The following is a 72,089-nucleotide window of genomic DNA, read 5'->3' on the forward strand; positions in this document are numbered from 1 at the left end:
TATTTGATTTGTAGGGAAAAGGTCTTGGAGCAGTGATCCTTAACGGTGTCGGACCTTCCCCTTTATTCGTCTTGATTACCAACAACGGAGTTGATGTGCGTTCGCTTGGCGCGGTTGTTGGCTTACACTTAATAACAAATGGCGTGCGATCCATTCTGAACATACGCATCGATTAATCCTTTCTTTTTATTAATGTTTATTAATGAATTACTAGGAGGGATGTATGAAATGCAAACCTAGATCCCTCCATGATCTTTGATAAGAATGCATGATATGAGATGATGACGTTGAATATGCATGCATTGTGTTTATTCAACTAAGCATTATCATGTTTTCGGGATGCTTCTAAGATGATGCATGATATTGCTTGGTTTGGATAAATATCTTTTTTTTTTTTTTTGGATATTTTGTTTTTTTGTATTTTTTGGGTGAAAAGGGAAACTACCTATATGAATGTGATGAAGGTAGATGTTAACACCATGTAATGGAAGATTCTTATTCCTATTTATTCTTATTTTAAAAAGGAATGTTGTATGTTTAAATAATGCAATGTATGCTCAAACAATGTCACATAAACAATGCACAAACAATTCACTCATCCACGAACAGTCACGAGCGAATCACGAGGTAGGGGTATCCTGCAGAAAAGTGCATATTCAAGGAGGTTCTAACTGTTCTCACCGGTCTGAGGCCCCCAAGGTGCCCCCATTATAGGGACCCAATCCCTCTCGTCGTAAGTCGATGGAAAGTTCCAACGCACTGTCGGACTTGAGTTCATGGTTTTCACCTTGAGTGATGCTTTCCGACAACGGTCTACGGGCACCTATAGACCCATTCGACAACCGGCCATACTAACATCCACTCCCTATGGCTTTCCACTCATGCCCCCGGGTATAGAGGGAACTGTTGTGTGCAAAGGTTTGTGTGCAGTTTGTATTTCAAACAATTGCGAAAATTTAAACATACAACAGTTATTAAAAACCACATAGATAAAACATATTATCATACAAGCTAGGGGTAATGAAGTAATTTTAAACTATTATTTTAGAAACAATCCATCACTAAATGGGACTGACTCTCGAGGCTTCCCCAGTGGAGTCGCCATCTGTCGCCACCCGCCGAAACGGACGTTGGCATTCGCGACGATGGTCGGACTCTTTTTAAGTTTTGAAAGAATGATGGATTGTTAGAACGACTTATTCTCAAACTGAGACCTCATCGAACTAACAATTTTATTAAATGATTCTCCAATCCATGTTAATCCCAAGTGGGACCCTCCATGGATTAGTGGTTTTCGCAAAAAGAAGGGTTCTTGGAGTCGCCACCAATGTTTTACTCAAAACATTGGAAAAAGGGATAAGGCAATTGATTTTCGCAAATCAACCTTGGCCATTACAACCAGAGTTGGGTAAGGGAGTCGGTTACGTGCGGGGAAGGTGTTAGCACCCCACAACGCCCCTTTCGGGTTCCCTATGACGGATTATTTCATAAATAACAGTGTAAAATTACTAAATTACCCCTATTTATTAGAAACGATTATAAGTGGAATATTTACATGATAAAAAATGCAATGCAACAATCAGAAAGCAATAAAAGGAAGGATTTGAAAAAGAAACCTTTGAGGCGTGCTTTTATATATTCAAACAGACGTTAGGAGGCTTTTTGGCGCTCCTTCCCACTACACGCTTGCTCGCTCCTTCCCTAAAGATTAATTTTTACTATGGAAATCAAAAAGATTTCCCTTCGACTAGTTCGAATCCTCAAGCTAAATGCTCAGAACTCAAGAACTTTGTCGGATCGGCTCTCGGAGAGACTTCTAGGGCAGAACACTGCTCAAAAACCCCAGAATACTCAGCAAGAGGGTCCAAAAGTATGGAAAAAGTGTCCAAATGTGTCGAATGACGTCCAAATGACGTCCTATATATAGGAGTGAGGCGCAATACGGCCTCTGACATCAATACGGCCCGTGCTGAAGTTTTGAACTACAGTACGGCCGTATTGAATTCAGTACGGCCGTATTGTAGTTCAAATTGTTCAGTACGGCCGTACTGAACTTCTAGGAGGTCGTATTGAGCTCCAATCCTCCCACATCCTTATTTTAAGCTACTCTAAGACTTCTAAACCTATGAAGAATCATCCTTGGGTTTTCCAGAGTCTTCCAGGAGTCCTTTCGGCTGACTTTCCTTCGGTCTTCGAGAGTCTTCGAGTCTTATTTCCGACCCGGACAATTTTAGGGGTCTACAACAGGGACCGTAAACCATGAATTTGTACGTGAATGTTCACGGGTGTATGTTATATGAGCATGTGTTTGTTGCTTTTTTTTCATTCAAACTGTTTATTTTTTTAATTCCCCTAAGGTAAAGAAAACACAAAAATCAAATGACAATAAAAAATGCATTATCACAAAGGAAAACCTAATTGGAAAATAAAATCTTGAGAGGCATGCATTCTTTGATAAAAAGGATCACCATGCACCACCTATTTTTAGAAAAGTCATCTAGGATCACTAGGAGATCTCTCGCAAAGACTAGTGAACTTTAATTAGTGTGACATTTGTCACATCGTAAAACATTACGAATAGGGACACTATGATTCATTTTCAAAGGAATGGCCACCAAGTCTTTGTTTGAGACCTCCTTCATGCATTCTCGTTCAATAGATTAATAGGTAACCTTTCGTTGTCCCCTCGCAGGTGGCTTCTCAACGCTCCATACTCACAAGAGGAAGAGTCATGAAAGCTCCAAAAGAAAGAAATCGTGTACTTTTTGAGGAGCTCATACAACTCAAACAAAAAATGGCTAAAATGATTGAGGTCATGATCAAAATGTAGCACGACATCGATTACACTAGAGGTTATTTGAGCGCTCTAGAAGAAAGACTGAGAATCGTTGAAGATCACGACTTTGACGATAAAGAAGTTGCTGAGAGCTGCTTAACACAGGGCATCCCATTCATATATAAGACCATAGAACCCCCACAGTCGAACAGTAGTCAGTCAAAAAGGGTCTATGGAAGGAAGAAGGAGGAGGGGATCAATGCTACCACCATCCCCACCTTTCCTCAAAAGATCAAAACAAGGTCAAAAGAAAAAGGACTTTTGATAAAATTACTACGAGCTATGTAGACCTATTTCCTCAACTACTAAAGGCTTCGATGTTGGTGAGGATTACACCGTTGAAAAGGTTGGAGCCACACTATCCATAATGGTATAGGTTTGAAGAAACTTGTGACTATCATTCCGAGGCAATAGGGCACTCCATCGAAGATTGCAAGGCTCTGAAGCTTCGCGTACAAGAGCTTATAAACGCCAGATGGCTCAAATTTGAGGCCAATGCATCTAACATCGCTAAATGACCAAGATAAGTAGCAATCATGGAATGGTCTGTTAGAAAGTTGCTAGGAGGTTCTCTAAAAATATAATTTTATTTCTTTTTCTTAGTTTCAACTCATGATCGTCGCCCAGGATCATGAGTTCACGCAAAATAAGGGCTTGTATAAATTTTACATTCGTCAATAATGCACTTCATTTCTTTAACTCTCTATTTATTCTTTTCACCCTCTCCCACGCATTCAGTTCTAAGGCTAATTATAACACCTAAAAAAATGACCGAGGATAACAAAATTAATCAAACCCTGAACATCCACAATATGCTAACTAAGTCTGAGGAGGGAATTTTTCTGGGCACGCGGGAATTACTGGAATAAGAAATCCAAACGATCCAGCCCCATCAAGAGGAAATTGAGAGGACAAGGAAGAAAAGATAATAGATCCTCCTTCTACAGTCCCAAAATGAAGATGGGTAGTGGAGGCAACCAAAAAAATCGAGAAGATTGTCCAAAAGATAATTGCCACCTACAAAGACTTGCACGAGATGTTGTCGCTTGTACTACATGAGTACTAAGCTTTTATTCATACATCGACTGAAGCAACCACCCTTCTCCTCAATATAAGGAAATCTTTTGAGTTGAGATGGATTCAAAGAGTGTTTAGTCAATCAGACCTTAGTAAAAAAACAAAGGTTCCTACTAGGATATTTCTTAGGCAAAAATTAGGGATTAAGAAAGAAAATGGTAAAGGATTATTATCAAAGTTGAAAACCAAAACGAAACTCAGGTATTTCTTCGAGAAATCAGGGTTCTACGAAATTTTTGCCTTAGACTCAGGTACACAGCCCGGGATAATTAAGGGAATGCTTATGCTCGTTATCTAAAAAAGGTGTCTATATAAAACTTAAACACTAGCCTACCTCGGCCACCCGCTCTTTCTAAAACATCTTTTGAAATGTAAATGACATGTCTAATTGGTATTTGTCGAAATTTGAACAAATCTAGAAAATAAAAAAAAAATTAAAAATAAATTAAAAATAAATAAAAAAATGACTCGCAAAGAGCATCCTAGGCAAAAATTAGGGCAAAAAAAGATAACAAAAGTATCCACTAGGATACGTCCTAGGCAAAAGTTAGGGTTTCTAAAACGAAAAGAAAAAGAGAGAACCTCTAAGACAACTTAATGCGTTAATCGGCCAATATGACTAAAGTTGTGCACCAACTAAACCAAAGTAACCCCCTTGAAAGGAGAAAAGGAAAGCCACCTTTCGAAAACCAAATAAAAATGCATTGCATGCATTCGAAAGCATTTCACACACTTTGAACATTTTCTTTACCCTAGGGGAATTATTCAAAATATACAAAGGTTAGCATTCTGCATAAGCATCTAGCATTTCTGCATGTCAGTAAAAAAAAAAGGAGAACGGGTTGTTCTGAAGATGGAACGCCCCGTTCCAAAGCAAATCATTTGAAACGGGTTGTTCCCAAGGCAGAATGCCCCGTTCTAATAGGATGAAAATAGGAATGCAGAAAAAAAAAAGGAAATCCTTTGAGTTGAGATGGATTCAAAGAGTGTTTGGTCAATCAGACCTCAGTAAAAAAAAATGGTTCCCACTAGGATATTTCTTAGGCAAAAATTAGGGATTAAGAAGGAAAATGGTAAAGGATTGTTATCAAAGTTGAAAACCAAAAGGCAAATCAGATATTTATTCGAGAAATCAGGGTTCTACGGAATTTTTTCCTTAGACTCAGGTACACAGCCCGGGATAATTAAGGGAATGCTTATGCTCGTTATCTAAAGAAGGTGTCTATATAAAACTTAAACACTAGCCTACCTCGGCCACCCACTCTTTCTAAAACATATTTTGAAATATAAATGACGTTTCTAGTTGGTATTTGTCGAAAGTTGAACAAATCTAGAAAATAAAAAAAAAAATAAAAATTAAAAAAAATGACTCGCAAAAGGCATCCTAGGCAAAAATTAGGGCGAAAAAAGATAACAAAAGTATCCACTAGGATACGTCCTAGGCAAAAGTTAGGGTTTCTTAAACGAAAAGAAAAGGAGAGAACCTCTAAGACAACTTAATGCATTAATCGGCCAATATGACTAAATTTGTGCACCAACTAACTAAAGCAGCCCCCTTTAAAGGAGAAAAGGAAAGCCACCTTTCGAAAACCAAATAAAAATGCATTGCATGCATTCGAAAGCATTTCACACACTTTGAACATTTTCTTTACCCTAGGGGAATTATTCAAAATATACAATGGTTAGCATTCTGCATAAGCATCTAGCATTTTTGCATGTCAGTCAAAAAAAGGAGAACGGACTGTTCTGAAGATGGAATGCCCCGTTCCATAGCAAATCATTTGAAACAGGTTGTTCCCAAGGTAGAATGCCCCGTTCTAATAGGATGAAAATAGGAATGCAGAAAAAAAAAAGGAAATCCTTTGAGTTGAGATGGATTCAAAGAGTGTTTGGTCAATCAGACCTCAATAAAAAAAAATGTTTCCCACTAGGATATTTCTTAGGCAAAAATTAGGGATTAAGAAAGAAAATGGTAAAGGATTATTATCAAAGTTGAAAACCAAAAGGCAACTCAGATATTTCTTCGAGAAATCAGGGTTCTATGGAATTTTCGTCTTAGACTCAGGTACACAGCCCGGGATAATTAAGGGAATGCTTATGCTCGTTATCTAAAGAAGGTGTCTATATAAAACTTAAACACTAGCCTACCTCGACCACCCACTCTTTCTAAAATATCTTTTGAAATGTAAATGACGTGTCTAGTTGGTATTTGTCGAAAGTTGAACAAATCTAGAAAATTAAAAAAAAAATTAAAAAAATGACTCGCAAAGGGCATCCTAGGCAAAAATTAGGGCCAAAAAGGATAACAAAAGTATCCACTAGGATACGTCCTAGGCAAAAGTTAGGGTTTCTAAAACGAAAAGAAAAAGAGAGAACCTCTAAGACAACTTAATGCATTAATGGCCAATATAGCTAAAGTTGCGCACCAACTAACCAAAGTAGCCCCCTTGAAAGGAGAAAAAGAAAGCCACATTTCGAAAACCAAATGAAAATGCATTGCATGCATTCGAAAGCATTTCACACACTTAGTACTTTTTCTTTACCCTAGGGGAATTATTCAAAATATACAAAGGTTAACATTCTGCATAAGCATCTAACATTTTTGTATGTTAGTTAAAAAAAAGGAGAACGAGCCGTTCCAAAGATGGAACGCCCCGTGCGTTCCAAAGCAAACCATTTGAAACGGGTTGTTCCCAAGGAAGAACGCCCTATTTTAATAGGATGAAAATAGGAATGCCCCGTTCTCATAGTAGAATGAGCCGTCCTTATTGAAACCCAACTGGAATGCCTCGTTCCAATGTCCAGAATAGGTCGTTCCACACGTAGAACGGGCCGTTCCAGACCCAGAATGGGATGTTCCGCACCTTTTTTGCCTATATAAGGGGTTTTTCCCCTCATAATCCTTATCCATTTCCAAAATCCCCCACATTCTCTCTAGAGCATATTAGGCATTTTTACGTCCATTTCTCACCATGCCTAGAGGTAGTTCATCCCACAACTGAGGCAAGAGGCTTCGGATGCCATCTCCACCACCACCACCCGTTGCACGACCTTCACCACTTGTATAGCTGTCATCGACTACGAGCGACGGGGTACTCAAGTGGAGGCAACACCTGAGTAACTTCAATTTCATGTTCGCACGATAGCTCGATCTACCCTTTCTTAAGTAGGTGGGACTCTTGAGGAGAGTCCAGGGTCTACTCACAGCCATCGGATGGAAGTTTCTACTAGAGCCACTCGGTCGAGCCTACCGTGAGGCGACAGTTGATTTCCTTGCGTCCACCAGGATGTACACAACTTCAACACCCGAGCAGCTAGACGTGAAAATGGTCCTATTTTGGATTGGTGAAGTTTGTCGCATCATCACGCTAGCAGAGTTCAACCAGATAGCCAATTTTTTCCCAGAGGTATAGCTAGTGACACCAGAGTATAGTGACAACCTTCTCTTCCCCAGATTCGATACCTCCATAGACAACAGTAGGCAAGAGCTCACCTGCCAGGCGGTCATGCCGAGGACCAAAAAATTTGTCAAGAAAGCCGTAAATAGCTCAAAAATTCTCTCTCTCCATCTCTTTGTATTTCTTGAGATCTGTAAGGCATTTTATAGTGTGAAAGGTAGTGATGAAGTTCTTCTTGGAGAAAAACTTCAAGGAAGGCTTCAAAACAACTCCTTCTCGGATCCTTGGAATTGATGCAAGGAATGGAGGCTTGAAAGAAGGAGCGAGGTAGCCTAGGTTCACCTAACTATTTCCGATAGAAGGTGAGGAACCTAACTCTACAAAGAGAAGATCTCAAGTAGGGTAGAGAAAAGGCTCAAGGAGACTTTCGGAGGGAGAATTAGCAAAGAGTTTAATTCTCATATAATGATCCAAAAGTGCTACAACTCTCGGCCAAAATGAATTTATAGGGAAAACTAGGGTAAGGTGCATTTTGGTTTAACCTAAGGTTAAGTTAAACCATGGTATGGTTTAACTCACCTTAGGCGCCAAAATTTGAATTCAAATATTCAAATTTTGGTGCCAACCGGTCACCTCCCCATGTGCACTCTCATTTGGATGTAATTTGGTATCCATTTGAGTAGCATTTCGGACACACCATGTGCATGTGTGCACATGGCCGAAATGCATACTAAATGCCATACTAATTACATGCAAATGAACATGCACATGCTAACCTAAATTAACCCTAAATTCACATTGCCATGAAATGTAAATCCTAATCTAGGTGGCCGAAATACAAGGCCCAAAATGCAATACAAGCCCAAAGTCCCAAACCTAAACTACTCTTAGTCTACTTGGTCTTGAGTCAAAGCCCAACTGAAAAGTAGGATGGGCTTCTCTTGAGCATGGGCCCATTCTTCATGTATCCTCTTAGCCATAGCCCTAGTAGTTGGGCCCTTGGCCCATGGGCCTCCTCCATCATCCCCTCCCTCTTGAAGAGGATTTGTCCTCAAATCCAAAGCATCCTCCTCTTGCTCAGCAAGTCCTGTAAAAAGAGATAAATCAGATATGTTGAAGCTAGGACTCACCCCATACTCAGAGGGAAGATCTAGGATATAGACATTATTGTTTATTCTTTTAAGAATTTGAAAGGGTCCATCTCCTCTAGGACTAAGTTTAGACTTTCTTTTGGAAGGAAACCTATCCTTCCTAAGGTGGAGCCAAACCCAGTCACCTTCATTGAAAATAACCTCCTTTCTACCCTTGTTATTATATTTTGTGTATTTTTCAGTTTTGGATTGGATATGATTTCTAACCCTCTCATGCAAGTTCTTAACAAATTCAGCCCTAGATGTTCCTTTTTTATGTATAAAAGAAGCAACATCTGGAAGGGGTAATAAGTCTAAAGGGGTTAGAGGATTGAAACCATAAACAATCTCAAAAGGAGACATCTTGGTGGTTTTATGAACCACCCCATTGTAGGCAAACTCTACATGAGGGAGATAGTCATCCCATGACTTTTTATTGCCTTTGAGGATTGCCCTCAACATAGTCCCAAGAGACCTATTGACTACCTCAGTTTGCCCATCAGTTTGTGGGTGACATGTGGTAGAAAATAAAAGTTTAGTTCCTAGCCTTGCCCATAAAGTTTTCCAAAAATGGCTAAGGAACTTAACATCTCTATCCGAGACTATAGTCTTAGGTAACCCATGAAGTCTAACTATTTCTTGAAAGAATAATTTAGCAATGTTGCTTGCATCATCCACCTTGTGGCATGGAATAAAGTGTGCCATTTTACTAAAATGGTCCACTATCACAAAGATGGAATCCTTTCCTCTTTGGGTTCTAGGCAAACCAAGGATAAAATCCATGGAAATGTCTACCTAAGGAGCATTGGATATTGGCAAGGGGGTGTATAGTCTATGAGGTTTTGTGGTAGATTTAGCTTGGAGACAAGCTATGCATCTACTACAAAATCTTTGAACATCTCTTTTCATATGAGGCCAAAAGAATTTCTCTTTCAAAAGTAAAAGAGTCTTCTCAATCCCAAAATGCCCCATGAGCCCACTCTCATGGCTCTCCTTTACCAAGAGTTTCCTAATAGATCCTTGGGGAATACAAAGTTTATTTTCTTTAAAAAGAAACCCCTCGGAAATATAGTAACCTTGATAAGGCTTTTGAATACATAAAGAATAAAAGTTAGCAAAATCAAGATCTTTCTCATACAATTCCTTTGTCATCAAACCCTAGTATTTGAGAACCTAGGATGTTTAACAACACATGTCTTCTTGATAAAGCATTAGCTACTACATTTGTAGAGCCTTTCTTGTACTTGATGACATAAGGAAATTGCTAAAGGTACTCAACCCATTTTGCATGCCTCTTATTTAATTTATGTTGACCCTTCAAGTATTTAAGTGATTCATGATCACTATGAATGACAAATTCCTTGGTCACAAGATAATGTTACCAAGTTTGAAGGGCTCGAACTAAAGCATACAACTCCTTGTCATAGGTAGGGTAGTTCAAGGCAACCCCATGAAATTTTTCACTGAAATAGGCTATGGGATGGCCACCTTGTAACAACACAGCTCCTACGCCAAGACCTGAAGCATCACATTCTAGCTCAAAGGTTTTGCTAAAATCAGGGAGAGCTAGAACAGGTGCTTGAGTCAGTTTTTGCTTAAGTTCTTGAAATGCTAAGTTATGTTTTCTTGCCAAAGAAAGACCACATCCTTCTTCACTAACTCATTGAGAGGTGAAGCTAATGTAGAGAAGTTAGGAACAAAACGTCTATAAAAGCTTGCCAATCCATGGAAGCTCATAACTTCACTCACATTAGTAGGAATAGGCCATTCTTGAATGGCTTTGATTTTCTTGGGTTCCACATGAACCCCTTGTTTACTCACAACAAAGCCTAAAAATATAACATTATCCACACAAAAAGTGCACTTTTCTACATTGGCAAACAAGTGATGGTCTCTAAGAACAAGTAAGACTTGTCTTAAGTGATCCACATGATCACTTAAACTTTTGCTATAGATTAAGATGTCATCAAAATAAACAACTACAAATCTACCAATACAATTCCTAAGGGTATGATTCATCAGCCTCATGAATGTACTAGGTGCATTAGTAAGCCTAAATGGCATTGCTAACCATTCATATAATCCAAACTTAGTCTTAAAAGCAATTTTCCACTCATCACCTTCCTTGATTTGAATTTGGTGATATCCACTTTTAAGATCTATTTTGGAAAATATGGATGACCGATGCACAAGGGCTTAATGGCTCTACAGTCACAAAACATCCTCCATTTTCCATCTTTTTTTGGCACCAATAAAACAGGTACAGCACAAGGGCTTAGACTCTTTTGAATCCAACCCTTATCCAACAAATCTTATACTTGCTTCTCTATCTCTTTTGTTTCTTGAGGATTTGTCCTATAGGCTGGTCTGTTGGGTAGACTAGCCCCAGGCACAAAATCTATTTGATGCTCTATTCCCCTAAAAGGTGGAAGTCCCATAGGGCCTTCACTAGGGAATACATCATCAAATTCAATTAAAAGATTTTGAATCTCAAGAGGTAGAGAATTTTCCAAAGAGTTTGTGGCAGTGCATGTGAGTGTTCCTCTACACATGAGGATATAAGAAGATGGTTCAAATAGGAGAGATGTTTTTTTTAAAGTTTATGTTTCAAGTTTCTCTCCTTGAACTATCTCTAGAGAGGGAACACTAGGCTCTCTAGAATCCTCTTGATTCCTAATTTTTAGAAGTTTTTTTTCTCTCTTTTTTTTTCCTCTCCTTTTTCTTGCTCACGTTTGGTCTTCATTTGTGCTTGATCTTCTACCACTTGTGAAGGTGATAGAGGATGAAGTACAAACTTCTTACCCTTATGAGTGAAAGTTATTTTGTTAGTTAAGCCATCATGGTGTGTTTCCTTATCAAATTGCCATGGCCTACCCAACAAAATATGACAAGCCTCCATGGGAACTACATCACATTGGACTTTATCTTGATAGTTCCCAATGGAAAACTCTACTTCCACTTGTTGATTAAGCACCATATCCCCATCATTATTGAGCCATTGAAGTTGATAAGGTTTTGGATGGGGTGTGGTAGTTAATCCCAACTTTTCAACCATCCTAGTGCTACAACAATTGTACCAAGATCCACTATCCACAATTAGAGAACAAGCTTTATTGGAAATGTTACACCTTGTGTAAAATTTTCTCTCTTTGGGATTGTGTATCACTAGGTTGGTTATTGAGGACCCTTCTCATCATAAGAAGTTCCCCATTGTAAGGGTAAGTGACCTCACATGACTCTTCCTCACTTACTTCTTCTTCACCTTCTCTTGAAGATGGAGAAGAAGTAGCTTCATCTTGGCTACTATAAATGTCTTGGCCCCTTAATACCATAACCTTCTTGTTAGGGCATTGAGAAGAAATGTGGCCTCTCCCAAGACATTTAAAGCACTTTATGTCACTAGTTTTGGTGCTAGTGTGTGAGGTGTTTTTCTTTTCTTTTTCTTCCTTTTCTTTACCCTTGTCTAGATTTTTGGAGGAGTCAAAAGTATTTTTCTTTTCAAAAGGTTTACCCTCCCTCTTGTAGTCATTCTTGGAATAAGAAGATGAATATGAGCTTGTTTTGAAATTTTTCCTCAAATTTTGTTGTTCAACCTTGATGCAAAGTTGAACCAAGTCATTCAAATCTCTATAAGGTAAAAGCTCAACCTTATCTCTTATTTCAAAAGTGAGACCACTCAAAAATCTAGCAATGGTAATATCCTCTTCCTCTCTTATTCCAGCCCTCATTAAATATAACTTCATTGTTTGTCTATATTCCTCAACAGTCATATTTTTTTGATGGAGTCTTTGGAGCTTATTGATAAGCTCCCTAGTGTAGTATGAGGGTATGTGTCTCCTTATTAAAGCACTCCTTAACTCATTCCAATATTGAATTGGAGGTTCATTATGGAGGCGCCTATCCCTAACAAGGGATGTCCACCAATACATGGCGTGGCCTTGGAAACTTAAGGTGGCAAGAGACACTTTTCTTTCTTCACTCACTTGATGGCAAGTGAAGATTTGTTCAACCTTCATTTCCCAATCAAGGTACCCCTCCACATCATCTTTTCCATGAAAGTAAGGGAGATCTACTCTAGATTCCCTAACTTTGGGGTCCTATGGGTTCTTCTAAGGGGTTGTTAAAAATGATCTCCTAAGGCTAGGCTATCATCATGCATGGATTCTCCTAGGGTTGAACTCTGAATTTGAGAACTATGTCTACTTCGGTGTCTATTGTGTAATTTTTCTTCTTTTTCCTTTAATAGACGAATTTCCTCTTCTAAAAGTGCAAGTTGGGCCTCTCTTTCAAGTTTTTCTTTAAGTCTATGTTTGGCCTTTTGCTCTTTCCAAAAATTTAGTGATCTCAATTCATGTGCTACTTTTGAAATGTCATTGTAGTCACTTGAATTACTATCACTATGAGGAGTAGAAAATTCTTCCATTATAGGTGAAAGATGTTGTTTTATGAAAGACTTTTTGAAAGCAATTTTTAAAGGTTAAGACTAAGTACTTGGAGGACTAAGTATACAAATTGAACTTTGGAGGGAGGTGAGCTACTAAGAGCCACTTAATAACCAAGCCTCTTCAAGTAAAAATTACTAATCCCCCTTGTAGTTAATCTTCACCTAAAACCTTTTTTAATGAAAATATTTTTGTGATTTTGGATGTGATGACTAAGCTAGACGAAATAAGAACTAAAGCCAAAGTAAATTGCAAAATTTAGAAGCTACATACACGGATTCCTAAGGTGAAAGCCTGAGAGGTACCAAAGACCAATCAAGGACCACTTCCACCAAGTCTAGCGAAAATTAGGGTTCTTAAGGAGAGATGGTTGTGTACCAAAGACATTTTTAAGATACTCCAAAAATGGCCAATTACAATTAAAATAAATGCTGGACAGAAAAGTAAACAAGTGGCTTTCAATGAAACAAAAACAACCACCAAGTTTAGTGATGGATTTAGAGACCACTTTTGTAAGGAAAATCAAATTAGTGATGAAAATTTAGTCTCTAAATCCGTCTCTAATACTCTATTTTTTTTTAAATCAATACAAATTTGAAATATTCTTCCAATGAATCTTCACGGTTTTGGTATGGTGCAGCAGCCACAAATTTTTCCAGGACTTGAAGTGTTTAGTGATTTGTTTAGTAGCCAACCGAGATTGATCTCCTTTGTCACCTTTCCTCCACCCTATCTTAGTCCTCTTTTGATGACCCTTGTAGAACTAGTTTCTATTGAAATAGATTAGGTCAACACTAGGCCACACTTTGAGTTCAATGTTAACACAAACAGCCAAGACAATTTAGAGATAACCAAGACAAGAGCAGAGTAGAAGAGTAGACAATTTAGGTGAACAAAGAAAAATGATAAGGCTAGCACAAGAAGGAATGATCTTAGATAGGTTCTAGAATTAAGATGACAAATCAAAAACAACTCAAAATTCAAACTGAAAAATTCATGTTAATCACTCCAAGCTACATAATAGAAAACCGAGAAGCATCAACCAAGTATACAATCTCCTTTTTGTCTTTTCACTTGAAAATTAGGTTTACTATTTTTTTTAATCAATTTTCTTTTTGAATTTTCTTTTGAACTTTGATGTATTTTTTTTATAGGGGATGCCTTTTATCCTTTTGAATTTTGTAAACAAAGTTCTCGGTCATGCACTCTCAATTGCACTTAAAAACCGATTTCAAAATTTTGAATACAAATGACACTCAAATTAGGTCAAAATGTAATGAATTTTGCACATGCCTTTGTCACTTGTTTTCTTTAATCACATGCCACGGTTTTTACCTCCAAATTTGAATTTCAAATTTTCCAGCCAAACAATTTTTATCAACCAAAATATGATCAATTAACTCACGGATTTGACACAAGAATTTAGGAGACACTTTGAATCAAAAGAAACCTAAAAACTAAGAAAACTACTAATGATCTAATAGTAGTTTATGAACACAAATCAAAACCAAAATTATAGAGCACCACTAAAACAAATGGATGCGGCCGAGTCTAGAAAATTTCAAAAGCAATTAACACAAAAGATTAAAACAAGCATAGCTAGGAATTATGAACATGCAAAGAACTACACATGACACTAGACATGGATTCAAAAATTTAAAAGACTCAAGCAATTCAAATGACCAAAAAATTTTCAATCAAGACTGAAAAAATAAAAGCACATAAGCTGAAATATCCTAGAAGCACAATTTGTAGAGCATGATTCATGGAAAGCAACAAAATTGTTAGATATAGTTTTATCTTATGGGCCTAAGCCCACTACTTTGTATATAAACACATCTTTTACTTTGCAATACACAAGGAATATGTTCTCTCCATTCACCATTACTCTCAACATGGTATCTAGAGCCTATCATTGACTTTCCGGTGGACCCACTGTTCATCGGTGCCCGGAAAACGTGTCTCATTCCGTTTTCCGGCTACCCACCTAGTCGTGTCTCTTTCCGGTAATTTTTTTTCCTCATTTTTTTAGGGTTCTTTTCTTTGCTACCGCCGCCATCCGCCGTCGTCGCCACCGCCAGTTTTCTGGCCAGCGACCCCACCATCCAGATCGTCTCCCTCCGGCGAACCCAACGCCACCGGTCGCGCATCCAACGGAGGTCGCACGTGCCCCCACGCGTCATTTCCATGCTGGGCGCAGTTTCTCTCTCCTCTCCGTCAGCCGCCGCGTGTGGCGGCGCGTCCGGTGACTTTTCTGGCGGCGATCACCAGCGCCGAACTCGCCTTGACCTCCTCTATCCCGATCTACTATTTGTTTTGTGATCGAACCTCGTTTGTCACGGATCTCTTCCTTCTCGGGTCGTTTTTCTCTCTCCTGTTGTTGTGTCTCTCTCCTGTTCAGTATCTATAGCTTCCTCTTCCGCTGTTCGGCCTGACTCCTCTATTTTCACTAATTATGCCAATGTCCCTCTTTCCATTGACAAGTTAGATGGAACCAATTATGATACTTGGGCTTTGGATATCAAGCTTTGGCTTAAGGGACAAGATTATGTTGCTCACCTTACCCAGACAGCTGCTTCCGTTGATGAGACGGATCGTCCTCGTTGGTTGAAAATTGACGCTCAAATTTGTAGTGTCCTTAAGTCGACCATTCATCCTTCCCTAAAGCAAATTTTTCGTGCCCATGAGACATGTGCTGATGTATGGGAACAAGCCCGATTGTTGTACACCAATGATACTCAACGTCTCTATGGTGTGTGTCAAAATCTCCAGAATATCATTTCCCCATGACGCCTTGAAGGCTCCATGGCTGAGTATTTGGGCAAAGTTCATGGCCTCCTACATGACTTCAATGAACTTTTGCCTCCTGCTGCCACTCCTGCCAAGGAACTAGAGCAACGCCAAACTTTCTTTATGTTGATGGCATTGTATGGGCTTCCTGATGAGTACTCTTCCATTCGTGACCATATTTTGGGATCTCCGACCGTGCCTACCTTGAACTCGGCTTGGTCCACTCTATTGCGTGTGCCTTGCAAGTTTTCCCCTAACATACCTTCTTCAGCTCCCACTGGCGACTCCTCTACTTTGGTTTCTCAACATGATGATCGTCAGCGTTCTCGCAAACCGGGCAAAGGTCGTCCCAAGTGTGATCATTGTCACAAACTGGGCCACACAATTGACCGTTGCTACGTCTTACATGGTCGTCCCCCTCGCCCTACTACTGCTGTTGCCCACACTGCCTCTCCTGTCTCTACTACATCTGGTGCTACCCCCTCTGATAGTTCTGGCTCTGGGCCTCCAACTCTCTTCAATGACTTCCTTAAATGGTATGAGGAACGTCAAGCTTCCAATTCCACTGCTTCTATTGCGCACACAGGCCCTTCGTTTGTTGGTCTCACTCACTCCACCTCTCTTGGCCCTTGGGTCCTAGATTCTAGTGCTACCAATCATATTTCTGGTAATCGGTCTCTTTTCTCCTCTCTTTCTACCTCTGCTTCTTTACCCTCTATCACTATGGCTAATGGTTCTCATGCCACATCTCATGGTGTTGGTACTGTCCATCTTTCTCCTTCTCTCTCCATTGACAATGTTCTTTATGTCCCAAAGTCTCCCTTTAATTTATTATCCTTAGTCGTCTTACTCGCTCTCTTGATTGTCTTATCTCTTTTACTAAAGATTTTGTTTTCTTACAGGACCGGAGTTCGGGACGGATGATTGGCACCGGATGTGAGTCTCATAGCCTTTATCACCTACGCACCAGTGCTCCTGTTGGTTTGGTGGCGGATTCCCCTTCCCTCATCCATGCTTAATTAGGTCATCCTAGCCTTGCCAAGCTTCAACACCTTGTACCACGTCTGTCTAAATTGTCTCATTTGTCGTGTGAGTCGTGTTAGTTAGGCAAACATAGTCGTAGTTCCTTTTCTTCGAGTGTCCCCAACCGAGCATTGTCTCCTTTTGCTTTAGTTCACTCTGATATTTGGGGGCCGAGTCGGGTCACGTCCACTTTAAGATTTCAGTATTTTGTCACTTTTATTGATGATTACTCTCGATGTACTTGGCTATTTTTAATGAAATCTCGTTCCGAATTATTTTCCATATTTCAATCTTTTTATAATGAAATTCAGACTCAATTTGGTGTTTCTATTCGTACTTTTCGTAGTGATAATGCTCGTGAATACCTCTCTCACTCCTTTAAAGCCTTCATGGCTTCTCATGGCATTCTTCATCAGAATTCTTGTGCATATACCCCTCAACAAAATGGGGTGGCTGAGCGCAAAAATAGACACCTAATTGAGACCACTCGCACCTTCTTACTTCATGGTCACGTTCCTCAACCTTTTTGGGGTGATGTTGTTCTCACTGCATGCTATCTCATCAATCGAATGCCATCTTCTGTCCTCAACAATCAAATACCTCACTCTATTTTATTTCCCACTCAACCTCTCTACCCTCTACCTCCTCGCGTCTTTGGATCTACATGTTTTGTCCATAATCATAGTCCTGGTCTTGACAAACTCTCCGCTCGGTCTCACAAATGTGTCTTTTTAGGGTATCCTAGGTCTCAAAAGGGGTATAAATGTTTCTCACCCTCCCTTCGTCGCTACTTGATTTTCACTGATGTCACCTTTCTTGAGTCTTCTCTCTACTTTTCATCTACTTCCTTTTCTCCTACACCTGTCCTTGCCCCTTCAACCTTCCCTCTTGTCTTTGATACTCTTCATGTGTCTGCTGTGTCACCTGACCCACCACCTCCGCCTCCACTTCAAGTTTATCATCGTCAGCAACGCTCCAGCCTTCCCATTGGACCCCCACCTGACTCTACTTCGGTGCCACCACCTTCGTCTCCTCCGGCCCAACCACTTTAGTCTGACCTCCCTATTGCCCTCTGGAAAGGTAATCATTCTACTCGGAATCCTTCCCCTCATTATATTACTTTGAGTTATCACTGGTTATCCCCCTCCCAATATACTTGTCTCTCTTCTCTTTCCTCTGTGTCTATTCCTAAAACTGTAGGTGATGCCTTGGCCCACCCTGGTTGGAGACAAGCCATGCTTGATGAACTGTGTGCTCTTCAGAACAATGGTACTTGGGATCTTGTTTCTTTGCCTCCTGGGAAGTCTGTGGTTGGATGTCGATGGATCTTTACAGTCAAGGTTGGTCCTGATGGCACCATTGATCGACTCAAAGCTCGTTTGGTCGCCAAAGGTTATACTCAAATTTTTGGATTAGACTATGGTGACACTTTCTCCCCCGTTGCCAAGATGACCTCTGTCAGATTATTCTTAGCCATGGTTGCTCTTCGCCGTTGGCCTCACTATCAACTGGATGTTAAAAATGCCTTTCTTCATGGGGATTTGCTTGAGGAAATTTATATGGAGCGACCACTTGGGTTTGTTGCTCAGGGGGAGTCTTCCAGTTTGGTATGTCGTCTTCGCAAATCACTTTATGGTCTTAAGAAGTCTCCAAGGGCATGGTTTGGTAGATTTAGTACTGTAGTCCAACAATTTGGTATGACTCGAAGCGAAGCTGATCATTCGGTATTTTATCGACATTCCACTGCTGGGTGCATCTACTTGATAGTGTATGTTAATGATATTGTTCTTACCGGTAGTGATCATCATGGCATTTCTCAGATAAAACAACATCTTTGCCATCACTTTCAGACAAAAGACCTTGGTAAACTTAGATACTTCTTGGGAATTGAGTTAGCGCAATCTACAAATGGAATTGTAATATCTCAAAGAAAGTATGCATTGGATATTTTAGAGGAAACTACGCTAATGAATTCCAAGCCCGTTGATACACCTATGGATCCTAATGCTAAACTTCTACCAAAGGCCCAAACCTAAACTACTCCTAGTCTACTTGGTCTTGAGTCAAAGCCCAACTGAAAAGTATGATGGGCTTCTCTTGAGCATGGGCCCATTATTCATGTATCCTCTTGGCCATAGCCCTAGTAGTTGGGCCCTTGGCCCATGGGCCTCCTCCATCAGGTAGCCAAAAAATGCCTAAGAGATCTTCTCATTTGAAATTCCAATAAAGCTCAATTAAGAGGTATTTCAGCCAATAGTCTTTTTTTTCCTTTATTTCCTCATTTTCATAAGTATTGTTCCAAATAAAAGGAATAACCATGTAGACGTCTTAGGATCATTCGTGTAATTTAAATTTCATGTACGTAAAAAACCATCAATAAAGGGGATCTGATATTTAAACTATTAATTCTCATTGCGTTAACTTTGTCATAGGTTACCAATTTAGGGCGTTGTAGGGGTGTTTAATATCTTTTCTAAACGTAACCAACCCCCGAGCCCGATTTTGGTTATCAAAGATGATACACCATGGGCCAAGGGCCCAATCACTAAAGCTATGGCCAGGAGCATACAAGAAGAGTTGGACCTCTTGAAGACTAGTGGGCTTCTCAAGCCCAAGGTACTCTTCACTTGGACTACTCTATCATGAAGAAAAGGCCAAGTTCTATTTGTGTATATTTTGTACATAGTTCTCTTGTATAGGCTTACTTTTGTCTTTGTATTTGTGAAGCACTTTAGTTTCTTTTATTAGTCATTGTATATTGATATTCGGGTGGGTTACTTGAAGAGTTTAACTCCATTTAACCTCCTTTGTTGATACACTCATTTTCTATTTTGTCAATAGGAAAAGAGAGGTGGCATTTAGCAATGCTTGAGGGTGTGACTAGTAATTGGGCCAGAATTGGGCCTAGGCAAAATTTTAAATATTGGACTCATTTTGTTCCTAATTTTTCATAGATTTGATTTAGCTAGTTCTCATCATCATTGGATGAACCTAAATAAACCAAATCAAACATTTTTTAAATAATTCAAATGAGAAAAAGTGAGTTTGGCCGCCTAGTTGCCTATTTCCTTCTTTGGCCGAGTTTGTGTCTAACCTTCAAGGAGTTGAGAAGCTTGTGCTACAAGCTTCTCCTTAGCTTGCTTCCCAAGCAAGCTAAGTGAGAAGCTTGCTCCACAAGCTTCTAAACTCAAGTGGACGGTCACCTAACCCTACCATGGTTCTTAGTGAACCATGGTTAAGGTTAGCTTCCTCTACAAGCTACCTCTCCCTATATATTTGTATTTATCCTATTGTAGCTCACTTTGGATGAATGAAATCAAAAAATTATCTTAGAATTCTCTCTTCCCAAAGCCTCTAAAACTGTGGAGACTCTCCTCTAGGTTTTTCTCTCAAAGGAACTTCAACCTTTGAGCAAGGTTCCTTAAGCTTCTTCATCAAGATTGGAGTGGCCGAACCTCCTCCATTGCTTCTCCTCCATTGAACGTTTCTTAAGGAGTTTCAAGCACAAATTCGAGTTCTCCTCAAGAGTAGAAACGGTCTTGGAGTGGAGCACTTGAAGATTCATCAATCATCTTCAAGCTAGTTCCATCATTTTTGTTATTAGAGCCTAGTGCTCTTGAGGTTTTGTATCCCTAACTTTCTATATTGAATCCGTGTTGTTCCTTCCTCCTTCTATGTCTAAATTTGTGTTTTCTGTATGGATCTATGCCTAATTCATATATTGATGGATCCTATATGTCACATGAGAAATGTTTGATTCATATGTTGCTTGTTCCTTTAATTCTTGAATCAAACCGGTTTTGTGCTTCTAGGTTCCATTGTGCTTGTGCGTTTTTAATTTTGTTTGAGTATTTTCCATTCCTTAACATGTGTTCGTGATTGGACAACATTCATATAGCATTAGTTTTGTTTTTGAATCATTTTTTTTGTCTAAGAAGTCATGTGTAGTCCTTACATGTTGTTGAATTCCTAGACTAGCTTGTTTGACCTAATTTTTTGTGTTGTTTTTAGAGTCTACATTGATTCGGTTTTTGCTTATTATTCTTGGGCCTACCTATATGTGCTTTTGACTTGCATATTTGAGTTCATGATGTGCTATTAGTTCTAGCAAATTTCCTAGAGTTAGGTTTCTTACATGTCTTGTTAAAAGTTTGTCAACAAAATTTGTTAAACACTAATTCCTATTAGGTTTCTTTGAGTCTTGTTTGTGGCTGAAACTCTTAAAAAATTTTAAACATTAAAAACAGAGGCAAAACATAGGTGTGTGTGTTCTAAAATGCATGATAAAAACAAAAGAAAGAGTGCTTAAAATTTGACCAAAAAAATAGTACAAAATTGTGAAGCACTAGTTGAATATTGCATGTGAACACCTCTTATTTTGTGTAATTTATTTGGCAGCAGTTTTATTATCTTAAAACTGTGACTCATATATGTTAAAGAGGCATTAAACTCCTGTACAAAAAGAAAAGAAAAAGAGTAAAAAGAAGTTACAAAAAGATTCATTAAAAAAGAGTACAAGAAAAAGCCGAGTGAATATTTTTGAGGAAATAGCTCTCGGTTTTGGTGATTTGTGTGTGCTTTGTTCTCAATTTTTCTGACCAGCCACATATACATTACTTTGAGCCTTATTCTTTTTTATAATCTTAGATTTTATTTTGTAATCTACTATAGTGCCATTGTTAGATTTTCCTTTGTGTGCTAGCTTTTCAAATTGTGCTTTATTTGTTGTTTGTCTTCTTTTGGATTTCTTTCTAGTCTTGTCTCATCTCTTTCCACCAATTGGTGTAGCTGTTCCTAATTGTTCCTTTTTAGTTTTTAGCCTTAATATTCCAGAAATTGAGGTGTGTTGAGTGCTCTTTGAAGGTGTGGAAGGCCAAGCTCAAAGGAAGCCAACATTGAAGGCTTTTGGTGGTGACATAGAGATTGCTTCTCCATTGGAATTAAACACCTAAGAAGTAACCATCATCAAGGTTGCTTCTAAAAGAGGAGTGATACACCCTTGTGAGGGCTGAATTGGAAGAAGGAGCAAAGTTTTTGTGAAAACAAGTACATTAGTAACAAATTTAGTGACGAAAATTTTTAGTTCAAAAAATTTCCATTTCTAAATCCGTCTCTAAATTTGTCACTAATTTAGTGGCTAATTTTGTTTTTTCTTAAAATTAGGTGCAGCCACTAATTTCATTTAGTGTGAATTTACATTTCATTTGGTGTGAATTTGCATTTCATTTGAGTGTAAATTTGCATTTCATTTGGTATAAATTTGCGTTTCATTTCTTGTAAATTTTAATTTCTCTCATTTTTGTACAAGGCCTTTATTAGGAGTGTCTTGGAGTACCTTTGTTATATCTCCATCTCTCCTTAGTGTTTTCAAGTAGGTAAAACCGTTTAGTGCTTGTGAGAGTGGTCCTTGCAAGTCTTTTGTACTTTCCAAGCTCTCACCTAGGTTTACTTGCTTTAAATGTCTAGTTTATGTTTTCTTGCCTTTAAGTTTTCTTTCAATTTAGGTTTTCATTCAATTTATGTTTTAAGCAATTTATATTTTCAGTCATTTACGTTTTCAAGCAATTTATATTTTCATGCCGTTTATGTTTTCAAGCAATTTATGATTTTAAGTCTTGATTAACTGTACACATTAGGCACTTGATTGTTATTTTCTTTTTGAAAAGAACTTTGTGAAAATTGATTTGTGCAAGTCAAAAGTACAAGGGGGTTTAGACATTTTTACTTGAAGAGAGTTGGTTATTAAGTGGATCTTTAGTAGCTCACCTCCCTCCTGTAGACCCCTAAAATTGTCCGGGTCGGAAATAAAGCTTGAAGACTCTCGAAGACTGAAGGATAATCAGCCAGAAGGACTCCTCGAAGGCCCTAGGAGGGTTCTCTGTAGGTCTAGAGGTCTTAGAATAGCTCAAAATAAGGAAGTGGAGGGAAAAAGCCCAATACGGCCGTACTAAAGTCAATACGACCGTATTGACACTTCAATACGGTCGTACTGAAGTCAATACGACCGTATTGACACTTCAATACAACCGCAGCGAACTCAATACGGGCGTATTGAAATTTCTGAATTTCAATACGACCGTATTGAACTTCAATACGACCGTATTGAAGTTCAAAAATTTCAATACGGCCGTATTGCCCCTGTAGGCCGTATTGCGCCTATTCCCTATAAATATGACGTCAATTGGACGTCATTCCACACTTTTTCACTCAGTTTTGACTCCCTCCTTGAGTATTCTGGGGTTTTTGAGCAGTGTTCTGCCCTAGAAATCTCTCTGGGAGTCGATCCGACGAAGTTCTTGAGCCCCGAGCCATTTTGCTTGAGGATCGAACCTAGTCGAGGGGAAATCTTTTTGATTCCCTTAGTTAAAATTTTGTTCTAGGAGAGCGAGGAGCGGGCTTGTAGAGCGAGGGAACGCCAAAACGCTTCCCAGTTCTTTGCAATATATAAAAGCACGCTTCAAGAGGTTTCCCTTCAATCCTTCCTTTTACTGCTTTCTGTGTGCATATTTAAACTGTCATCATGTAGATAGTCAATTTATAATTGCTTAGAATAAATAGGGGTAATTTAGTAATTTTATACTGTTCTTTTAAAAATAATCTGTCATAGGGAACCCGAAAGGGGCGCCGTGGGGTGCTAACACCTTCCCCACGCGTAACCGACTCCCTTACCCAACTCTGGTTGTAGTGGCCAAAGTTGATTTTTAAATCAATTGCCTTATCCCTTTTTCCAATGTTTTGAGTAAAACATTGGTGGCGACTCCACGAACCCTCCTTTTGCGAAAACCATTAATCCATGGAGGGTCCCGCTTGGGATTAATATGGATTGGTAAGCCTTTTAATAAAATTGCTCGTTTGACGAGGTCTCAGTTTGAGAATAAGTCATTCTAGCAATCCACATTTTTAAAAAACAAATAACGAGTCCAACCATCCTTCGCGAATGCCGAAAGCCCGTTTCGGGCCGGTGGCGACAGATGGCGACTCCGCTGGGGAAGCCTCGAGAGTCAGTCCCATTTAGTGACAGATTATTTTTAACAAATAATAGTTAAAACTACTTCATTACCCCTTGCTTGTATTATAATATGTTTTATTATATGGCTTTAAATAACTGTTGTATGTTTAAATTCCGCAATTGTTTGAAATAAAAACTGCACACAAACCTTTGCACACAACAGTTCCCTCTATACCCGGGGGCATGAGTGATTAACCATAGGGAGTGGATGTTAGTACGGCCGGTTGTCGAATGGGTCTATAGGTGCCCGTAGACCGTTGTCGGAAAACATCACTCAAGGTGATAACCATGAACTTGAGTCCGACGGTGCGTTGGAGCTTTCCATCGACCTACGACGAGAGGAATTGGGTCCCTATAATGGGGGCACCTTGGGGGCCTTGGACTGGCGAGAACAGTTAGATCCTCCTTGAATATGCACTTTTCTGCAGGAGACCCCTACCTCGTGATTCGCTCGTGACTGTTCGTGGATGAGTGAATTGTTTGTGTAAATGCTTATGTGCAATTGTTTGTGCATTAATAAATAACCTCGTGATAAGGTCTAAAAATAATCCCCATGCATAAAAAACCATGACATGAGAGGAAAGACCATGTGTGAAAATATAATAAAAGTGAGGAGCATGTACATCATTACCAATAAGACATCATGCATCCTCATGAAAACATACATTTTAGGATCACCAATACCTCTTGACATGAGTGAAAGAGACCCATGACTATAGAGATTCTCCGTTGGGGAGAAATCATAGATAAAGAAGGGTGGTAAACTTCCGTCTTAAAAAGGCAGCGCCTTAAAGATGGAGGTTTATCAAGCTCATGTTAAAGAGTGTATTCATTCCATAAAATAAACTAACTAAACATTCATTTTAGAAAGTGGCTGGTCATCTCTCTGTCCTTACGCGCGCACGGAAAATCAAGAAAATGGAAGCATTGGAGGAGCAAAACAAGAAGCTCACAACCGAGCTTTCACAGCTTAAAGAGCAGATGGTGCAAATGATGGAACTCATGCGTCATCACAACATCCATGATTCTCATCATAGTGATCATGGGTCCCATCATGAGGGAGAGGAGGAAGAGCATGAAAAAGATCCTCCAAACGCCGTACCCCTTGGGGCAGGAATTATAATAAAAGAGCCCGAGGTCTCAAAGGAACAATTCCATGCCCTCGAGGATCGGCTAAGGGCTATGGAGGGGCATGACTTTGACATTAAGGATGCCGCCGACATGTGTTTAGTAAGGGACATTCAATTCCCTCTTAAATTTAAAGTACCGGATTTCCCAAAGTACGTGGGATCGACTTGCCCTAAAAGTCATCTCACCATGTACTGTCGCAAGATGGCTGCATATGCCACAAATGAAAAGCTCTTGATCCACTGCTTTCAAGAGAGCTTAGCTGAAACTGCACTCAACTGGTATATGCAGCTAGATGGAAATCTAGTACACACATGGAGGCAGTTGGCCGACGCCTTCCTCAAGCGCTACAAATACAACATCGACCTAACACCCGATAGGTCTGATCTTCAAGCCTTGAGTAAAAAGAACGATGAATCCTTCAAGGCGTACGCCCAACGTTGGAGGGAGTTGGCGGCACAGATAGAGCCCCCGCTGTCGGATAAGGAGACGGTGTCCTTATTCATCAACTCGTTGACTGGTCCCTATTACGATAAAATGATAGGGAACACAACGACACTCTTCTCGGACATCATCACCATAGGAGAAAGGGTGGAACAAGGACTTAAAAGTGGGAAGCTGGCTAAGCCTTCCCAATCATATGAAGCTAAGAAGGCCTTTGGGAAGAAGAAAGAAGGAGGAGTCAACGCTGTAACCATTGCTCCGTCTTCTTCCGCTTCGAAGTCAGGCAAATCGCAAAACAACTCTGTGAAGAAGTTTGATAAACTTCCGACCACTTATAGCGATCTCCTTCCGAAGCTAGTAGAAGCCAAACTTCTAGCTCATGTTCCACCAAGGAAGATCGACCCACCTTACCCCGATTGGTACAAGCCACAAGACAAATGTTTATACCATTCGGGGGCACCAGGGCATTCAACAGAGAGATGCCTAGCTCTCAAATACAAGGTCCAAAACCTTATTGATGCTGGGTGGGTCACCTTCGATTCGACAGCGCCCGACGTGAGCAAGAATCCTCTACCAAAGCAGGAGTAGAGAATGGCAAGCCACAATAGGGCCCCTTCATATTTTTCTTTTCTTTTAGGGACTCATGATCAGTACCCGAGATCATGAGAACCTTTTCATGTAAATAAGGGTTTTACAGTTTTTTAAAAATATCAATAAAGAGGCATTTTTTCACATTACTCTCTTTTTTTTTTCTTTTCTCTCTTTCCCCATTAACATTAATAAATTCTAAACCTAAACAGAACCAATAAAATAATTATGTCTGTAATTGTTCGCTCTGACCGGGATCCGAAAGTTGAGGATAAATGGGTTGAGTTGGACAGTGATGAGGAGACCATTTCTCCGGATCTGCAAAGATTGCTAGATCAAGAAACTCGTCTACTCCAACCGTGTCAAGAGAAATTGGAGACCGTGAATTTGGGGCAGGGCCGAAAGATATAAGAGGTCGACATTGGAACCCATATCAGTGATGAAATAAGGACACATGTTTCCACTATGATTATAATAAAATCATTCTTCATTGCTTCTTTTCTTGCTTATAATAAAATTCTAAACCGCATCATTTTTAACCCTGTTTGAATAAACATGAATAAGGTTAAAATCATCTTAATAATAATAAACCCACATCATTTTGTGTGGAAGTGTGCACGACAACTTGGAGCACCTTTCCTTGGCCTCAATAAGTACCGTCATGGATAAAAAGAAATCCATTCAGGATAAAAATCCTTTAAAAAACAAAAAGCTCGGCAGGAAACCCAAAAAGAGGTCTGCGCAAAAATAAGAGCAAAAGACCCGCTAGGAATCCCACAAAAGGGTGACCTAGGCAAAAGTTAGGGTTACAATAATAAACAAAAACAAAGGTCCGCTAAAACGCCACAAAAGGGTGTTTTAGGCAAAAATAAGGACAATCAAAAAACAAAAGAAATCCATGATGGTACCATGAACCAAATTCAAAAAGAAAGGTTCAAGGGAAGCTATCCAAGTTGTCGAATCACAACACGATTTTTTTAACTTCATAAGTGTTTAATCAAACAAGCCTAAACACTTAAGCCTACCTTGGCCACCCATTCTTACAAAAACCATTTTTGAAAAATAATCCCTTCTAAAACACAAACTTCAAAACAAAAATATCTTTCCCTTCTTTTCTCTCTTGTCCCAAAAGATTTTAGAATAATCTAGTGGAAGCATGGAGAAATAAATCATCACTGATAACGGATCCAATTTGAACAATAAGATGGTGGAAGAGCTGTGCAAAGAGTTCAAAATTCAGCACCATAACTCTTCCCCATATCGACCAAAGATGAATGGGGCAGTCGAGGCAGCCAATAAGAATATCAAGAAGATAGTACAAAAGATGGTTGTCTCATTCAAAGACTGGCATGAGATGCTACCCTTCGCTCTCCATGGTTATAGGACTTCAGTACGTACATCCACAGGAGCTACTCCATTCTCCCTTGTTTATGGAATGGAGGCAGTTCTGCCGGTTGAAGTCGAGATACCGTCTCTGAGAGTAATCATGGAAGCAAAACTTTCCGAGGCAGAATGGGTTCAAAGTCGACACGACCAATTGAACCTTATCGAAGAAAAACGACTGAACGCCATATGCCATGGTCAAGCCTACCAAAGGAAGATCAAAAAGGCTTTTGACAAGAAAGTCCATCCTCGAGTCTACCATGAGGGAGAGCTGGTGATGAAGAAATTGCTACCGGCTCAAAAGGACAAAATCGGAAAGTGGGCCCCAAATTACGAAGGACCATACGTGGTAAAGCGAGCCTTCTCCGGAGGATCATTGATTCTCACAGACATGGACGGAGAAGAACTTCGATACCCAGTCAACGCTGACGTGGTAAAGAAGTATTATGCTTGAAGACGTTGCTTGCATCAGCCCGCTAGGATGAAAACCCAAAAAGGGCATCCTAGGCAAAAGTTAGGGCAAAACAAAAAGCCCGCCAGTACAAGGGTACTAGGCAAAACAAAGGCAAAATTATCCCCGCTAGGACACGTCCTAGGCAAAAATTAGGGGCAAAAGAATAAGATGCAAAAAGTAAAGCAAGCAACGATCACTTCAACCGAAAACCGAAAGGCGGTCCGAGTGATAATCTTCTAGAAGCAAGCGTCTTGCAGTATCTACACTCCTGGCTCAGGCATCTCACCCGAAACGATTAGGGAAACGGGAAGAGCGACAATTACAGATATAATTGTTTAAGCCAAAAATGTATAGCCTACCTTGGCCAGCCATTCTTCAGAAATTCCCTTTGTAAATCTTTCTGTATAAACATTTGTGAATATCAATAAAATATCCATTTGTTTCTTTTCTTTCTTGACCTTGTGATTATGCCTTTAAATTGATGTTTCTAAAAATTGTACGAAACTCTTAATAATCGGTCAATAAAAGAAAATTGGAGGGGTTCCTGTAAAATCCATAATCTCCTGCATAAAGGCTCACAAAAATACTCCCTCGCGTCAATGACAGAAAGTCCTCCAAGAAGAAGAGGATAGGGAAAGCCACTCACTTTTCTAAATAAATGAACAAAAATAAAAAATTGTATTGCATTTGTGCATCACACACACATTAGTTGCACATTCAAAGACCTTATCATGAGGCAACTGCATAAAATAGAAAAATAGAAAATTGCTTGTGTATGACAGCAGCAAGCAAAATACAAAGATTCAGAAAATCAGCAGCATCATACAGAATAATTGAGCCTGGAGAGGCTTGCCGAAAGAATACTCTCAAAATAACTGAGCCTGGAGAGGCTCGCCGAAATAATACTCTCTCAGAATAATTGAGCCTGGAGAGGCTTGCCGAAAGAATACTCTCAAAATAACTGAGTCTGGAGAGGCTCGCCGAAATAATACTCTCTCATAATAACTGAATTTAATTTAAATTCTGTACAGCAAAAGCCAAAAACATAAAAAAAAGGGCAAAATACAGAAAAAGCCAAAAAAATAAAAAAATAAAAAAATAAAAAAAATAAAATAAAATAAAATAAAAAGGGCAAGGATACAGAAAACCCAACAATCAGTTTGCACAGAATAACTGAGCCTGGAGAGGCTTGCCGAAACAATACTCCTCATCCCCCACATCAAAGAATAATTGAGCCTGGAGAGGCTCACAGAAATAATACTCCCCAGAGAAACCTCAACTCACGCTCTTGGACTCAAAATCACCAGCAAGAGCTATCAAAGCAAGATCGACGACATTCCCAATGGAAGTACGATCACCCAAGCAGAATATCCAAGTCAAAGGACTTAAACTTCCTCAGTGAAGATAGCTCTCCAACTCAAGTGTCGAGTGAGGCTAAGCCTGTAGAGGCTTCCTAAATAATACTCTGGGATACATAAGATCCCCAAATCCCCAGTCGCCTACTCAAGAGGCATCCCTGCAGAAGGAGAAAAAATAAAAAAAATCAATAATCATTCCCCAAGTGGAATCTGGCTCTCAGCCAATCATTGAACTTCAAGCTGATACGCCTAACAGAAGAGGCTAATCAAAATCAACGACAAAATCCCCCAGTGGATAACAGCCTACACAGAGGCAGCAAAATCAGAAAACCAAAAGAGACACCCGAACAAGGATAACCGGGATACTCCACCAACGTCGAAAGGACGTCAGCCAATCATAAGGCACCGCTCACATCAGAAAGAGCATCTTTGTGTCTGCACCCAAAGGAATCAGAAATTCCCCAGTGGGAACCAACTACGCAATGGAAAGTTGGGACACAAGAACCTATGAGTAACTGCACATCCCCTAGACGGATCCCTGCGTTATCCAGCCCTTAGTGGCACAAAATCAAAAAACAACCGTCGAAGCAGCATCGTGGACTGTGGAGACAAAATCATCACGAATCCCTGGAAAGGAGATATTCACGCTACCCCGTCGTCACAAACACGGAGGTATGCAGCTTCCGGCTCGGGCAATGAGCGAAGCTATCTCTGGAAAAGGGGTACTCACCACTTACCGTTGTCACAAAGGTACTTAGCTTCCGGCTCAAACGAAGAGTGAAGCTAAGCCTGGAGAGACGGTACTTACAGCTTCCAGCTTGGGCAACAAGCAAAGCAAGGCCTGGAGAGGCAAAACTCACACTGCTCACCGTCGTCACAAAGGTGCTTGGTTTCCGGCTCGAACAAAGAGCGAGACTAGGCCTGGAGAGGCAAAACTCATACTGCTCACCGTCGTCACAAGGATACTTAGCTTCCGGCTCGAACAAAGAGTGAAGCTAAGCCTGGAGAGGCGGTACTCAACCATCATCGTCATCAGAGGCGCGTTGATGTCCAACTTCCGGCTCGGGCGTCGAGTGAAGTTGACCTTGGAGAAGGTAAACTCAGCTACCGAGGATGTCAGAAGCGCCGAGGTATGCACCCACCTGGGGAGGCTACTCAACATTTTTCCACCGGAAGACGCTACAAGTCAGAAGGTCGGCACAATACCCGGACAATTGGGTCAACTCCTTTACTTGTCAGCCGATACACCAAAAGGCCGTCCGACTAAGTAAAGGGGGGGCAGCTGTAGACCCCTAAAATTGTCCGGGTCGGAAATAAAGCTTGAAGACTCTCGAAGACTGAAGGATAATCAGCCAGAAGGACTCCTCGAAGGCCCTAGGAGGGTTCTCTGTAGGTCTAGAGGTCTTAGAATAGCTCAAAATAAGGAAGTGGAGGGAAAAAGCCCAATACGGCCGTACTAAAGTCAATACGACCGTATTGACACTTCAATACGGTCGTACTGAAGTCAATACGACCGTATTGACACTTCAATACAACCGCAGCGAACTCAATACGGGCGTATTGAAATTTCTGAATTTCAATACGACCGTATTGAACTTCAATACGACCGTATTGAAGTTCAAAAATTTCAATACGGCCGTATTGCCCCTGTAGGCCGTATTGCGCCTATTCCCTATAAATATGACGTCAATTGGACGTCATTCCACACTTTTTCACTCAGTTTTGACTCCCTCCTTGAGTATTCTGGGGTTTTTGAGCAGTGTTCTGCCCTAGAAATCTCTCTGGGAGTCGATCCGACGAAGTTCTTGAGCCCCGAGCCATTTTGCTTGAGGATCGAACCTAGTCGAGGGGAAATCTTTTTGATTCCCTTAGTTAAAATTTTGTTCTAGGAGAGCGAGGAGCGGGCTTGTAGAGCGAGGGAACGCCAAAACGCTTCCCAGTTCTTTGCAATATATAAAAGCACGCTTCAAGAGGTTTCCCTTCAATCCTTCCTTTTACTGCTTTCTGTGTGCATATTTAAACTGTCATCATGTAGATAGTCAATTTATAATTGCTTAGAATAAATAGGGGTAATTTAGTAATTTTATACTGTTCTTTTAAAAATAATCTGTCATAGGGAACCCGAAAGGGGCGCCGTGGGGTGCTAACACCTTCCCCACGCGTAACCGACTCCCTTACCCAACTCTGGTTGTAGTGGCCAAAGTTGATTTTTAAATCAATTGCCTTATCCCTTTTTCCAATGTTTTGAGTAAAACATTGGTGGCGACTCCACGAACCCTCCTTTTGCGAAAACCATTAATCCATGGATGGTCCCGCTTGGGATTAATATGGATTGGTAAGCCTTTTAATAAAATTGCTCGTTTGACGAGGTCTCAGTTTGAGAATAAGTCATTCTAGCAATCCACATTTTTAAAAAACAAATAACGAGTCCAACCATCCTTCGCGAATGCCGAAAGCCCGTTTCGGGCCGGTGGCGACACCTCCATAGTTCAATTTGTACTCTTAGACCTCCAAGTGCCAAGTCTAGCACTTCCAAAAATATTATTTTCTTTAAAAACTATTTTTGTGTGAAAATCCTTTTTGTCTAAAAATGTCTCAAGATTCCTCTTCTAGTGAAAGTGAAGGCTCTCCAAAATGTCTTTCTTACTTAACCAAAGAGCTTAAATCACTTAAACTATGGAAAAAGCAAGAGGCCTTTCAAAGAGTGAAGGACAAAATTGAAAAGGAAGGCCAACTTGCTTATCTTGAAGAGGAATTGAGGCTTCTTAAACAAGAAGAATAAAAACTCAAAGAAAGCATGAAAAAACATAAAAGAAGGAGTAGTAGCTCACACTCCCAATACACATCCTCAAATGAAAGTATGAACAATGGGGATCACTATCAACCCACCCCTAGGAGAACCATTAAACCTAGGGAAGTCAAAGTTGACCTCCCACAATTTTTTGGGAAAGATGATGTGGAGTTGTGATGGAATAACACTAAGGCCAAGAAGTCCAAGAGGTGATGTATTGAAGGAAGCAAAAGGAATGGGTTAGTGTTGAAAAACCATAGGAGGAGTGAGGCCTACTTTTGGGCCTTAGCTCCTAAGTTTTTATAGCATTTATTTTTATTCCTATTTTGCCCTTATCTTTGATTCCAAATTTACCCTTGTACTTTGGGGTATTTTAGTCATAGAATTTATTTTACTTGTATTTCCAATTTTACCCTTGTATTTTGGGGTGTTTAGGACTTAGAATTTATTTTCTTTTGTATTTCCCATTTTACCCTTGTATTATGGGGTGCTCTAGATGATTAGGGTTTTTAATTTTGGGCTAGGGTGTTAATTAGAGGGTGACGCATTTTTGGTGCTTATTGGGTCTATTTTTGGTGTTAGAAAGGCTTAGGCCCAAGTGGAGGGCAAAGGTTGCATGGTCTTATCATGCACCTAGATATAGCCAATCTAAACCCAAAGATTCCATCCTTGGCCACCAAGTTGCATCTAGGGTTCATTTGCATTTCATTTGGAATGCATTTGCCTACTCCAAATGCAACCCTAGATGCCTCCCCTCCTATAAATACCCAACACCCCACACCTTGTAAATACTTTGGAATATATGAATTTGAGTGAGCCTTTTGTGCCTCAAATCCTCTCCTTAGTCACTAGGTCTACACGGCCTACCCCTCCTATCTCCTCCCTTGAGTGAGTTTAGGGTTCCTTGAGTGGCCTTCACCTCCACTTAGTGAAGAGAGCCAACCTAGAAGCACCCAAAACACCATCCTCCCATCATCTCTCATATTCGCCTAAATCAACCCATTTACGCCCACCTTCCTTTTGCCTCACCCTTGAAGGAACATCCACCCTTAAGGTCATCATTTTGGCCTTAGCAAGGAGATTCTTCCCACCTTGGACGTCCATGATCAACCCCTTGGTGGAAGGAGTCCATCATTTGGTATCAAAGCTTAGGTTATCTTCAAGGGTAACTAGCTTCCTTTCCATTTCTTTGAGTCTTTTCTTTTTTTTAGTCTTGTTTTGTGTCATCTTTGAGTTCATTGTCATCCATGAAAACCTTATTAAAAATGTCATCTCATGTTGTTCCATGGTTCATTGCTTATTCATGAGCCTCCTTTTGTGCTTTAGGGTTTTTCTTGAGTTTTAGGTTCTTGTGTGCCATTTTTGTTTTTTACTCTTGTTGCTGGAAAAATATATTATGAACATCAAGAACATGTCTTTCATCTATTTTTGATCTTTTTACCTTTAAAGTTTTGTCAAAAGTTGTGTTTATCTCACCTTTCTCAAAAAGACAAAAAAAAATATATGTATGATGCACCCATTTGATGTATGAAACCATGAAAATATGAAATGTATGTGTTTTTCCATGAGGTGGCCTAAATTTTGCTGCACCATTTAGAGGTCATTCATGCATGTTAACTAGTCCTTGGCATGCTCCAAATTTGTGTTGAAATCTATGTGTTATTTCCTTCCTACACATACATGATTGGCCACCTTTCCATGCACATCATTACATGATTATTCTTTTGTCCTTTTATGCACATGTGTGAGTGATAAGTTTTGTGTGTGAGTGCTGGAATCTTTGAAAAAAAATCTGCACCAAAAAGAAAATAGTACAAGACACACTCCACTCACAAAATGCTTCTATACCCACTCATGTGTTGCCACTTGTCTCTCTATTTTTGACTCCTTATATGTGCTGAATTTTTAATCACCCACAAGTGTAAAAACCAAGCAACATTTAAAAAGAAACATAGAAACAAAATCTGGACAAAAATATTAAAAAAAAAACGTGACCAAAAAGGCTAAAAGAAAAAGAAAGAAAAACAAAAAGGACTTGTTGCTAGACTTGTGGACATTGACCTAATTACCCTTGCACATTGGAGTTAGACATGGACTGAATTTTTGGACCTTATTGGACCATTTTGAGACACAAAACCGTGGCTGGACCTCTAGCAAAATGGACTTAAAAATTCACAAGTGAAAACCATTAAAGTTTTAACTCCATTCTAGTGCCATTCTAGGACTTTTCCTTTGTGTGCTAGCCTTTTTAATGTGTCTTAATTTTTTTCTTGTCTTCTTTGGAATTCTTATGTTTGTCTCATTAATCTCTCTTTGAGTTTAGCCTTTTAATTGAGCATTTTCAGTTTTATTCCTTTGGCCTCCTTCTTGTTCTTGGTTGGTTTGTTATCTTTGGGTGTAGGTGAAGTACTACCTCCAAGAAACCCTTAGCAAAACTTCTTTGGGGGATTGAGTGGAGACTAAATCCGTGAGGTCCCAAGTGCTTTGGAGAAGGATATCATATCTCAAAGAGTGCAAACACCAAAGGAGAGGACTAACTTTGTTTGTTCCTTGTGAAGGGGAGCCAAATTGGAGGAGTTGAAGACCTTTAATTTCTTTTCTTTCTTACTTGCTCATTTTGCTCAATTTTGGCCACTTGTATTTGGGCCTTATTTCTTTATCTTGGTTTGTAATTGGCCATTTTTAAACCTCTTCATTTTGGTTTTAGTTTGTGTAGTTGAAGGTGATTTGAAAACCTTCACCTAGGACTTCGACTAGTATATGCTTTAAGTGTTTTTCTTTTGCATGTTTTAAAGCTTTTAGTAGTATAATTGATTAGGACTTTATTTTTGTCTCAATTTCCGTTTAGAAGGCTTTCTTTTGCCTACTAGGGGGAACGTGCACACACACTTTATTTTTGTGCCAAATTGTTTTGTGAGAAAAGTGGAAAAGGCTTAGTAATTTTTACTTGATAAGGCTTGGTTATTAAGTGATTCCTAGTAGTCCACCTCCCTTTGAAAGTTCACTTTGTACACTTAGGCCTTTTCCTACCTATCTTGCACCTTGAAAACCTTTTTGTGAAAACCTTTTTATCACTCATTCTTTGTGAAAACCTTTTTCAAACCTTTTTTTTAAAACAAATTTGTGAAAACCTTTTCTTGATCAAAGATGAGTGCTCATTGTAGTGTACATGGTCATAATTCTTGTAGTTCTAAGTCTAGTGTTAGGGATGAACTTAGGCAACTAAAGAAGTACCTAAGAAAAAAAGAAGAGGAAAATTTAAAAAGAGAGGAAGAGATGAGAAGAAAAGAAAAAGAGTTTGAAAAGAATAATGAGGAAATAAGAAATTTACTTGCAAAGTTGGTAGAAACTAGTGGATCCAAACCTAGGATTGTTCCAACTAGATCTAAAATAGGCAACGAAGTTAAAGTCCCTAGGAGTATGCATGAAGAACAAAATACAACAAGAGAGGTAGAACTTAGAAGAAAAGAAAAAGAAAAGAAAATAGAAAAGAAAGAAAAAATAAAGAAAAGTATAGAAAAAGTTCAAGAGTGGTTAGAAAATGAAAAACAACAACCAACACTCTTAGAGAAGAGTAAGCAGGATAATGTTTCTTCCAAAGGGCTTATGCTTGAGGAGAGTCACTGTCCCATTGAAAATGATTTAAAAAAGACTTTCTTCATTCATCAAGACCTTAACTCTTTCTCTCACGTTGCCACTAGTCATGAAGTGGAGATTCAAAAACAAATCCCTTTTAAAGAAAAAGAATCTCAACTTCAAGATTTAGTGAAGAAGAAGTGGACTTCACTTAGTCCCACTTCTTGTGCTACTTCCTTGGTGGTGCCCAAGGAAGATAAGCCTTTTCTCTTTAAGCCTCTTTCTACTTTAGTTTTCCTCATAAAGCACCCAACTTTTGATTTGTATGATTTTTTGGATACATCTCATGGTGTCCTATTTTCTATTTTTGATCTTGAGGGAAGTTCAAACTTATTTCAACTTAACTTGGTTACTTCCCTACAAGACAAACTTAGATTATATGAGTTTTCTAAACTCCTCTTGACACCTTTTTCTCATATGTATCTAACAAATAATGCAATACAAAGTTGTTTAGGTAATTTTTTAGTTAAGTTTTCTTTACTTTCTAGTACATATCTAGGTCACCACATTGGGTACCTCCAACAAGATATTTTAGTTTTTAGGACTAATGCATTTGTGTGCTATAGTTTTAGTCTTTTTACCTTTTTAGGTTTTAGTTATACACCTAGACTTTACCGTGGGGAGGATCCTATCCTTAACATTAGAGAGTCTAGTCCTTTTAATTTAGACAATCTTCTTAGCATTTTTAGTAGAACTCCTCTTAGGATACACTTTCCATTTCTATCATATACTATTACCTCTAATGCTTATTTTTATGTTTTTGTTGGTCATGATTCCCACCATGAGGAACCTCTTGATTTGAGGTCAAATCCTTTTCAAGAGGGAGGGAATGATGGAATAACACTAAGGCCAAGAAGTCCAAGAGGTGATGTATTGAAGGAAGCAAAAGGAATGGGTTAGTGTTGAAAAACCATAGGAGGAGTGAGGCCTACTTTTGGGCCTTAGCTCCTAAGTTTTTATAGCATTTATTTTTATTCCTATTTTGCCCTTATCTTTGATTCCAAATTTACCCTTGTACTTTGGGGTATTTTAGTCATAGAATTTATTTTACTTGTATTTCCAATTTTACCCTTGTATTTTGGGGTGTTTAGGACTTAGAATTTATTTTCTTTTGTATTTCCCATTTTACCCTTGTATTATGGGGTGCTCTAGATGATTAGGGTTTTTAATTTTGGGCTAGGGTGTTAATTAGAGGGTGACGCATTTTTGGTGCTTATTGGGTCTATTTTTGGTGTTAGAAAGGCTTAGGCCCAAGTGGAGGGCAAAGGTTGCATGGTCTTATCATGCACCTAGATATAGCCAATCTAAACCCAAAGATTCCATCCTTGGCCACCAAGTTGCATCTAGGGTTCATTTGCATTTCATTTGGAATGCATTTGCCTACTCCAAATGCAACCCTAGATGCCTCCCCTCCTATAAATACCCAACACCCCACACCTTGTAAATACTTTGGAATATATGAATTTGAGTGAGCCTTTTGTGCCTCAAATCCTCTCCTTAGTCACTAGGTCTACACGGCCTACCCCTCCTATCTCCTCCCTTGAGTGAGTTTAGGGTTCCTTGAGTGGCCTTCACCTCCACTTAGTGAAGAGAGCCAACCTAGAAGCACCCAAAACACCATCCTCCCATCATCTCTCATATTCGCCTAAATCAACCCATTTACGCCCACCTTCCTTTTGCCTCACCCTTGAAGGAACATCCACCCTTAAGGTCATCATTTTGGCCTTAGCAAGGAGATTCTTCCCACCTTGGACGTCCATGATCAACCCCTTGGTGGAAGGAGTCCATCATTGTATTTAGATTGGGAGATGAAGGTTGAGAAACTCTTTGCTTGCCACAAGGTAAGTGAAGAAAGGAAAGTCCCTCTGGCTACCCATAGCTTCCAAGGGCATGCCATGTATTGGTGGACAGCCTTAAAAAGAAAAAGGCGTCTCCATAATGACCCTCCTATCCAATATTGGAATGACCTTAGGAGTGCCATGAGGAGGAGGCATATTCCATCATACTATGGAAGGGGGCTTATGAATAAGCTCCAAAGGCTCCAACAAAGAGATATTCCTGTAGAACAGTACAGGCAACAAATGGAGCTTTACATGATGAGGGCATGTATAAGGGAAGAGGAAGCTAGAACTGCAGCTAGATTCTTAAGTGGTCTTAATTTAGAAATAAGAGATCAAGTGGATCTACTACCCTACAAGGACCTAAATGACTTGGTCCAACTTTGTGTAAGGGTAGAACAACAAAAGATGCGAAAATCCTCTTTTAAAAGAGATAACTCCCACTCTTCATCTCTAAAGAAAGACCACAAGAGGGAGGGAAAATCATTTGAAAAGAAAAAAGTTTTCGAACCCTCCAAGGATCTAGCTAGAGAGAAGGATAAAGGAAAAGGGAAAGTAACTTCACACACTAGTTCTAGGACTAGTGATATTAAATGCTTTAAGTGTCTAGGGAAAGGCCATATTGCCTCCCAATGTCCCACAAAGAAAGTTATGATCATGAAGGGACATGACACTTATAGTAGTCAAGAAGAGACTACTTCCTCTAGTGATGGTGAGGAAGAAGCAAGTGAACATGAAGAAAATGTGGAGGATACTTTTCCTTATGAAGGGGAGCTCTTAATGATTAGGAGACTCCTCAACAACCAACCTAGTGGTACCATATTACAAAGAGAGAACATTTTTCATACAAGATACAAAGTTTTAAATAATGTTTGTTCTCTCATTGTTGATAGTGGGTCATGGTGCAACTGTTGTAGCACTAGGTTGGTTGAGAAGTTGGGCTTAACTATTAATCCCCATCCTAAACCTTATCAACTTCATTGGCTTAATGAGGATGGTGATCTAGTAGTTGACCAACAAGTAAAGGTCAAGCTATCCATTGGGAATTATGAAGATGTGGTATTATGTGACGTAGTACCAATGAAGGCTTGTCATATCTTATTAGGAAGGCCATGGAAATTTGATAAGAAAACCATGCATAATGGCCTTACTAATGAGATATCCTTTACTCATAAGGAGAAGAAATTTGTGTTTCATCCTCTTTGATGGAGTTTAGGTTGAAGCAATGGAGTGATTCTTGCTTCTTGTGACCTTCTCCGAAATTTGAAGACCTTTTCCTTGAGCTTTCCACGGATTGAATGATGGAGGAAGATGAATGGAATGATAGGAGAATCCCTAAGCTAAGGATGGAAGCATCCAAGCTAAAGATCCAAATGAAAGCTCACTTTCAAGCTTAGGAATGGAGGTTTTCCTAAGACTAGGTTTAGTGAGATTTTGGTGACTCTTGGAGAGAATATGGCTGAAGTAAAATTCAGAATTCTCATTCATTCAAAAGTGTTTTCAATAGTGAAGGATTCAAGCATATAAACCCACGGATCAAGGAGCCATCACATGTGCACTAAAAGTGGCGCCAATTTGAATTCAAATTTGAATTTGAATTCAAATTGAACGTCCACTTGTCCTAAGCCATGTGCAGCCCTTCCTTCTAGATTATTAATTGCATTTAGAGGTAATTTAGGGTTCATTTGAATGTACACATGTGCAACCACCTTTGGCACAAAACATGTGACTCAAATGAAACTCTAATTACTCCTAAATGTAATTAACATTCTATGATTCATGCTTTATTACTTAATCCTTCTAATTTCCTATTCTAATGGCCTAAATACAATGGCCAAGCAAATACAATGGAAAGGAAAAATTACAAGAATGAAAATGAGCCCAATATTGGGTACCAAAAGCCCAAAGGCCCATGAAGCCCAAAACTAGGCCCAACAAGCCTAAAACCTAAAATGCTACTCTATGTGGTCCAAAATACAAGACCAAAATATAGGAAACCTATACTAACATGATATATACAAGATATAAGGAAATAGCTAAAATAAGATATAGCCCATGAGAAATTCAACTTGGGCCTTCCAAGCCCATCGGGCCCATTGGGCCTTGACTGGCCCAATCCTCCATGTCTAACCCACTCCTCTTGGCTCCTTCAATATGTCACCCCTTGCTTTCCTAGGCATAATTCCATCATCCCCTCCCTCTTGAAAAGGATTTGTCCTCAATTCTCGAGGATCCATGGAATAAGAATCATTACCTACATGCACATTATACCAAGTATAAGAGGTGAAATGTGAAGAAAATGGACTATGGATCCTAAGAAGAATCCTTCCATCTATCCTAACAAAGAAAACTAAACTTTTGAAATTAAAATCCCTACAAGTGGAAATAGGATCCTCTTCTAAGCATAACCTAGAAGGAAATCCTAAACAATTTTGAAACATATTGTTTGGTAGATAAAAAGATAATGTCTTGTGAAATCCTGAAAACTCATATAAACTATTTTTGTCTTGTAGGCAAGGAGGCAAATTAAGTTCAAATAAAGGAACTTCCCATAAGATCAAAAATAGAATATGAAATATAACAAGATGTATCCATCAAACAATATATTCCAAAATTTAGGTGTTTTATTAGAACAACTATGGTAGAAGGAGTCCTAAAGGGAGGAAGGCTATCTTCCTTGGGCACCTCCAAGAAAGTAGCACAAGAAGTAGAACTAAGTGTAGTCCACTCCTTCTTCACTACATCTTGAAGTTGAGATTCATTTTTCTTTAAAATATTTTGTTTTAGAATCTCCACTTCATGACTAGTGGTAGCATAAGGGTAAGAGTTAAGGTTTTTATGTATGAAGAGAGTATTTTGCAAATGGTTTTTAGAACAACTCTCTTCACTCACAAGTCCTTTAGAGGAAATGTTTTCCTCCTTACTCTTCCCTAAGAGAAATGCCTTTTTTCTTTCTTTTTCTCTTGTTTTTCTCAATTTTTCTTTGGCTAAAAGTTTTTCTTCCTTTTGTTTAAGAATGTGAATTTCTTCCTCTAAAATTGCAAGTTGTGCTTCTCTTTCAAGTTTTTCTTTTTCTCTTTTTAACACTTCTTGCTTTGTCCAAGGTGTTAGTGATTTAAGCCTTTGAGTAGGATGTGAAAAACTTTTTGGAGAGCTTGAATCACTACCACTTGAGGAATATTTTCTCATGATTAAACAAAAAAAAGAATTTTTATATGCTATGCAAAAAGAAAATATTTTTGGTCTTTTCTAGGAACAAGACTAACACTTGGAAGTCTAAGTGTACAAATTGCACTATCAAGGGAGGTGAGCTACTAAGAGCCACTTAATAACCAAGCCTTTTCAAGTGGAAATCACTAAACTTCCTTGTGATATTCTCAATTCCACAAAATTTTTCACAAAATTTTTTTAATGTTGGATGATTTTCTCAAGTGTTTTTGATTACAACTAAACGTGAGAAATTTAAATTCTACACATGCTAGTCGAATTAATAAAGCAAAGTAAACAAACTAAGAACAAACAAATCAAAGGAAACAATATTAATCAACTAGTCAAATTTTCCCTAAGTGGAAGCTTGAAACATATGAAATTTCCAAGCCACTTCCACTAGTACTACACGTGAGTGACTATAAGGGATTAGATATACCTGACCAGCTTCTTAATACTCCCTCCAAGCTATTACAAATTGATTGAATTTACAAGAAAAATGCAAGAACTTAAACTAGTCCTAAAAAACAAAGTTGTGACGGTTTTGTGACCACTTTAGTGACGGATTTTCAGCCACATTTTTCCATCACTTGTTTGAATGCTTTAATCCACCTCCAACCTTGGTCCTTTGATGCTCCTTGAACCTGCACAGTGAACACAACAAATAGGTGAAAGAAGGCTGCTCACAAGATGAAAGGATTGATCACTCTTGTGAAGGAAAAATTTCGGAGTTTAGGTCACTAGTTTAGGTCAAATTTTAATGTCCTTGTTTCAAAACTCCTTTCCTATCCTTGTTGAGTCAATGTTTGGTTCTTTAGCAAGGATTTGATGCAACTTCCAGCACAGAATTTTAACAAAGAAAACTTAGACAAGCAACAAAAGCACAATTTATCAAAGCTTATACCAAAATTGAAGGAATAAGTGTGTATGACAAGACTCAAAGAAAGCCAAGGAAGTAAAACAAAAATTAAGACTCAAAAACAAGTTAGCACTCAATTAGGAAAGTCTTAGATTGGCACTAGAGTAGATTAAGAAAACAAAAACAAAATTTGGAAGCAATCAAAGAAGAGAAACCAAACTAGTAGTTCAAAGCATTTGATGAAATTTGATTTTTCTTCAATTGTTTTTCCTTCTCGGCTTTTTCTTTTATTTTATGTTAGATTATTTTTTTTTCTTTGTTTTGCTGAATTTCAACTTGCTTTTCCAGAGAATATATATTGCCTTTTACATCAAAAATTTCACAAATCAAATGGACATGAACCGAAACTACTAGAATGATTAATTTCAAGTGAAAATTCAAATTCTAGTGTAGTTTAAGATGAAAATGTTTTGGATCCTTTTTGATCTTTGTGTGCTTTTCTTTTTCAATCTCTTTTGTGTCAATATTCTCTGTTTTCTCTCTGTTTTCCAGCAATCAAACTTGTCAAATTCGGATCCAATACAATCAATACACTAAAACACAAAGTATCACTTAAAATTTCAAGATACAAAAGATTGATTCAAGATTGATATGGAAAGTAAATTTGAAAACTCAAGTACACAATGGAAACCTAACACTAAGAGTTCACCAATGATCTAGTGATGAACATGAACTCAAATATGCAAATAGAAAAGCAAACAAGCAAGGCACATATGAATAGAAATGAATCTCGGCCGAATTCCAAAAGACTCAAAAATTTTCAACAAATGAACATACAAGCACATCTTGAATATTTTGACATTTTTAAAGGACTAACATGACTTGACAAACTAAGATTCAAAAAATAAAAATAAAAACACATGCAACTCAAAGAGATAGCCGAATCAAAACAAAGAGAATAAGAAGTGACTCAAACAAAACAAAAACAAGCACAAGTAGAATTCCTAATTTGTAGTAATTGCCGAATTGAACACAAGTGACAATCACTAACTTGGATCCATCAAATTTAAGCCAAAAATTTAGATCCAAACAGCACAACCAAGATGAGACATGAGAGAACACAAAAACACAAAAAAAATTCGGTGGAAAAGGATTACTTAGCTCAAGGAAGCAACCATGCTCATGATACCACTTGATGGAGTTTAGGTTGAAGCAATGGAGTGATTCTTGCTTCTTGTGACCTTCTCCGAAATTTGAAGACCTTTTCCTTGAGCTTTCCACGGATTGAATGATGGAGGAAGATGAATGGAATGATAGGAGAATCCCTAAGCTAAGGATGGAAGCATCCAAGCTAAAGATCCAAATGAAAGCTCACTTTCAAGCTTAGGAATGGAGGTTTTCCTAAGACTAGGTTTAGTGAGATTTTGGTGACTCTTGGAGAGAATATGGCTGAAGTAAAATTCAGAATTCTCATTCATTCAAAAGTGTTTTCAATAGTGAAGGATTCAAGCATATAAACCCACGGATCAAGGAGCCATCACATGTGCACTAAAAGTGGCGCCAATTTGAATTCAAATTTGAATTTGAATTCAAATTGAACGTCCACTTGTCCTAAGCATTGTGCAGCCCTTCCTTCTAGATTATTAATTGCATTTAGAGGTAATTTAGGGTTCATTTGAATGTGCACATGTGCAACCACCTTTGACACAAAACATGTGACTCAAATGAAACTCTAATTACTCCTAAATGTAATTAACATTCTATGATTCATGCTTTATTACTTAATCCTTCTAATTTCCTATTCTAATGGCCTAAATACAATGGCCAAGAAAATACAATGGAAAGGAAAAATTACAAGAATGAAAATGAGCCCAATATTGGGTACCAAAAGCCCAAAGGCCCATGATGCCCAAAACTAGGCCCAACAAGCCTAAAACCTAAAATGCTACTCTATGTGGTCCAAAATACAAGACCAAAATATAGGAAACCTATACTAACATGATATATACAAGATATAAGGAAATATCTAAAACAAGATATAGCCCATGAGAAATTTAACTTGGGCCTTCCAAGCCCATCGGGCCCATTGGGCCTTGACTGGCCCAATCCTCCATGTCTAACCCACACCTCTTGGCTCCTTCAATATGTCACCCCTTGCTTTCCTAGGCATGATTCCATCACTCTTTCTCCTCAACAGGTGGTAGAGGATCAAGCATAAATGAAACTCAAAAGAGATAGTGAAAGAAAATTTCAAAAAAAAAAAAAGAAAAGAAAGAAAAAAAAAGTCCATGAAAAGTAAGGAAAAAGAGATTTCTAGGGAGAAAGGAGTCCCCTCCCTAGAAGTTGTTAATCAAGATAAGGAAATTTCAAAAAAAACTCTCTTGATTAAATAACCCTCTTTTATCCTTCTGTGTATAAGGACTCTAACTTGCACTGTCACAACTAGTGGACATGAAACTCTACCTAAAGGGGTTAAAATTCTTTTGAAAGAATTTGATGATCTATTTCCTCCCGAGGGTCCAATGGGCCTTCCTTCTTTAAGAGGAATAGAACATCAAATTGATTTGGTGCCTGGGGCTAGTCTACCTAATAGGCCTGCCTATAGGACCAACCCCCAAGAGACTAAAGAAATAGAGTCTCAAGTCCAAGAGTTGTTGGAGAAGGGCTGGGTTCGAAAGAGCTTAAGTCCTTGTGTTGTTCCAATGTTATTGGTTCCCAAGAAAGATGGCAAATGGAGAATGTGTTGTGATAATAGAGCCATCAACAACATCACTGTGAAATATAGACATCTGATCCCTAGACTTGATGACATGTTAGATGAGCTTCATGGAGCCATCATATTTTCTAAGGTTGATCTTAAAATTGATTATAATCAAATAAGAATTAAAGAAGGTGATGAATGGAAAACCGCTTTCAAGACCAAGTTTGGATTATATGAATGGTTGGTGATGCCCTTTGGTCTCACCAATGCTCCTAGTACTTTTATGCGTCTCATGAATCATGTTCTAAGGGATTGTATAGGTAAATTTGTAGTAGTTTATTTTGATGATATCCTTATATATAGTAGGTGCCTAAGTGATCATCTAGGACACTTAAGGCAAGTCTTTCATATACTTAGAAAAAATTTACTTTTTGGAAACTTAGAAAAATTTACCTTTTGTGTAGATAGTGTTATATTCTTAGGGTTTATTATTAATAAAAAAAAGGTTCATGTGGACCCCGAGAAAATCAAGGCCATCCAAGAATGGCCTATTCCTAAAAGTGTTAGAGATATTAGGAGCTTCCATGGTTTCGCAAGCTTCTATAGGAGGTTTGTTCCTAATTTCTCCACACTTGCCTCCCCATTGAACGAATTGGTTAAGAAGAATGTGGAATTCATTTGGGGAGAGCAACAAGAGAAAGCCTTCATAGCCTTAAAGGATAAGCTCACCCATGCACCACTCCTAGCTCTTCCGGATTTTTCAAGAACTTTTGAGCTAGAATGTGATGCCTCTAGAGTTGGCATAGGAGTGGTTTTGTTACAGGGTGGGCACACAATTTCTTATTTTAGTGAAAAACTTAAAGGTGCTTCCTTTAACTACCCTACCTATGACAAAGAGCTCTATGCTTTGGTTAGGGCCCTTCAAACTTTGGAACACTACCTTATTCCCAAGGAGTTTGTCATTCATAGTGACCATGAGTCACTTAAATATTTGAGGGGCCAAGGCAAACTCAACAAAAGGCATGATAAATGGGTAGAGTTCTTGGAACAATTCCCATATGTGATCAAATACAAGAAAGGGAAAAATAATGTTGTGGCTGATGCCCTTTCTAGGAGACATACTTTGCTAGTCTCCCATGGATCTCAAATCTTGGGATTTGATCACATAAAAGAATTGTATTCCAATGACTCCGAGCTTAATGAATACTATACCAAGTGTTTAGCAAAGCCTCAAGGAGGTTTCTATATTTCTGAGGGGTACTTATACAAAGAAGGAAGAATATGTATACCCCAAGGATCTATTAGAAAACTCCTTGTGAAAGAAAGTCATGAGGGTGGACTCATGGGGCACTTTGGAGTTGAAAAGACTCTAAGCTTTTTAAAAGAAAAATTCTTTTGGGCCCACATGAGGAGGGATGTTGAGAGGGTTTGCTCTAGATGTATAGCTTGCTTGCAAGCAAAGTCTAATGTAATGTCTCATTGCTCCTATAAACCCTTGCCAGTTGCTAACTCTCCATGGGTTGATATTGTTAGAAAAAAATGGCACAATCCAAGAGGGGGGTGAATTGGATTCTATGACCCTTTAAAAATTTCAGAGTATTTAGGATCTTTATTTCACTTAAACTTTTCTAAGACTGAATTTTCAAATGAAGCTTCTTTAAAGACTTGTTATAGAAGAATGAATTCTATATGCTTTCTTGATTACAAAAATAATGAGGTTCAAATGTAATGCTTTAATTCAGTTTAAACCACCAATATTCACACACACATGCTAATCAAGAATCATCTTCTTTAATGTACAATCAAGATATTACTCAAAGTAAAAGATAAAGGTAGAAGAAGATAGCACAAGTCTTTTATCCTGGTTCATCCACTCCACATGTGACCTACATCCAGTCCTCAATCAGAACCTGATCAAGATTTGTTCCACTATCTTAATGAAGAAGGTTTACAAGCATACCACACATGCATATACTTCAACACTCAAGATAACCACTTTCTTGACCCCAAGAAAGCACCCCTTGTAGAAACCCACTACAAGAATCCTTACCACTTGAGAAACCCTTCTCAAGATTTTACAAGTATTCACAAAGAATTAAGGAACGAATTCACCTGGAATTCAGAAGCAAATCTTAATCTTCCCCTTTCAAGAATGTGATGATGATGATGATCCTTTCTCAAAGTTTTTCACAAACGTTTTTCTTCTTGGATTCACAAAGAAAACTCTCCAAGATGGTCACAAAGACTCCACAAAAACGTTTTTCTAAATTTGATTCTCAATTCTAACTCTTGTCTGAAGTTTCAAAAAGTTCAAACTATTTATAAAAGTTTCAGACCCAGATAATCGATTATTTTAAAGAATAATCAATTATTTTGTTCTTCAGGTTTTCTGGAAACCAACCAAGAACAATATAATCGATTATTTTGCTGGATAATCGATTATTCCAGAGAGTTATTTCTGGGATAATCGATTATTTTGCAAATAATCGATTATTGCAGCAAGGCATCCGATTTTGCCTGTTGCTGGAATAATCGATTATATTTAATGATAATCGATTATTTTGAGTTAGTTTTCAAAACTTCGTTTTAAGTCTCAAAATAACTTTTTAGTCCCTTTAACTCATCATCATACACTCTCTAATCAGTTTAGATATAGATTTAGCTTATGCACACAGCACACACAACAAATAAACTCATTCAACACAATGTACATACTAATCCCTATTACATAGCACTTTCTTTGACTTTGTTTTTGTCTTCTAAGTTGTTGTTGTTTGTTGTTGTCCTTGACACACATTTTGTGATCATCAAAACTCTCTTAAGCTTCAGAGATAATCTTGATCTCATCAAGTTCAGGCTCCCCTAAGCTCAACAGATATAAGTATGGATTTTATTTTGGGCTTGCCCAAGACCTAGAGAGGCATGGATTTTATCTTTGTGATAGTGGACAGATTTAGTAAAATGGCCCATTTTATACCCTTTCACAAGATAGATGATGCAAGCAACATAGCAAGACTCTTGTTCAAGGAAGTGGTTAGACTCCATGGTCTACCCAAAACAATTGTGTCAGATAGGGACACTAAGTTCCTTAGCCATTTTTGGAAAACTCTTTAGAGTAGGCTAGAAACTAAACTACTTTTCTCAACTACTTGTCATCCCCAAACTGATGGGCAAACAGAAGTAGTTAATAGATCCTTATCTACCATGTTAAGGGCAGACCTTAAGGGTAACCATAAGTCTTGGGATGAGTACTTGCCCCATATTGAATTTGCTTATAATAGGGTAGTCCATAAGACTACCAAAATCTCACCTTTTGAGGTTGTTTATGGTTTTAACCCTCTCACTCCTTTAGACCTAATACCCCTACCAGATTCTTCTCACTATTTTCATAAAGAAGGGGTATCTATGGCTGATTTTGTTAAGAAATTACATGATAAGGTTAAAACCCATATTCAACAACAAAATGAGAGAACTGCTTTAGAGAGAAGCAAGGGTAAGAAAGACCTCATTTTGAGGAAGGAGATTGGGTTTGGCTTCATTTGAGAAAGGAAAGATTTCCTTTTCAAAGGAAGTCTAAACTGAATCCAAGAGGAGATGGTCCCTTTCAGGTCCTCCAAAGAATCAATGATAATGCATACAAGTTAGATCTTCCTAGTGATTATGGAGTAAGTAACACTTTTAATGTTAGTGATCTTATTCCCTTTCCAGGTTATGATGAGGAAGATGACCCTACAGATTTGAGGACAAATCCTTCTCATGAGGGAGGAGATGATAGACCATGGGCCAAGGGCCCAATCACTAGAGCTATGGCTAGGAGCATACAAGAAGAGTTGGACCTCTTGAAGACTAGTGGGCTTCTCAAGCCCAAGGTACTCTTCACTTGGACTACTCTATCATGAAGAAAAGGCCAAGTTCTATTTGTGTATATTTTGTACATAGTTCTCTTGTATAGGCTTATTTTTGCCTTTGTATTTGTGAGGCACTTTAGTTTCTTTTATTAGTCATTGTATATTGATTTTAGGGTGGGTTACTTAGAGAGTTTAACTCCATTTAACCTCCTTTGTTGATACACTCATTTTCTATTTTTTCAGTAGGAAAAAATGGGTGGCATTTAGCAATGCTTGAGGGTGTGACTAGTAATTGGGCCAGAATTAGGCCTAGGCAAAATTTTACATATTGGACTCATTTTGCTCCTAATTTTTCATAGATTTGATTTAGCTAGGTCTCATCATCATTGGATGAACCTAACTAAACCAAATCAAACATTTTTGAAATAATTCAAGTGAGCAAAAGTGAGTTTGGCTGCCTAGTTGCCTATTTCCTTCTTTGGCCGAGTTTGTGTCTAACCTTCAAGGAGTTGAGAAGCTTGTGCTACAAGCTTCTCCTTAGCTTGCTTCCCAAGCAAGCTAAGTGAGAAGCTTGCTCCACAAGCTTCTAAACTCAAGTGGATGGTCACCTATCCCGACCATGGTTCCTAGTCAACCATGGTTAAAGTTAGCTTCCACTACAAGCTACCTCTCCCTATATATTTGTATTTCTCCTATTGTAGCTCACTTTGGATGAATGAAATCAGAAAATTCTCTTAGAATTCTCTCTTCCCAAAGCCTCTAAAACCATGGAGACTCCCCTCTAGGTTTTTCACTCAAAGGAACTTCAACCTTTGAGCAAGGTTCCTTAAGCTTCTTCATCAAGATTGGAGTGGCCGAACCTCCTCCATTGCTTCTCCTCCATTGGAGGTTTCTTCAAGGAGTTTCAAGCACAAATTTGAGTTCTCCTCAAGAGTAGAAACGGTCTTGGAGTGGAGCACTTGAAGATTCATCAATCATCTTCAAGCTAGTTCCATCAAAAGCCAACATTGAATTTTCCAAAATCTTTTCTTTTTCCAATGTTTTGAGTAAAACTTTGGTGGCTACTCTATGAACCTATTTTCAAAATTATTATTTGAGGATAAGTCTGGTGTCCGAGCATTCCTTAATTAATGAGATTTTCAAAAATTGCAGTCAAAATCATTGGTCGTAAGATCAAAATTTTTCGGGTTACGATAGTAAACAATATAAATATTTGATAAAATACTTATTATGGAAGATAAATAACTAACCTTGAAATATTTGTCTTAAAAAATATGACTTTCTTCATGAAGATTCTTCATAGCTTTGTCTTGCAGTTGGAATACCAATAGAGGAAAGATTATCGTGTTGATAACGTGTTATGAAAAGAGAGAAAATGTAGAGAGAATAAACAAGACAGTATGAGATGGAGAAAAGAATTTGACTGATATCTTGTATTTGGGAGAGGACTAACATATTTATAAGTACATATAATAGCTAAATAATTACATAAAAAGGGAAAATAAATAATGAAAATATAAATGGTAATAATTAATAGTGAATATTGACATTCACTAATTAAACCACTAATTATCATTCATAACAAATTTTTTTCTTTCCTTATACTTTTTCTTTTTTTATTTTTACATTAAATGAACATTTATGCTAAAATAATATTTTCATGTATTATATAAAATAGTTGCGTTATATATATATATATGAGGAGGATTCAAACGACACCGGTATAACTTTTACTAAGTGTTACACCGCTCAATAACTTTATATTAAATATAATTTTGAAAATCCAACCGTTAGATTGAAAGTTCATATCTCTTAGATCATATATATCAAATTTTATATTACTCTAAGATGATTTGATACTTTATTCTCATAAAAAAAATTGACGTAATATATATATTTCAAAATATACTAAAATATGAACTCTTTGATTACATTCAAGTTGTTGTTCAATTTAAACAAAATTTGATATATATGATCTAAGAGATATGAACTTTCAATCTAACGGTTCGATTTTCAAAATTCACATTTAATATAAAGTTATTGAGCAGTGTAACACTTAGTAAAAGTTACACCGATATCGTTTGAACCCTCCTATATATATATATATATTATGATATATATATATATATAGGGAACATATCAAGTGAGAGGGAATTTATTATGAGAGATGAGAGGGTTAAAATATAACCCTTAGATTAATTTCCTCTCTCTTGATTAAACCCCAAATTTTCTCTCACTTGATTAATCTAAGGGTTATATTTTAACCCTCTCATCTCTCATAATAAATTCCCTCTCACTTGATATGCTCCCTATATATAATAATATATATATATATATATATATATATATATATTAAAAAAAGGTAAATATACTCTTACATTCTTATATGAAGTAGGATATCCTAAAGTTAATACTTCACTCTACAACAATCATATACAACCAGAGATGGATCCATGTTTTAGAGTATGGGGGCACTTGCCCCCACTACTATTTGATACATACATAATTTTTTATTTTAAAAAATAAAAATTATATTCTAATAAAATAAATATATATGTTTAAATTATCATATGTATAAAATATAGATTCAGAGAAAATATTTATTTATTTTAAAGGAGATTAATTCTCTTATATGATAAATAATATTTCTTAATAACAAATCAATTTTTTAAAAAAAGTTTAATTATAATACACACACACACATATATATATATATATATTAATACTCACATATATAATGTAATATATTAAAAAATTAATTTTTGATAAAATAAAATTTGTAGTATGCATGTTTACCTTTTGTATTTTCTATTTATTGTATACGTTGATTAAAAAAAATCAAAATAAAAAAATTGAAAGATTTATGTTTCATTTAAAATTGTTATTATAAAATATATTTTAAAATAAAATATCATCTAAAAATATATATTAGATACTAAAAACATGTTTATCTCATAAATAAATTAAACTTGATTTTTATAAAATTTAACATATTTATTTTTATATGTTTAATAGTATTAAATTATTATAAAGTAGGTCTTTAGGATTGTAGTTCTATCAAAACATTTAAAAATGTCTATGATAGATAAATAAGTCATACTTAGGATATATATTTTTAAAGAAAGTTAGGTTCAAACCTACTAAGTTGTAATAAAATCTAGTCTAATCTAATTTATTTTTATCTTTAATTATAATCATAGATATAAAAATTTGTATAAAATAATTATAATATATATTTATGTCTTTAAAAGTTATACATAAAATTTTTAATACTAGAAATATATAAATAAGTATTACCCCCACTATCTAAAATTTCTGGATCTGCCACTATATACAACTCATAAAAAAAATATTATTAAAAGTGAAAAAAATATATATAATGGAAACCTAACCAAACCCACAATCCAAAATACAAGAAAAAGACTAAAAAAATATCAATATAAAATAAAGTAACATTTATAAATAAAAAAAAATCTAATCAGCCAAGCCAAAAGCAAGGAGTCCAAGGACCATAATAAAAACTCAAATCAGCCTGGAAGGGGATTCAGATTCTCTAACATTTATACCGTTGAATTTTTTACTCTACATTAGATGTTAACATGTGTAATAAAAAAATCATTTTAACATTTTCTGCGTTAAATATTTCTTCATACAGTTTCACGCTTTTATTTCGTTTTCTTCTTCTCAATGAATAATAAATCAAATCAGACCTCAATTTAATCTAAATAAAAACTAAAATAAAACTACATACAGATTATAACGAAATAAAGCTTCTTTTAATTAAGATGAAAAATTTTAAATCTAAAAAAATCTGTAAAATAGATAAATAAAGCTTCACCGTATTTAGTATGTAAAATAAAAGCCAAGATAAATCTTCTGAAAGTGTATATTTAATTATAATATATCCATAATTTTTACAGTACTCTTTTAAGATACATTCATATTAGTCATAACAGCTTAAGGCACATTTTGTATTTATATGTATTTTATTTTAAAATAAAAATAAAATAATAAATTAAAGTAACTGAAGCTAAATGTAAGTAAACAATTAACCATTAAAAGGTTTATAAGCTGTTTTGGATTGTGATATAAAAATAAATAAAATAGAAAGTTGTAAAATAGAGACAAATTTAGTCATATAAATGTAGACACGAATATTGTAGTTATCATGAGATCTTAATTAATACTAAAGATAGACATAGAAAAATTCTTCAGTATCTATAATTAAATTTAGAGGGTTTTAAAACTACGAACTTTCTAATAATATTTTTTTTCCATGTCATCATTTTGAACTTGCATAAAAGCATTTGTATCCTCTAGCATTAATATCTCTACAGCCCCTCTCCAACAAGCCAACAACAATCTCACCTTATATTTATACCTAAATATATAATTATTTACATAAATAAGTTAATTAAAAAACTAAATTTATTATTATAATTAACATAAAAAAGATAATTTGTACTTTCGTATATTATGTTTAAAAAAATATTACAAATAATAAAATAATCAATTTTTAAACATGTGTGAGTGGTTAATAAAATGTAAAAAAAAAAAATTATGTAATTATGTAGAGAGTGCAAGATGTTTAGAAAATAAACTTATGAAAACATAAAGAAAAATAAATAAATAAAAAAAGCATGAGGGAGAAAGAGTAATTTAAAAGTCAAGGAACAATATAGTTAACAAAATCTATACACTAAAAAATAAACCATCTTTATTAAAAACTATAAAATAAAAAATAAAAAAAGGGAGAGAGAGACTTTATTTCTCTTTATTTAAAAATAAAATAAAAAGATAATGAATAGTTACTTAAAAATAATTATAAAAATAAATAAGTATAAAATTTGTTTACACTATAATCTTGTGCACTGAGTCTGAAATTTATCTCAAAAAAAAAAAAGATAATGAATAATTACTTTAGATTTTTCATCTTACAATTCACAAATTAAAAATCAAATCTTGTGCAATAAGACAATTTCTCAACCTACGTGGCTCACTCTTCTCTGTTCCAAAATTTCATGTTGCTTTAAAACTTAAAAGGATTCAGATCCACCACCTTCAAGGCTGAAAAGTTACTCTAACTTTCGAATAGTTTTGGACAGTTAAATTATAAAATTAATTAAGATTTTAACACGCGTTAAAGGCAGTGGATCCGAATTCCTAGGAAAGAAAGCTGATACCAAGTGTCTAAATCCACCAGGTGAGAGCCCAAAACAGCTCAAAAACCACTGCAGCAAACCAGTGTTGGATCAGAACCAGCAGCAAACCAGTGTAGCAGGAACAACACAACTGGATCAGCACCAACACCTCCGGACTCGGAGTCTTGCACAATCTTGGACTGCTTTTCTCTAGAATCAGCAACTGAGTGTTGTGTAAGATAAATTATATTGTAAGTGACTTACAAAAGGATTGATAATTAAATAATTAAAAACTAAAATATAAATAAGTTAAATGGAACAATTTTATGAATAATTATTATTTGATAAGAGGGTCTTTAAAGTATTATAAATACTCACTAATGTAAAATAAAGTCTACATCTTCTAGAAAATATTTTCTCGAATCTTAGCCATTATAAAAAATATAAAAAGTAGAAAGAAAAATCAAAACAGAATAAAATCTTGATTTTCTTAATTTTTTTTAAAAAATCAAATTGTTACGAGAATAAAAGAGATTTCCAATATGAAAAAGATATAATATTTTTTAGGTTAAAAACTTAATTTGGTGTCTTATAATATTTTTTGTTTCAATTTAGTACTACTTTAATTTTTTGTTTCAATTTGGTCTCCAGTAATTTAAATTATTGCAATTTGAGACTTCCGTCCAAATAATAATTTAAATATATATATATATATATATTAGAATATAATTTTTATTTTTTAAAATATATTATTTTTTAGATAAAAAAAATTATGTATGTGTAAATGGTTTTGTTTTTTATCTTTAAATCACATTGTGTGTTGGTTGGAGTTCTGGAACGGTCTGTTCTGGTACAGTCGTTGGTGTTAAATAATGTATCTGGAATGCCCATTCCAGATGCAAAATTTACGCACCATAAGTGCAACCAGAACGGTCCGTTTTAGTTTTAGAACAGGCCGTTTTGGTTTCAGATGCTTGAAAAAATTAAGTATCTATATATGCATCCACATCCGCATCCAAGTGAAGTCCACGTCATCAGAAATTAACTCCATTTAAATTATTTAAACAGAAATCCCAGATTATAATAATTTAAATTATTAAAGATTAAATTAAAACTAAAAATTAAAGTAAAATTAAATTAAAATAAAAAAATATTATAAAGGATGAAATTAAGTTTTTAACCTATTATTTATTATGATGTGAAAATCATAAATTATACTATTAAAAAATTATTAAACTTATATGTTCTCTGCTAAAATTTGGATCAAGATCAGACTTTGGAATCAGCCTTGGTTTCTTGACAGCATCACCATCAGGCTGATGAGATCTACATTGAGAAAGTGTGTGCCCATTGCAATGACATGATGAACAAAAGTCAGGAATCTTCACTACAGGAATCACCATAGGTCAAAGAAACATAAAATGCAAGACCTTCCCTTTCAACAAGAAAGTTGATCGGATTGGCTGTCTCCAAGAGTAATCTTCACTAAGACTCTTGCAAAATGTCCATAGGTGTGCTGCAGTGCAGGGTAGCTTGATCAAGAGCAATCGGCACCCCCACCCCCGAAGCAATGGAGAAGATGATTCTAGGATTCCAAAATTCCTGTGGTAGGTCCATGATCCACGACCCAATCTGCGCATCAGTGCTCTTATGAAGTCTAGGATTGAAGTCTGGTTTTCCAAAGAGAGAGCCTTAAAACTGCAGGCTTCAAGTCCCAAAAATCAGCTGCAAAAACAGCTCCAAGATCCTCGTTTCTTTGAAATTCAAATTCAATGAAAACTCTTCCAAGGAAAATGAGTTTCCAGCCCGCAAAATGGCACCAAAGCTGGGACAGTTTTGCCTTCAAATCTTCTGTTGAGAATGTTTTATGGCCTTTACAATAGGACTCCTCCATGGAAATGATTGTAGCAATGAGCAAGACCATCAAAGTATACATCTTTCGGAATTTTGATGGCTAGTATATCTCCTTTCCGGGAAGGTTGGAAAGGATTGCAAACATTTAGTTGTGTTATAAAACTAATGTTTTTTTTAAAGCAGAAATTATGTTTTAAAATTTGACTTTCGTTTATATATATATATATATATATATATATATTAAATATAGAAATGGTGTATGTGAACATGACTTAAAATTCTTGTTTTGTTAAGAAAAAAATGTGTAAGAAATAATGTAAAAAAAATAAAAATAGAAGAGTGAAAATAATTAAAGTTGTTTGATTCAGAAAAAATAAGAAGTGAAAAGTTATATATATATCTTATTTCTTATATATTTTTACTTATTTTTCTTTAAATGAATACTTAAATTTTTACTTTTATTTTTTACCTATTTTTATTAACTTTTTATTTTATTTCACTTAATTTCTCATTTTTTTATACTAAAGACACACTTAGTTTGTATTTAGTAGAAAAGAAAAATAATATGTGAAAAATAGAGTGAAGATAAATAAAAAATGAAGAGAAATAAATAAAAAATAAAATAAAAATTTGATTGTTTAATTAAAAAAAATAAGTGAGAAATAAGATATATATATATATATATATATATATAAATAAAGCGAGATCCATCATCTTTTAATTTTTATCCTCTCTATTTTTTTCAACCAAATAACTTTTATATTTTTCATTTTATTTTTATTCTCTTCATCTTATTTCTTACTCATTTTTTCTCTATTAAACAAGATAATAATGAGAAAATTATTGAACAGGAAATATTTACAATAGAGAAAAAATTTGAGATTTTTTTAAGAAATTACTTATTTTCAGTTTTTTTTTTTTAAAAAAAATTTAACTCTGGTGCGTAAAGCCATTTAAAGTACACACTTAATTGTTTTCTATTTTACAAAATAATTGAAGGAAATACTTCTTCTATAAACGTTTTATACTACTTAAAATAGTTTAAATATATTTTTAGTCTTTCAAATTTAAGCTAAATTTATTTTTATCTCTCAAATTTAAAACAGTTAGTTTTAGTCTTTGTAATTTTTTAAAATTTTATTTTAGTCTCTTAGATCACCAATAACATATATAAAAGTAACAAATTTAGGCGTTTATATAATATTATTGAATTTAATATGATATTTTCACTAATAGAGATACTAATAAGTAAATTTTATACAATAATATTTAATAAATTTTTTAACAAAATGTAAATATAAAAATTAAAACAAAATTTTTAAAAATTACAGGGACTGGAAACAACAATTTTAAATTTGAAAAATCGAAAACAAATTTATCTTAAATTTGAGAGACTAAAAACATATTTAAGTCACTTAAAATTATATATATAAATATATTTTGGAAGTAAAAATTTATATAAATTAAAATAATACATGATATATGTGAATATAAAATTATTTAAATATATAATTTATATATTTTCAAACATAAGTAAATTATTAATTTATTACAATAAGAGGGAAGCTTCCTCGTGAAGCTAATGAAAACTTTGATACTTCCGGGAGAAGCTTTCATAAAGTGAGTGACAACCGAAGTGATAAAAAGATTTTCTTCTTCCTGAAGTGATACCTCGCGCTTCTTCTCCGTCTCGTCCTCCCAAATGCGCGTTGCAGAGAGCGAAGATCTCTTGACGGAGATTCTCCTCCGTTTGCCAGGGAAGCCATTAACCACCTTCAAATGCGTTTCAAAGCAATGGTACGCACTCATTTCTCATCCACGTTTCCTTCGTCGATACCTCACCTCCAACCGTTTTCCCTCTTCCTTGTTGCTCGCACCCTTTCCCATGCACTCGCGTCGACACCGCGCGAAGCTCATTCCCCCTCTCGCAGCTTCTCCTCCTCCAACGCTCATCGACTTCGGTTTCCTCAACGTTCCCCACTTGGCCCTTAGCGTCGCGCAATCTTGCAACGGCTTGCTGCTTGTGCAAGGGACGCACAAGGACAAGAGGTGGCCACTGTCACGCGAAACGCGCCGCTCCAATCTCTTCGTGTGTAACCCAATCACCGAACGTTCCGTCGCAATCACGGGAATAGCGACAAAGAGTAATTTTTTTCTCGCTTATGACCCTCTGAAGTCTCTGCATTTCAAACTTGTTTCTGTCCAATCTGTGCATCGTTTCGCTTCGGGGGAAACAACGTTAGCTTGGGGTGACTATTATACGAACGAGGTTGCTATATATTCTTCCGAGACAGCTTGTTGGAGTGATACTAGGGTTTGTTTCACTACCCCTCCTTCTATGAATATGGATTTAGGTGTTTATTGCAATGGTTCTGTTCATTGGTATATTAAAGCTAAGGAGTCGTTTTACTTTGATGTGGAAAGCCAATGCTTGAAAACGTACCCAATGCCACCCAATATTGAGAACCATGAGAAGAGTCATTTCGGTGAGTCACGGGGGCGTTTGCATATGATTCTCATGTCCCCTCAACTGTTTTTGTATGATATTTTTGAGTTGGAGGAAGATTACTCTGCTTGGTCACTGAGGTTCCACAAGCTGGATCTTAGTCCCATGCAAGCTGCATTTCGAGGCATGAATTGGTACTTTGAAGACGATGTTATTCCATTATTTGATATATTGTGTGTTGTTCGCCATAAAAGTGAAGATGATTTTGTGCTTCTGTTGCTTATTCCTGATAGAGTCGTCTTGTCCTATAATGTTTTGGATGCTACCGTCAGAGAGCTAAGTGAACTTCAGCCTATTGTTAGGTCACATGCTCCTTGGGTTGGAGGTTACACCTTTGTAGCATTTGAATACATTGAGAATCTTTCTCCGGTTGGAGGTTTCACTGCTTGACGATACTAATCTAATGATCCATTGTCCTCTAAATTATTTGTAAGTGCTTCATATATATATATGTGTGTGTGTGAATCTATAGATAAATTGATCTATTTATTTTGCAACAAATGTTTTCCAGTTTGTATTCAGCACTGATATTTTTGTGTTGTTAATTTGTTACTAGTAGTAGTTAATGTAATTTCCAATTTTCAGGGATGCTGCAATATATGCTTATGATAGTAATTTTCAGTAAAGCCACAACAACTATTTGAGGGAGCTTTCACATTCCCAGTGGTTATACTACATCTAGAATATATTAAAAAAATCTGCAAAAAACAAAGCTGTAATATTGTATAGATGTGTGTTTTGTATTTTTTTTTAATTTATTTTACTGGCCTTTTTTCTAAATACATCTTTTGTCTATGTAATTGTGTTGCACAGTTTAAAGTATAATTTGTGACCTTGCTTGGATGCTTTAAAATACACTCTGTACAGTTGAGTTTTGTCTATTTTCTGATAAGTTTGTTGTGATTTTTTGTTTTCAAAGAACTTCTAACCATTAAAAGAAGCCATAATCGCTTTTAATATGTTTTATATGTGTTTGTGACAATGCTTGGATGCTTTGAAATATACTATGTTGGTGTTGATTCTGTTGATATTTTGTCGTGTTCTTTGATAAATTTGTTGTTCTAACTTGAGAAAGAAGCCCTCATTGCTTTTTATGTGAATTATACAAGAAATTTTGTATTCGTTTTTCTATAATTCCCTTGCATTTGTTTATTTATGCTTTTCTAAGAGGAGTATCCTTAACCTTTCATTGCAGTGTTAGCATCTTTTAGGAAGTGCAAATAGAGGGATCGTTGGAGTATCTTACTTGGTTGTGAAAGCCCTATGCAGTCAACGCTTTTTGGTTTTGGCCTTCTATCAGCCACTATCAGTGTGTTATATTTTAAAATCTTTTCATATCGTTGTCTCCATGTACATCTATTGAAGTGTTAATCTGTGTTTGTCATAACGCATTATAGCATAGACTTATGTTTTTAATCAGCATCATTAGTTCATATTAAATGCAATGTATGTTTTATGATTCCTGTCTCAAGATTTTGTGTATGTTATTGCGTCTGTGTTTGCGCTGTTAAACTTTGCGTGTGTGTACACATACTCACGCCCGCTTACATAAAGTATGTAACATTTAGAAGGTAGGCCATACATGAAAGATCACGTACTACTGTGTTTTAAAGTTGGGGATGTTAAAATATGGATTGTAGACTTGGTTATTGTCTTGGACTGTGGTGGAATGTTACGATAGTTGTTTCCATTAAAACAAAGTGTATAAAATTATAATTGGTCTATATCATTGACCATCTAAAGTAATAATTTTTATTGACCATCTAAAGTAATAATTTTTATTGTCATGATAAATATTGCACCTACAGGAGGGGTTATGAGTAATTTTGTCGTTTCAGTTCTCGTTGTCTGATAAGTCCTCATTCTTAAGTCCTCATTGCTCTTTCATCATATTTGTTCCGGAAGGAAAAAGGGAGGGTATTTGTAAAAGTCATTTTAAAATTCAAGTTAATCCTTGATTAAACAAGTCAGCGTAGTTAATGTTGTAATAAATATTAAAAAACCTGTTTTTTTTTTCTCTTACAGGTTACTATTTATATTATTCTTCTTAGAATTGGGTTTATATGTTAGATCCATCACTCATCATTATATCTTTAATGAAGTCATATTTTTTATGAATTACTTTTAATTCTTGTTGCGAATCGAAGAGTTCTTGGCTTTATCCTTTGGTCAAGTCTCTTTTATATAAATATTTTTTATAAAAAGAGTTCTGATTTGAAATCATGTTTTCTCTCTAAGATTGTTGGAATCATGAAAATAAAAAAATAAAAAGATGTTTTTAACAATGAAATACATGAAGGTGAATTTCAACAAAAGATAAATTACAATAACATATTAAAATAAATAATATAAAAGTTTAGAAGAACATGGGTTAAAGTAGACTAAATGTTATTTTTAGAGAAGAAATGTTTCATTATGTTGATAAATTAATTTGTAATGTGTTCTTCTATTAAGACACAATAATTTGATAGATTGATTGTTTATCACAAAGGATTTTTAAATCAAAGAACATCGTTCAAATATATATATATATATATATATATATATATATATATATATATATATATATATATATATAATTGTAATAATTAGAAATAATTTTTTAAGAGGGATAAATTTTAAAGTAGTGTGTCTTCTATGTTGTTTGAATTTAATAACCAAGAGATGCATTTATAACCATAAAGCAAGACTTGGTCAAATATGTTAAAAGAATTAATTAAATGATTAGAAACATAATTACTCGATCCTATTAAAATATTGATCAATAGTAATTTTAAAAGATCACTCGGGTGAACCTAGTGAAAATTGAGGTAGTATGCATAGAAACTTAGATTTAAATTTTAGTATCATTATTGTAATTTCAATGAATAAAAGAAAGTAATTAAAAAAAATAAAATACAAACTCCTTTAATAAAACATTATGTAAAATAAATAATTAAATAAAATATTTAACTAAATTTTAAATTATAATAAAAATCTCCAATAGGTGTGATGTGTTGTAGAAGAATTTTTTTTTTCTTATAAGTTTTGTTGCAAATATAATTAATAGATAATATTTTGATGAATTATAGCAAAAGTCGTAGGTAAATTTTCCTATAAATTTTCTTGCTCATTGAAATTTAAAGAAAAATTAAAATAAATTTAATTTATTAAAATTGTTATTTTAATGAAATTAAACTATTTTGTTTAAGAAAACATTATCTTATTAAACATATAATTTTTTTAATAAATTAATGATAAAAAATTTTAATTAAAGAATAGTTTTTTAAATATATACTAAGTATAATTTATATTAATTTAAATTCATCGACCTCTGTCTTTGTATAAATATAATTTTTAAGTTAAACCAAAATCAAAATCGATTTTTCAAGGTAATGAAAATTGAGAACACATATGTGAGAGTTTCCAGAACCAAAATCAATTTCCTTTGCTCATTCACACTTTTCACTTTCGCACACTTTGTCTCTCTCAAAATCAGGTTCGCACTTCCTTTCTCTCCGATTCAGGTTCGAACTCTTCTTACCCCTTTCACCGATTAGGTTTCACAATTAGGTATGAAACTTTTGGTGTACTGCATGTAGCTTCCATTTTTATTTTTTAAAGTTCAATAACACTTTCCTAATGTTGTGCTAATCTCATAATAAATTGGAAGATCAAAGAAGTGGGTAACTTAGGAGCTTAGGTTTCTATGGTAAAAGGTCTTGTTAGGTGCAATTATGGTTGTTTCCCAAATAATGGAGGGGATGATTGGGAATCTAGTATTTTTTTTAGCTACTAATATAATGAGAGCAGAAGAAATGAAATAAAATAAGATAAAATTTATTTTCAATTTATTTGACAACTTTGTTTCCATTCTTTTAGGATTTATATTCTTATACATTAGTGTATATGCTTATAAACTAAAATAGTTATATGTATATTTAGAAACTTATCTATTAAACTTATAATAAAATAAAACTTTATCTCTTATTGGTCATAAATAATACGCTACTTGTTTATAATGTATATTTTTTTTGTTAGTTTCCTATAATTCATAGACATATATTTTGCAGGGTAATTGTGGAAGCTCTCAAGGTAGACAATTTGCAGAAGCTTTGCTCATCTTTAGAACCTATTCTTCAAAGAGTTGTAAGACTGGCTTCAAATTACTTTCACACTATTTACTGCTCTATACTTTTCTTTTTGAGATGCTTATTTTTTGGTGAGGGGCACAATGGCTATGCTTTCTACAAAAGGTTATTTTCCTTTTACTACTACTATTTTGCACATTAAATCAATTCTTATTATCTGATATGCTATTTGAGAGCGATGGAGTACATTTGCTTGAGTATGGATATTCTCCGGCCCATTTGTGAAATGTCTTATTCCTTAATGAAATAGTTAAAACAATATACTAATTTTACTTGCTTAAAGAAACATAATCTTCACCATAGTTATCAATAGTGCACTATTGTGGAGTAGTAGAACGAAGTGGCCCTAACCTGCCATGGGATTCATATATTGTTCATAAAATTGATTTGTGTATTCTTAGGAATTTTTTATTTGGGTTAACATTTATTGTTCATAAAATTGATTTGTATCTCGAATGCAATAGATTAAATCTTTAGTATTTATTTGTTTTTGTTTCAATTGTGAGTGTTGTTTAATTTAGTGATTTTTTTATGATGACATTGTTGTAATGATGTTAAATGGAATCTTGACCTTTTATGTTTATAAATCAGGAACTAACATGGACTAAAATTGGACTGGAAGAGTTTCAGCCATCTTACTTTGAGGTTACTGTCATTGCTCAATTTTTTTGCTTAGTTTTGATTATGATGTTAATAGGTTTAAGTTGGAATTAAACTTAAAGAGTTCAGGAAAGTTTTGGTCATCCAAATTTGAGAAGGTTATTGTCATTGTTTAGTTTCTTTGCTTGGTTTTGGTTAATAATGTGATGACACACATTATCAAATACATCATCAATGTTTTACATTCTATGATATGGATATTGAGTTTATATATGCTTCAACAGTTTATATATGTGCTTTCTTTTTGTTATAGTGGACCTTGGTGGTTAATCAATGTTTTCACTCAACTTGGAAAAATTATTTATGTACTTGAATGAGTGAGTTAAGGGCTTTGAGTATGATCATGGAAACAAATTCTTGTCTTGAATGAACTATGCAGTATGCTTGAAATTAAGGCCTAAAGGAACTCGATATCCATGGTTGTAAGTATGAGCAGATTGTGTTTTTGTTTGCATAATATTACATTCTATTAATTATATTAAGTATTTTTTTGTATATATGGGGTAGATGTTAAATGACGTAAAGGCATGGCAGTGGTATTTTGCGGCATAAAGAAATGTAGAAGTGAACTGAGAGTTCTAAGAGAATGTTCTTTCATTGCAAAAGTGAAAAATCAGCTCAACTTGACGTTTTTAAAAGAACCAGTTGCGACATGGTAGAACACAACCCTCATGTGAGGGTCCTTCGGCTTAAGGGCACGAAAAAGTAGACTTAATAGAAACAACTAAGGTTGAGAATTGCACTTGGGCAAACGCATAGGCTTTGGTCGTTTGGCTTCAAGGACCGGATTTCTCTCAAAGAAATTGGTAACCCATCTTGTTTTCGGGCTTTGTTTCATGCACCACAATCTAGTAACATTATTTGATCATCAATGTCAAGGTCCATCAATGTCAAGTTCCAGATGATATGTGAGATAGTGATCATGGTGCACACACGTGAGTGTATGATGTTCCTATCACACATGTCTAGTTAGCATTAAAGTCACACACCTTGTATATAATTTATCGAGTAAATAATGTATATATATATATATATATATATATATATATATATATATATATATATGTATGTATTTTTGCAATTTTTTTTTGTAAGAAAAATTTCTATAGATTTTTTTATAGCCAAAATCATAAGAATTTTTTTTTGTGAATTTTGAAATTGGCAAGAAACAATTATCTACGAAGGTATTACCCGTGAAAATAAACTTGTAGAAAAATTCGCAAAAAACTTGTTTCCTACGAATTTTGATGTGAAATTCATAGGAAAATCTTAAGGCAATAAAATAAATTATAGTAGTGCCAATCTCTTTAAAGTCTGGTCTACTCTAACCTGTTTAATAAAAATGTCAAGTTTAAACTTTTAAAAAAGGTTATTTATTTTAAAAGGCTAAACTTAGGGTTATAAAAAAATATATTAGACTCGATAAGCCAACTTATTTATCTATATAATATAATAAATAAATTAAAATACATATATTATTAACAATATAATTATGTAAATAAACTAATAAATTTCTACAACAAAGAATAAATTATCAATATTTTTTTATCACTCCACTTAAACATTTACATACCATTTTCATAGAAAATCAAAATATCACAAATAGAAACCCTAATTCCATCTTCATTTGGTCTCTTCCTTTATCTTCATAGTCATTGGTCGACTAAGTGCCACCATCTTTTATTTGTGAATTGTGACTTCAACCTTCAATCCTTCATTCATTTTGTGGCTTCACAATTCACCTCCCATCCTTCATCAACATCATCTTCCAACTTCGACCTTTATATATATTTGATAATCATCACTTAGCACACACACAAAAGCAATCAACTACAAGTTTGCAAATTTGCATTCTTTCTCTCACAAGTAACTTTGTCCATCTTTTTCTATTTTTTATGTTTTCTATATTTTATGTAATTAGATAATTTCCATTAATATAATTTTCTTATTAGTTTCACAATTTTGGATTGAGAAAGATTCAATGTTTCTTTTTTATATTAAAAACTTGAATTCATTTTCATAGTCATTGTTATGTTATTTTTTTAGTATCAAGGAATGAATTTACTATTTGAGAATAACAAAGGGGTTGCATTTATCCTTCCAACTGTCTATAAGCTAAATGCACATAAACCAATACCAACAAATCCAAGTAAGGTGAAATCAATACACAACAGAGTGAGAAAGATCAAGAAAATAATATTGTTGTGATTAAGAGAAAAAAAAGGCAAAAATTGATAGAAAAGAATGGCACAATCCAAGAGGGGGGAGGTGAATTGGATTCTATGACCCTTTAAAAAATTATCAGAGTTTCTAGGATCTTTATTTCACTTAAAACTTTTCTATGACTGAATTTCCAAATGAAGCTTTTCTAAAGACTTGTTATGAAAATATGAATGCAATATGCCCACTTGATTACAACATAATGAGGTTCAATAACAATGCACTAATTCAGATTTAAACCATCAAGATTCACATACACTTGTTAATCAAGTTTTATCTTCTTTAAAGTTCAACCAAGAAATTACACAATGTAAAAGATAAGGTAGAAGAAGATTGCACAAGTCTTTTATACTGGTTCAGCCACTCCACATGTGACCTACATCCAGTCCTTAATCAACACCTGATTAAGATTTGTTCCACTATCTTTAATCAAGAAGGTTTACAAGCAAACTCACATGCATATACTTCTATACTAAAGATAACCACTTTCTTGACCCCAAGAAAGCACCCCTTGTAGAACCCACTACAAGAAACCTTATTACTTGAGAAACCCTTCTCAAGATTTTCCACAAAGATTCACAAAGAATAAAAGGAACGAATTCACCTGGAATTCTTGAACAAATCTTTATCTTCCCCTTTCAAGAATATGATGATGATGATTTTCTAACAAAGCTTTTCACAAACGTTTTTACTCTTGGATTTCACAAAGAAAACTTCTCCAAGATGTCACAAAGACTCACAAAAACGCTTTTCACAGATTGATTATCAGTTCCAACTCAATGTCTGAAGTTTCTCAAAGTTCAAACTATTTATAAAAGTTTCAGACGCAGATAATCGATTATTTTAAAGAATAATCGATTATTTTGTTCTTCAGGTTTTCTGGAAACCAACCAAGAACAATTTAATCGATTATTTTGCTGGATAATCGATTATTCCAGAGAGTTGTTCCTGGGATAATCGATTATTTTGGCAAATAATCGATTATTACAGCAAGGCATTCCACTTAGCCTATTAGCTGGAATAATCGATTATATTTAACGATAATCGATTATTTTGAGTTAATTTTAAAACTTCATTTTATACCTCAAAATAAGTTTCCAATCTTCTTAATTCATCATCATATACTCTCTACTTAGTTTAGACATAGATTTTGTTTATGCACAAAGCATACTAAGCACACAAAACTATAGAAACATATTCACAACAATTTATATCCTAAGTTCTATTACATAGCTCCAACTCATAGCATTTTCTTGACACTTCTTTGACTTTGTTTTTGTGCTCCAAGTTGTTGTTCTCATGTTGTGATCATCAAAACTCTTTTAAGCTCTCCCAAGCTCAACAATCTCCCCCTTTTTGATGATGACAACCCATGGTTCATATTGAATCAACCCAATGCTAAAAACATCATTGTGCCTTCCATTGTGCCTTTAAATCATTTCAACCTGCACAATACACACACACAAGCACAATACCTGCACAAAACAACACTGTACACGCACAATACCATTTCTCCCCCTTTGGCATTATCAAAAACAAAGTAAGCCAAGTTTAACAAGTATAAGCCATGTATAGAATATGTCCAGCAATAACCAAAATTCAGCTTTGATTCAGCAAACCAAACCAATCATATGTGCACCATTTAGTTACAGTTCAAACCAAATCAAGTCAAGAAAAACATTACCACAATAAAAAAACAGAGTATTCCAATCAAAACCAAAATAGCAATTCATATGCTCACAAAACAGAGCACTTTTGCATCAGTCAAGCACACCATAACATGATACCATATTCAGACCACTAAATCAGCAAAATAAAATCCAAATTTCATTAGATTTAAATTATTCAACATCAAAAGCAATAAAAGTGTTCAGAAATTAAAATCATTACAACCCAAATGAACTTAAAATTGTTCCAAACTCGAATTAAAAACGAAACAAAATAACAACAAAATAGAAATCACTCCTCATCATCCGGAATACCAAGCTGGGTCTTGATGAGTCTGACTTCATGATCTAGTTCGTCAAACCTATCAAGAATTCCAGAGTACATGGATTCTTGTCTCCGTGACATCTCCATCATAGCATCCATTTTGTTGATCATGATCTGCTCAAATGATGAAAATGGCTTCAACTCCGGCTCAGCTTCCCTAGGCTCAGCTTCCACTTGTGGTGGCTGATCCTCATCTTGAGAAGGAACACCATCCTCATCAGTAGCTGGCTCCGGGGTAGGAGGAATGTCTCCTTTAAAAACCCACTTATCTTCTTGCTTCAGCATCCCCATGTGATGCAAAGAAGATTTCTCAATCTTATTTGATGCGTGCAGTACAATCTTTCTTTCACCTGTCAGATCTACACCAGCATTCTCAAAGATTTTGGACAAAAGCAAAGCATAAGGAATTGGACTGTCTTCCTTTCTCCTTGCTTTCCAGATACAATCGTTCACAACGACACCCAATCAATCTTAATTTTCTTCTTAATCACATGCATTAACAAAATATCATCCCGAGACATTTGAGCATGGTTGTGCAACCTCGGTTTTAACATCCAGGCAATAATGAAAGAAATTAAACGAGAGTTTTTCTTCATACCTCCCGCAAAAAATTTCTCATAGTTGGTGTTTGACGGAACCATTTGACAGTCCCGAAAGGTTGTGAGTTCTTCAAAATCTCCAAAGTTGAATGGCTGGGGTTTCTCTGCTCCTGTCCCGCTCAGACCCGCAACCGCTTTCAGAGTTGGTCCGTCCAACTTGATCAGTTTGCCCTTCACCACTGATTGCATAACTCCTCCGTTAGTAGTGGCAAAACAGAGAAATAACCTGATCAGTTCCGGGTAGTAGGGTCCTTCCATCTCCAGAAACGCCTTCAACTCCTGATGCTCCAAAAGGGTTGGAAAGCTAAACCCTTCATTCTTGAACCATTCAAGCTTCAGGGTCTTCAGAGGAATGATTCTCCGACCAGTGTACCACTCGAAGTAATATTCTTGCGCTTTCTCATCCGTGAACCACTTCGAAATCAGTTGCTCTGAGGGAAGAGGGCGCTTGCTCCCCCTCACTTCCAGCTTCTTGGGCCTCTTGGAAGAAGATGCCATGGATGGGTTTTTGAGAAAGATGAAGAAGATGAGAGATTTGGGAGGATTTGAGAGGGTTAGGGTTTTGAGGGTTTGGGAGAAAATGAGAGAATGAGAGAATAAGAGAATGAGAGTGTTTTTGAAGCCCTAGCACGTTCTGGGTATAAGGGTAATGGGTAGTTTTAAGGGTTGGCGCGTAAATAACCGTTTCAGGAAATTTTAAAAGAAAACCCAGATAATCGATTATTTATGCAAATAATCGATTATTTGCATCAGTAAAATCTCTTAAAAATGAAATCTGATATGGATAATCGATTATTTTAAGGATAATCGATTATTACAGAGGGTAGTTACTCCTAACACGACCCAGATAATCGATTATTTACAGAATAATCGATTATTCCAGTGACTTCTCAGATTCCAACCTTCAGATAATCGATTATTACCCAAGATAATCGATTATTACAGTGACTCTTGAGTTCCTTCTTACCAGATAATCGATTATTGCCCAAATAATCGATTATTTCAGAGACTCTTGAAATTCATCATGTTCCAGATAATCGATTATTATCCAAGATAATCGATTATTTCCATGAATTACTTAAGATAATCGATTATATCTTAAGATAATCGATTATTCCAGAGAAGTTTTGCTTCTCAGAAATTTTAACATTTGTCAATTTTTACCAAGTCTTATTTGTCACTGATACTTTCTACCACACATATCTTACTTCCATTCTCACAGCATAATCAATTTAAACTTGATTCATTGATTATTCCTAATTCAATTCTCAATTGGTTGAATCTTTCTCTTGGTAAAGGTTTTGTAAAAATATCAGCTAATTGCTTGCTTGTTTCCACAAATTCTACAACACAATCATTCCTTTGAACATGATCTCTCAAAAAGTGGTGTCTTATCTCAATATGTTTTGTTCTTGAGTGCAACACAGGATTCTTGGTCAAGTTTATTGCACTAGTATTGTCACACCTCAAAGGAATTTTGTTCAACTCAACTCCATAATCTCTTAATTGTTGTTTCATCCAAAGAATTTGAGCACAACAACTTCCAACAGCTATATATTCAGCCTCAGCTGTACTCAAAGCAACACAAGCTTGGTTTTTGCTATGCCATGAAACAAGTGCACTACCTAGCAAGTGACAAGTTCCACTTGTGCTCTTTCTATCTAGTCTACACCCAGCATAGTCTGAATCTGAGTAGCCAATCAGACTTAGTGAGACTCCCTTTGGATACCACAAACCAACATTAGTTGTACCTTTCAAATACTTAAGGATTCTCTTCACACTTTTCATATGAGATTCTTTAGGATTAGCTTGGAATCTTGCACATAGGCACACAACAAACATTATGTCAGGCCTACTTGTTGTCAAGTACAAGAGTGATCCTATGATGCCTCTATATTTTGAGTTATCAACAGCAATCCCTTTCTCATCTAAGTCAAGATTGCAAATGTTTGATATTGGTGTGGCAGCCTCCTTACACTCTTCCATACCAAACTTTTTCAACAGTTCATTGCAATACTTGCTTTGACTTATGAAAATTCCATCATGCATTTGTTTAACTTGCAATCCTAAAAAGAATGTAAGCTCTCCCATCATTGACATTTCAAATTCTCCTTGCATTATTTTTGCAAATTCTTCACAAAGAGAGATATTTGTAGATCCAAACACAATATCATCCACATATATTTGTACATACATTGTATCATTTTTAAATTTCTTGACAAACAATGTATTATCCACCTTTCCTCTTTCATAATCACTCTCAATTAGAAATTTGCTCAGCCTGTCATACCAAGATCTAGGAGCTTGCTTCAAGCCATAGAGTGCCTTCTTAAGCTTGTACACGTGATTAGGATTCTTGAAGTCCACAAAGCCAGGTGGCTGTTCCACATATACTTCCTCTTGTATAAATCCATTGAGGAAAGCACTTTTCACATCCATTTGATAGAGCTTGAAATTCTTTATAGAGGAATAAGCAAGAAGTAATCTAATGGCTTCTATCCTTTCTACATGGGCAAAAGTCTCATCATAGTCAATTCCCTCTTCTTGATTATATCCCTTAGCCACTAGTCTTGCCTTATTTCTTAGAATTATTCCAGATTCATCAAGCTTATTTCTGAAAACCCATTTGGTTCCAATAATTGCATGATCTTTTGGTAATGGCACTAAATCCCACACTTCATTTCTTTCAAACTGATTTAGTTCCTCTTGCATAGCCATTAACCAATGTTCATCTTTAAGTGCTTCATCAATGTTCTTAGGTTCAACTTGTGACACAAATGCCATAGTGTTGCAAATATTTTTAATTGCACTCCTAGTTGAAACACCCTTACCAATGCTTCCAATTATGTTGTCCATTGATAAGTCTCTTGTGGTTTTCCATTCCTTAGGCAATTGTTCACATGTTTCCTTTGTTTTCTCAAGTGATTCACTCTCCTTAGGCACTTCATTAGGTCCATTCTCCAATAGGGATTGATCAAGCAACTCATTCAAATCTTCAATTTCAGTTTGCCTAGTCTCTTGCTTGTTTGACTCATCAAATACCACATGGACAAATTCTTCTACAACTAGAGTTCTCTTATTATAAATTCTATAAGCCTTACTATTTGTAGAGTATCCTAGAAATATTGCTTCATCAGCCTTTGCATCAAACTTCCCAAGTTGCTCTTTTCCATTGTTCAGCACATAACACTTACATCCAAACACTCTAAAATAGGAAATGTTAGGCTTCTTTCCTTTATAGATTTCATAGGGTGTTTTCTTTAATATGGGCCGAATCAGAACTTTGTTTAACACATGACAAGCAGTGTTAATAGCATCAGCCCAAAAGTATTTTGGCAAGTTTGTTTCATTCAACCTTGTTCTAGCAAGTTCTTCTAAGGACCTATTCTTTCTCTCAACAACCCCATTTTGTTGAGGTGTCCTAGGTGCTGAGAAATTATGGTTTATACCATGTTCCTCACAGAATTTTTGAAACAACATGTTTTGAAACTCACCTCCATGGTCACTTCTTATAGAGGTGATGTTTGAGCACTTCTCATTTTGAACAAGTTTGGAAAATTTTCTAAAGGCATTAAAAGCATCATTTTTATTTGCAAGAAACATAACCCATGTGTATCTAGAATAGTCATCAACAATTACTAAGCCATAGTAGTTTCCGCCTAAGCTCATTGTTCTTGAAGGACCAAACAAATCCATGTGAATTAATTGCAAAGGTCTAGATGTGGAAATTTGATTTTTGCTTTTAAAGCTAGCCTTCACTTGCTTGCCCTTTTGACAAGCATCACATAGTTTGTCTTTTCCAAACTTGAGTTTAGGTAGACCAACCACTAATTCTTTCCTACACAGCTTATTTAGGTGATCCATATGAATGTGTGCAGCTCTCCTATGCCAAAGCCATATGTTTTCTTCTTGAGTTATTAGACACTTAGTGTTTGACATTGTTATAGAGTGTTCTAAGTCAAGCATGTATATATTGTCAATTCTTTTACCAATGAATCTGATTTCTTTACTCTTTTTATCACATATCAAGCAACATGTATTATCAAATTCAATTTTAAAGCCTTTATCACACAATTGACTAATACTCAGCAAATTATGTTCAAACCATCAACAAGCAAAACATTTTCAATCAGTGTTTGAGAGGAGGGATTACCAACATTGCCATGTCCAAGAATTTTTCCCTTATTGTTTTCCCAAAAGAATGTTCAAGTTTTCATTTCCATTAGTGAACCTTGCAAGTGTAGATTTTAAATCATCATTTTCTTTTTCAAAATTTTTGCAATGTTCACAACCATCTTTTGAGGAGTGAGCTTCACTAAAGTTAAACATAGTTTGAAGATTTTCATGCTCATGCTTCAAATCTTCAAGCTCTTGTTCAGCTTCAATTAAAGCATTTTCATACCATTTCAGCTTGTTTTTCAACTTTGAATTTAAGGCACCTAATTTGACAGCTTCTTCATGAATTTGTATAAACGCTTCTTGAAGCTGATCATAATCCGGATTGGATTCAAGGTCAGAGTCACTTACAATTGTGTCATGGTCAGTTCCAGCCATCAAGCACAGGTTGTTCTCCTCACATTCAGATTCATCACTTGATGTGCTTGAGTCATTATCTTCCCAAGCAATGTAGGCTCTCTTCCCTTTTCCATTTTTCTTAAATTTCTTCTCCTCTTGTTGCTTCTTCAAGAGATTTGGACACTCAGCTTTCATGTGTCCCGGTTTTCCACATTCAAAGCAATTAAAGGAGGATGTGCTTGCTTCCTCTTTCTTGTTTGTCTTTTTGTTGAATTTATAGGGAGAATTCTTCTTTCTTTTCATGAACTTTCTGAACTTCTTTACTAGCAGATTGAAGTTCTCGATTTCGGAATCATCGGAGCTTGTTTCTTCACACACCTCTTTACCTTTGGCAGATTTCAAGGCTTTCAATGACACTCCTTTGCCTTTCTTATCTTGCTGCTCATGATCATCAAATATGTGCAGCTTTTGCTCATGCTCCCTCAACTTCCCAAAGAGAGTAGCTAATGTCAAGGAGGTCAAATCCTTTGAT

The 72,089-nt window shown here is 36.0% G+C and overlaps 1 protein-coding gene across 2 annotated transcripts; it reads left to right on the forward strand.

The window, feature by feature from the left end:
- Positions 1-55,992: 55,992 nt before the first annotated feature.
- Positions 55,993-58,912, forward strand: LOC109789267 (F-box protein At5g07610). 2 transcript variants are annotated; one of them, XM_083061155.1, is made up of 2 exons: positions 55,993-57,870; positions 58,027-58,625. In XM_083061155.1, the coding sequence occupies exon 1, from the start codon at positions 56,638-56,640 to the stop codon at positions 57,829-57,831; it is 1,194 nt and encodes a 397-aa protein (XP_082917281.1). In that variant the 5' UTR covers positions 55,993-56,637; the 3' UTR covers positions 57,832-57,870; positions 58,027-58,625. The 2 variants fall into 2 exon arrangements, with proteins under 2 accessions (XP_082917281.1, XP_020203767.1); XM_020348178.3 differs by lacking the exon at positions 58,027-58,625 and adding an exon at positions 58,637-58,912 and having other exon boundaries at positions 55,998-57,870.
- Positions 58,913-72,089: the final 13,177 nt, after the last annotated feature.

This window comes from Cajanus cajan, chromosome 1 (genome assembly GCF_000230855.2).
Source record: "Cajanus cajan strain Asha chromosome 1, NIPB_CcT2T_4, whole genome shotgun sequence".
Classification (NCBI taxonomy): Eukaryota; Viridiplantae; Streptophyta; class Magnoliopsida; order Fabales; family Fabaceae; genus Cajanus; species Cajanus cajan.

What these genes read in the sequence shown, in the direction of transcription:
- LOC109789267 (XM_083061155.1), top strand. Translation starts at nt 56,638, where the DNA reads ATGCGCGTTGCAGAGAGCGAAGATCTCTTGACGGAGATTCTCCTCCGT.